General features: G+C 35.1%; 1 protein-coding gene and 1 long non-coding RNA gene across 2 annotated transcripts; one reads left to right on the forward strand and one right to left on the reverse strand.

Moving 5' to 3' along the window:
* Positions 1-9,213: 9,213 nt before the first annotated feature.
* On the forward strand, positions 9,214-57,937 carry LOC137572170 (neural-cadherin-like). Its single transcript, XM_068283937.1, has 12 exons — positions 9,214-9,282; positions 11,168-11,559; positions 24,400-26,198; positions 44,033-44,483; positions 44,754-44,970; positions 45,039-45,824; positions 46,237-46,470; positions 46,538-46,729; positions 50,656-50,846; positions 54,262-54,451; positions 56,090-56,272; positions 57,562-57,937. Exons 3-12 carry the CDS (start codon positions 24,599-24,601, stop codon positions 57,754-57,756), a joined length of 4,239 nt encoding a protein of 1,412 aa, XP_068140038.1. The 5' UTR covers positions 9,214-9,282; positions 11,168-11,559; positions 24,400-24,598; the 3' UTR covers positions 57,757-57,937.
* Positions 45,969-47,060, reverse strand: LOC137572171 (uncharacterized). The gene is made up of 2 exons (XR_011031549.1): positions 46,974-47,060; positions 45,969-46,800 (listed from the first exon to the last, which is right to left on the reverse strand). It is a non-coding gene; the product is annotated as an uncharacterized lncRNA (long non-coding RNA).
* Positions 57,938-72,089: the final 14,152 nt, after the last annotated feature.

A 72,089-nucleotide genomic window follows, 5' to 3' on the forward strand; every position in this document is an offset into this window, starting at 1 on the left:
ACTTTCTGTACTCTTTCTCTAGCCATATGTACGTATGTATATATTCCTTTCACAAAATAAACTCACCCTGTTAATTGATCTACCCTGTGTTTTTTTTTTTTACTTTTTTCACCCTTTGTTTCTATTAAAATCTGTAATTTATTAAACATTTTTTGCTATGAATAATATAACAAAGTTAATTAAAATGTTCTCGTTTCGGCTTAATCGTCTGCATATGTAGCGGAGAGTATGGTTTTTATAAACAATTTGCTGCTGTGAATTGAGTGCAACAAATTTATTGTACAATATTGCATATATTATTTTTTTTTTCTGCAAAAACAAAACCATTCGGAGAAAGAAAAGATGGGAAAATAAATGAAGCAAGTAAGTGGACTCGTCGACTTGGGTATACCATACACCTGGTGAAACAAATATTTCAAATTTCGAAGACCAAATGTATGTATGTCTATTAAATTGTTTTTAAATGTCTTATACTATGTGCTATCTCGCTCACTCTACAAACACACGAGCACTCTAGCGCCGCCACTAGCCAACGGCCAATTCTGGCCTTGTGGACCGCTTAGTAAAATACGTTCATACTCATATTTTATATGTTTCTAGTCCGATTTCAATAAAATTTGATAGTTTGGTAGAAATAGATAAGATAAATTAGTCTGCCAAATTTAAATACGATAGTCAAAAAACTAAAGGAGGAAATCGTTTTTTTCTAAATTATGGAGGCGGAAGTGGGCGTGGCAAAATGTGAAAATATCTAAATTCTCTGCGCATACTATGCCAGTATACATACTAAATTTGGTGACTTTAGCTTTGTTAGTTTTTGATAAAATCAGTTTTGTTTAATTTACGGGGGCGGAAGTGGGCGTGGCAAAATGTTTAAATAGCCAATATCTGCGCGTCTATTAAGCTAGTCTACATACTAAATTTAATGTATGTAGCTATCATAGTTTTTAAGGAAATCTCTTTTATGTAAATCCCGCGGGCGGAAGGGGGCGTGGCAAAAAGTTTAAACAATTAGTTTCTGCGCGCTAACTAACCGAGCATATAAACCAAATTTGATGTCTCTAGCTATTATACTTTTTAAGAAAAACAGTTTTGTGTGATTCCTGGGGGCGTAAGGGGGCGTGGCAAAAAGTTTGAACAGTTAATTTCTGCGCACTAACTAATCGGGTATACAAACTAAATTTTATGTCTCTAGCTGTCATACTTTTTAAGAAAAACAGTTTTATGTGATTCCTGGGGGCGTAAGGGGGCGTGGCCGAAATTCCAATTAATGCTGAACATGTGCGTACTACACGAGTATACATACCAAATTTGGTGGCTCTAGCTCTTATAGTCTCCGAGATCTGCGTGTTCATACAGACGGACGGACGGACGGACGGACGGACGGACGGACGGACAGACGGACATGGCTAGATCGACTCGGCTGTTGATCCTGATCAAGAATATATATACTTTATAGGGTCGGAGAAGCTTCCTTCTGCCTGTTACATACATTTTGGCGACTTTAATATACCATTTCACCCGATGGGTGTATGGTATAAAAATTTGTGTGGCAGACACATAAATTTTCAACAGGCAAACTGTATACTAGGCATTGTCTGACATTGAAAACAGCAAAAAAGCTGTGCCAAACGCGTGCGGGGGGAGAGGTTGTGCCCCGAAGAGGGGCCCGACTCTAATTTATTTTGGCTCGAATGAGGTTTTTGCATGCAGCACACAGAAAGTGGAACTGAAACGGGAAACAAAGCTTAATTAGCAGAGTCGACACTTGAAAGTTTTGTATTCTGGTGCTGGTTGATGGCTATAACTGGGTGGTCCTCGAGAGGTCATCAAGAACTCATTTCCGTCGCATACCAAATTGGCAATGCTCTGAAGTCGAGCTGGTGGTTTTTCCCACAGGACTTAAATTTATTAAACAAATTGCGGAAAATAAAAATAAACAAACGATAACAACTTCTTTTCCTGCCTAATCAAAAACTGCAGCAACTCAACCCTAAATGCAAAGAGCAGGCCAGCCAAAGTTAAAGATCTAACGAAGTTTATATACCCTTTAGTTATACGATGCTAGTTGTCATGTGTAACACTTAAACGTAGTAACACGTGTTTAGAAAAATGAATTTATTAAGTGCGCCTTAAAACTGGCAATCGCTTGAGAGTTTTTACAAAATAGATTTCTGAGGAATAAATGGTCTCTTAAGCAAAGTGTTTCAAGATCCAGAGTAAAGGAATTACTCTTTTCTTGCAAGGGTATGCAAATGGGAAATACAGAGAAACCACAGTCCGGTTTCCGCTTCCATTTGCCTTTTTTTTTTTGTAATCTCCTCTCCTATAATTATGAGTCGTCAGGACTGCAAGGGGGAACAGAGTTCATCGCCAACTTCATCTGCATGTGGGTGCAGGTCATTCATTCTAATTGAGTTTGCCTCTCTGTGACAGCCGAGAAGGCTGTCAGTTGAAGGGGTTATGAAAAAGTGTAGTCAGTAGCTTCAGATTTCCAACCAGTCACTCAGTTATCCATTCAGACTTGTCATTTCAGTTTGATGCATGGCATTTTAATAGAAGAAGGCCGTTCACGTACAGCAAAATGAAGATTAACTTGTTACTACTGTGCGTAGGTGCAAAGACAAGGAGAGCCTAACTAAGCTTCAATGGCACCTTACCAGCACTAGCACATAGATGAAGAAGTAACCAGGAAGCGTAAATGAAAGTGGATAATATTTTTGAGATTTATCAAAAATTACTAAACCCCGATTCTTGTGAATGTAGACAATTTTAACAACATGCGTTAAGGAAACCTTTAGCATATTTGGAAACTTGAAGCCCTTTCCAAAATTGAACTTCTACTTCTGGTGATAATTTTTAGATATTAGTTAAGACTATTAGAATTATTAAAAGCTAATGAAACAGCTTAACTAGTAAAATTTTAAAGGAAATAGCAATGACTTTCTAAAGAACGTAGACGTAAAAAGACAAGTATAACCAGTGTCATCTTATGTATACATACATATGTACATAACCATAATGTAATCTTATTTATCAAGCGACACTGGTGAGGGAATTCCGAAGTGTTAGCCAAGCATTAAGTATGAAAACAAAAGCTTTCCTTCCGCCCAAAAAAAGCAAAACTAAAACTCAAGATGCCAAAACAAATGAAAATCAATTTCTATAACTAAAACTGAATGATGGCCACAATACGATTTCTGACTAGATTCTTTGATTGTGTGAGTGTGTAAGGGATGAGATTTGGTGGCTTGTTGGTGGCTGATGCTGGAATGGGAGAGAAAAGTGGTAAGGAAAAAGTTTATCGCAAAAATCTATTAAGAAAGTTTTCTGCCACAATGCAAGCAACAGCAGTTGGTGATTCCTACAAAGAAGAAAAGTAGAAAACTTGCACTTGAGTTTCGACTTTATGAGATGTCGTTTTGGTTTTTCTTGGATTTAGAATTGAAAGAAACACATACACACAAATAGAATTTGCATCAAAATTTCCATACCCTACAAATGGCAGTTACTTTTTTTTTTAAATGAACTAATAATAATAAAAATATAATAAACAATTAAAATAATAAAAACCATTAGATTGAAGTCCTTTTTACATGGATTAATATTAAAGATGGCTAGTCATGTCCCTCGGCCCCCCCTGAAATAGATTTGAATCCCAATCTCTCAGATAATTTTGGAGTTTCCTTTATCACTATGCGTTACTATATTTACAAGCTAATCCTTTGGAAGGGTATAAGAACACACACCTCTTGAACAATAAATGGTTTCTATTCTCTATGTTTCTAAAGCTTTGAAAATTTTAATTAACAAAGTTATCTCAATATTCAAAATTAATTACTAAACAAATAATTCTCTTTCATTGCAGCTCCAGCAGTTACTTGGGCTTTAGGGGTAAGTTCTAAAGCTTGTGTATGGGTGTATGTGTGTGTGCACATTATATATAAGTATTTTCCATTCGTACATCAATGCCAAAGACATATCAATTGTCATTATTTGTTAGTGTCAGTTTTAATGGCATACTAAACCAAACACTTTTTCAAATGGCTCCTAAAAGTCTGAACTTGAACCCTGCAAAGAAAAGCAAAGCAAGGAAAAAAGTGATAGGAAAACTTTTATTATTGCATTGCATTTATTTGGTTTTATTTTAAAGTTTCTTTTTTTTTCTTATTTCCTTCCTCATCCATGCTTAAGGATGCTTCGTTTTTGCTGATGCGTGTAAACTTTGGCATTTGCGAAAAATTTAACAGACAAGCTGAGAAACGAGACAGCTGGAAATGAGAGAGAAAAATTTCGATAAATATATTTTTTATGATATCATTTTAGTCTTATTTTTTTCCATTTTAAAATTTCCCCTTTATTCATGTCAGAGTCACATAACTAAGTCATAAAGTTCAATTATATATTTTATAGAGGAATGTTTCTATTTTTGGAATTTTTATTAGGAAATGGATTTGTTTGAAAAGATATGCCTGAAAATATATTTATTTACATATTTACACAATAGATAGAAGGGATGGATAGTTAGCATATCTTGACAATAAAGTAATTTCTTAATCATACAAAGCCCAAAGGAATGTTGATTATGAAAAATGTTACAGGCAGACTTACCCAAAAGACTGTTTTTCAGCATTAATTCGGGCTTTGGTGAATCAATCGCTAGTCCTGGTTTCTTGTACAGTGATTAATGGAAAATAATATTGACATTTTTTTGGAAACCTTTCAACATTCTTCTATTTGGTGTCAGCATGCCCAGGTCTTGTCTATAACCGGCAGTATTATTTATTGAATTTATTACAGAATATTGGATTTAATTATGTCTTTGATTTTATTGATACTAGATTTGCTTGAAGTGTTCGATCAAAGAAATGGAGAGCATCACTGCTTCGACTATTGATGCTTCTCTTTAATGTGTGTTACTTGTAGCATGTCACATTTTTCCCTTATGGATTTTTATGGACAGCTAATGAGCATTTCGATTTAGAGAAAACTCTTAAAACCAAACACTTCAACGTATAGAAAAATAAATAAATAAGTAACGAAATTGTGCCATCGAATGGCAAATGCAGAAGTACCTAACATACAGTCTCATATGAGGGCGGGTAGGTAGATAGTTCGACATGTACGTGACTCGATTCAAGTGTAAAACCACAGGAGTACACAGTCAAGCCCAGGATGTCAAGACTCAGGACACGCATTGGTTTTTTTTCCACTCCCATTGTGTGTGTGTGTGTGTGTGTGTGTATTTCAGCTGATGATGATGCTGCCGCTGATGCCTGTGGTGTTTAAAGCGCGCCCCTCTTTCTACTACTGTTTTCTAGCTCTTTAGCATTGAGCATATCACGCCTTCATTCTGTCTGTCATCCTCGGCTCTTGGGCGGGCGAGCTGGATGTGAAAGGACGGGCCCATCCATTCCAACATGACCATAGGAAAAATTGTGTCTGTGAGTTTTGTCTCACTGTTTGTGTGTGTTTTTGTGAAAAATGAAGATAAATGTTTTAATGCAAAGTTGGAAATTTTCTCTTCTGTGTTGCAGCGAGTTGATTGTGTAGCATGTGCCAAAATGGGACTCTGCAAAGCAGAGTGACATGTGGAGATAAAAGAAGTTGGCTACTTTTATATACATTTATATTTTAGAATCACATAAAAAGATTACGAACTAGTGAGAAAAGTTCAAATGACATTAGGATGCAGAAAAAGTGCAATGTAAATGAATTCCGAAGCTCTGACAATCAACTAGACAAACTGGGATCACCAAAAGTAATATATTTATTTAGAAAGCAATGAAAACATCACAAATTACCTTAACCCTAACGAACTAAACATATGTGGATAATACCCCGAACGAATATATCCAAGACGAATACGAAAATAAGACAAAATACGCTTTGGAGAAGTTCAGAATTTATATTTTTGTTTCGTCGAATATTGAAATTCTTTGTGCGAAAAAAGCGATATAAAATATAATATTTGATGTTAAATGGTTTCTTTTTCTATGGTGTTAAATCTTTAAATAGAATTTTAAACTAATCCTCGTCTAGACACTTTTTATACGCTTTTAAATCCTTTCACATCCTTAATAAATCTGTCAAACTGTTGGAATGTTTCTTTTTAGCCTCCATCTGCCCTTCTATCATGCTTAGAGGTCCTCCCTTAACCAATTTTCATATTTATGAATCATTGCGTTCCCTTCAGGCGTTCGTTCATATTGTACGTTTGAACACGAAATTTCGTATTCATAGAGCGTTTTGCTCCTTTTATTACAAGCAGCAGAAAAACCAAAAACAAACAATAAGAAAAGCCCAAAAAATCAAAAAACGAAATGTTTACATTAAACCGAGTTTTTTTTAATTTTTTCTCTTGTTTTCTTTTGCGTTTTGCCCCAAATTTTGTTGCCTCATTAAAATTCCATAAGAAATATAATTACATTCTGGTTTCTTTTCTTTTTTTTTTTTTTTTTTTTTTTGTTGATCAAAAATGTCGATAAGTTCAACACCTCAAAACTCAAGTAGAAGATTAATTAAAAAGTCGTTCGACTTTATCAAAAACGATTTTCCTATACCCTTTCCAGCTTTTGTCGTTGTCGTTTTCTTCGACTTTTGTAAGTAATCTAAAAAATAGAAAATTTAGGTCGAATATAAGAATAGAAATTTTCACACCTTCATTATATTGTAGGAAAATGTACATTGTTTGGATTTTGATAATTGTTTTATTAGTCTTTATTCTTTCTGAAATTAATTTTTTTAATAGACTATTGGGCGATTCAGTGAGTTCTAAGGATGACTGCATATGCATAAAATGTGTAAAAGATAAATTGAGTAAAACATAACTGTAACTAAGGCACTCAATCCTTTATAAAGGATTGAAAAAGGTAAAAGAAAATGTTTTTGAATACTTGAACTATTTTACTGATCAGGAATATATAATCTACAGTGGGTATTGTTGAAAATATGTATTCCCACTTACCGTATTCATAAACTCTTTTTGCAGGCAAAAATATTGTTTCTTATAAACTGATTCGGGTTTAGACTCTCTTTCCTGTTTCACTCGCTTACTCTCGCTCATTTCGCCCCCTCATTAAGTCTCATTCTCTCCAGTTCTCCGAACATTTGCGCACATATTGCCAGCACATGTTTTGTTTATGAATTTCATTTGGATTTTAAAACAAAAAGGGAAGCCAAATGCATATGCCTGTTCAGTGCTCGCATTTGCTATGGGTTCGTTTGTAATTTTCGTCATTTAAAAATTGTTCAATAAAATAGCATGCCCTCTGACCGATGTGGATGGCGGAGGTTCACATTATTTTTTATTATTTTGACTTTATCACGCATGTGCTTATCCCATCGCTTAATGCCAGCGACTTGGTTTTCGGGTCGCTTGGATATCTTCTGTTTATGTGGGATGACACTCTTGACTTTATGTGGACCAGCATCATTTGTGGCTTGTGGCCAAAGCCGCACATCAACAGACCCTTGATCAGCCTCATCCGAATCATCATCATCATAATAATTACAGGGGGCACAATCGAAAGTCAAAACTCAGACATTTTAAGATAGGGAAGACATCAACAGCTGCTGCTTCAATGTTGCATGCGTTCAATTTTTCTTTCTCTCCCTCTGTCTTTTTTTTCTTTTCTCGTTTCCTTTGTCTTTGTGTTTGGTTTTTTAGTGCATTTTAATGTCAACGGTTTCATTTAGTGCCCTTCATTTGTCGCTATATTGTGACAATTTCATTTGTCAGCGCTTCATTAGTCATCTGAAGGACTCATTCGCCTTGTGCTAAAGCCTGAGGGTGTGTTATATGATACGATCCTTAAAAGTCTACTCATATCTATCGAATTTAACACTAATTTATGTGCCGACAATATACATATAAATAAGTTGGAATATCGACACCTTATGTTACCTCAGGGTAAACTATTACACAAAGCGTGGGATAAATTTAAAACAAATTGAAAGTGAAACGAAAATAAGGGTGCTTAGTCCACACGTGACTCATCAATAAACCCTTGACTATTTAACTAAACATAGTTCGTTTTTGTTCTTAACTCGACTTTTTCATGGGGTTTTTATATTTATAAAGTTTGAAGTCGTGTTTTTCAACAGAATCTCATCTAAAATTTCCAAAGTGATTGATGGAAATGTGATCGTAAATCATATGGGAATAATAATTCCTATCAGAACTTTTAAAACAAAATTCGAATTAGACCAAGTAGTACTAAGTATTTTTAAATGTTTTGAAAAAGTTCTAAAATAACAACATAAAGTTCATGAAATATAAAAACTATTTTCTTTATGTTTGAGATGAGCATAAATGTATTCAAATCGACGTTGGAGACAAGTTCTAAAGTGGCAGTCCAGCTAACTCATTTGTTTAATGCCCGACAGAATTTTATATTTTGAGAAAAGAATCAATTGAAAGAAAATATATACAAAATTGTTTAAATAAGAACAAAATCATTTTTTATGTCCTCTTTTAAGCTCAAACACTAAGAGCTTATGAATACTTTCTACAACGATAATTTGAGATTATCATAGATATTTAAAACATTTAAAAGAAACAGTAGATAATATTACCTGAGTCTATGAGTTCCCAATAGATTTCTATCTATCTAAGTAGGAGAGAAAAATGAAGAAAATAAATGTTCAATTTATGTTCATTAAGTATAAAGTTCCAATCCATTGCCTATTTTCAATTTCCGTAACTTTTTCTAGCGCAAACCACTTTTTGAAAGAAAAGTTTTAAAGCGCATTTCTGTGTAAGCGGGATAACTTTTCTGCACACCTTCCTCCAAAAGCTGTCAACGGCATCTACTTCTCGTCATCGTCATTGCCATCATCATCATCATCCTTTTCTCCATCATCATCATCATGAGAAACGTCGCCATTTCCAACACCTCCAACGCTCATTTGAAATCCAACTCTTTTGGTTAAATTAATTGGGCTTTCTTTAGAATTTGAAATTAAAACTACCTTTCCGAGTTACCCCTACGCACCACCCACCCTTCCCTCTGCTATCAAGAAGTAATTGCATTTCACCAAAATGGTTTCAGTGCGGCGTCGGTGGCTCTTTGAGTGGCATTTCTCGTTTCATTGCCATTTCGTTTCACCAACGACCGCTCCTTTCGGTTAGCTCACTTTCCCACTCAGAATACCGTTTACTGGCGTCGCGTGCGGTGCTCCTACAACGGCTTTGCGTAGTATTTGGCGTGTCCTATTGGAAAACCTATGTAAAAAATAAAAAAAAAAAAAAAAAAAACGTTGCGCTTTATTTTCAACTGTGTAAACAACAACGCAGACTCCTTTACACCCTCCCCGCTCAGTGTGTGTGTGTGTTTGTGTGTGTGTGTGGGAGTGAGATTTCTTTTTCTTGCCTTCACCACTCGTTGTGCTCCCATTTCGCTGTTTTCAAAGAAAAAAAAAAAAAAATTCTTGCTTTTTAGTTTTTTTTTTTTATTTTTTTGTTTACTTGATCATATGGCGCGCATTTTGCGTGCTTCCTTCCCCTAACTTCCGGTGTCCGTGTTGCTAGATTTTTATTTTTTTGTTGTATGCTAAAATTTGCCAACTTTATGTGTGGCAACTACGCCGTCGTCGCCGTTCTCGTAGTCGTCTTGGTCTTTGTGTTGATTGTGTGCATAACTGCAACCTTAAATAACTGTATATTGTGGCAAATAATTTCATCGTCATCGTCTGCAGCGATGTTGGGGCCATGGCATGGGTTTTTTTCTGGAGAGGGGATAAAGGCAAAGGCAAGGGCAGCGGCAACGGCATCGTTGAAGTCGCCGCATGTTCAGTCGAATGCAAATTTCATTTTATGTGCTCTCATTCATGCGAAATGAGTATTTATGAGTTTGGGCAATTCTTTCGACTTCTGACTGGCGTTTGGTATAGAAAAAGAGCGAATGTAATTAAATATGAAAAACTCTATAAAACACAAACTACCAAATAAATCAACGATAGAGCAAAAGCAAAAGGAAATTAATTTTATATAGAAAACTCTTCAACTTTAAGAAGTTTAGTCTATAGCCTATATATTAACTCAACTCAACTCAAATACTAATTTGCCATCAATTATAACATAATTCCTTTTGTCATTACTTTGTCCCTTCAAATGCTTTTTCTTAAAATGGTACATTTTTAGTCAATTCCAAGGTGTAACATTTATTTCAAAAATATGTTGAGAAAACAATTCCTAACATAGTTTCTTGTGATAATAGACATGATTTCGTACCTACTAGAAAAAAACATGGAATTTGATGCCTTGATGTCGTAGGAATAACCTTTAGACCCATAGTAAAACGGGCAAGGATTGCTTTTCAAAATGAATTCAAAAATTGTAGAACCATACAACGTTTTTAATTCGCAAAACATTTCATTAGCTTAATGTACTTAAATTACTTAATTAGCCATGGTTAACTTGAAATAATATCTACAAATATTTTGGTACTCCAAAACTTTTGCTAGAATACTCTCAAAATGTGTGGAAAAATATTGTGAAAATCTTATGGCTAACCAGCAAACTCTTCACTTGTGCACATGTGAGCAACGGAAGCACATGGAAACTGCACCAGGATATTACATACAAATACGAGTCGAAAGATAAGGACACCTCAAACAAGTAGTGTAGATGGCGGGGATAAGGGTGGGGGCGCACCCACAGGGAAATGGTCCAACTATAAATGAAACGTAGGAAGTGAGGTAAATTCATCTGCGGTTGAGATGAGATCAAACCCAAAGCCAACAGTAGATTCAAAAAAAAGGAACAGAGGAAATACCAAAAAGCAGACCATATGATTAAGGAGAAATGCTCTCTGCGCCCACTCAATCTAACAGATGCTCATTCGCTCTCTCTCTCTCTCTCTCCATTGCTGTGTCTCTTAGTCGGTGGGTTTCTCTCGCTGCACATTTAGATGAAAATTTTTGGTGGTGGGAAATTTTTGTTTGGCCCTAGGAGGACTTTTCCAATGTAAATGTGCTATGTGCTCATTGTGTCGATTGAGTTGCTCGTGTTAGGACCAACACGGAACGACGACGAACTACACGCGCGCGTAGTAGTGTGTGTGTGTGTCTGTGCGCGCTTTACTCCATTGTGTGTATGTGTGAGTCTCTGTGTCTGTGTGTGCGAGTGAACAAATCCAGCAAAATTGTTAAAGTTTGTTTCTAGTCAGGATAACCGTGCAACACAGCACCACGTTACGGTCCCGGTTCTGGTTCTGGTCCGCGCCAAAGGATACCGCCCTTTGCAGCCCCCTCTCTAAACTGGCTATCCCCTCGTCGTATCCCTTGTTTGGCCAGAAAATTTACAAAAATTGCAAAATTGTAGCAAAAGGAATAAGAAAAGTGCAAACCTCTTACCCTCCCCCATACCCTGATACCAATATATAAAAGAAAAAGAAGTAGGAGGAGGAAAATTTTGTGCGAGTGTTAAGTGAAAAATTAAATGGAAAACACCAAAAGAAAACCTGTATAAAAATCAATAAATTTGGATTAAACAAATACGGACAACGAGAGCGGAAAATATTTTAACAAATAAGGAAATAGAAAAAACCAAACAAAGTAAGCAAAAAGAAAATTTCTACAACGTTTTTAAATTCAACAAATACAAGGAAATAAAATTTGCAAAAATGTTTAAAAAAATTTTGGAAAATTATTGTTACTTAAATTTCGTGTCAAAATATGAACAAATTCTTTTAGAGAAATTTGCCTTTTGTAAGAGTTTTAAGCTTTTAGATGAGGTTAACACACCTTAGACATATACACACAAACACTGAGTGGAGCTCTCTTTCTCTCTTTCTCGCTCGCCCTCGCTCTTTTGCTGGGCCCCACCAGTCCAACGAGAAAGCCGCCTCCTTTTGGCTTTTGCTCCTATGCGTATGCAATGAAATTTTTTCTTCTTTTTGAAAAATCGATCGAATTTTGTTTCCTCTGCCCTCGGCCTGTCTTTGAGGCCGCCGTTTGGTCTGGTCTGGCTCTACAATTATGTACCATCCGCCTAGCCTCCCCTCGCTTTCTCTCATTTTCTCTCTCTCACTCGTTCTCTCTCTTATTCATTCCTCCTCTTTCTCTGTCTCAGGCGGCTGTTTGTGCTTATCAGCGCAAAAATACTCTACGCGTAGTACTATGCGACTTTGCCAGGTTTTTTTTGTTGCCAAAATGTGTGTGTGTCTCGGTTTGTGTGAGTGTGTGTGTGTACATGGGGGGTGGCTTGCAGAACTTTTGCAGATACAGAAACAGAAAGAGAGAGCGACTTGAGAGAGTGAATAACTGGTGGAGAAAAGTGCAGAGAGAAAGAGAGTGTCTGTGTCCGAGAGTGAGAGAGCCATCAACAGGACATGTGCACAACTTCTGCACTTGTTTCTTTTAGCATTTTTGCTTTGACTTGATATTTCTGCTTGCCGGTTTTCTGTTGTTTGCTTTCTTGTTTCCTTTCATGTCTGTAGACCAATTGTAGGGACATAGGGACAATTGGAAGAGGGGAAAGCACAAAAGTTTCATTCGTTATTAGGGAACTTTACCTACATTCTACACTCCATTTTTTAAGCTGCAAATTGTCTCTGGTTTCACTCGATTTATTCACAGAACTAATACCCATAATTTGTCAGTTCATAATAACAGCAAAATGCAATATCTAGCAATTTTCAAGCCCATAATATAATCAGTAAATTGCATCCAAAAAAAAAAAACACAACAACAACCAATCCAAAGACATTCACAGAGAAGAGTCCCAGCTAAAAGCGTTTCTGAGATGCTTCAAAAAAACACAACAAAAACTAAATATAAGCATAAATCTACGTGCCAGTCAGGGCACTGTCCAGCTGGCCAGCTGTCCTCCCTGGTCTCTCTGTCTGGCTGTCTGTCTGCGAAGTTGGCCAGCATTTTGAACGTTGCGAGCAAAGTGTGGCAAAGTTGTTTGAACCAATCTCCACAGGGACAGTGGTTCAACAACGATTACATTTTTGACACTTTTAAAAGAAAGCTTAAGGAATATAACTGAAACTAACATTTCAATTAAAAGTGATTACAAATGATCAAAGGGATATAACCTTAATTAACAGACTTGGCCATAATACAATCCTAAAAGTTAATCTGAATCTTACTCAATCAATGCTTTACGCATTGATCTTAGAATCTGAATCTTTAGAAACTCTTTTTCAGCATAATTCTTTTCTTGAATTTTTCGAGTACATTAGCTTCACTGTGGATTCGTATTTTTTTGTTTCTTTTTTGCCATTGACAGTCGCCGCCGCCGCATTGATGTTATCGCCTTTTTGGTTGACTCACACAGCTAACTCAACTGTGGGAACTTCGGAGAGGCATCACCTCAAAAGAAGCTACAGCTAGTGTCTGTTTTTTGCCTCACACCACTTCCACTTGCACTCCGTCTTCTTCAGTTTTGGCTTCATCTTGCACGGCTGTGGGCCAAGTCAATATAATTGACTTATTGGTCTGAGGAGGTCTTCCTCTCTTGCCACAACCTCTTCTCAGATTTGAGTCTCCTTGCGGTTTGGTTTATAATAAAGCTCGCTGGCCTTGTGTTTGACTTATTGCGGTTAACGAGGAGATGGAGGAGGGGGAACAAAAAATTTGTTTCATTGATACAAACACGTGAAATATTGGGGGCCCAGACCAAATAGTTAACTATTGATTGGTTTTTTCTTGTCTTTCTTTGCGGTGCAATTGATGAGGGAGAAATATGCAAAATAAGAGTAGGATGAATAAAAACCAAATTGCCAACTTCCTTTTCGACTATCTACGCAGCAAAACAAAAACAAAAAAACTTTCAGCATGAAACTTTCTGTAAACAATTTTCCACTTAAGCGACAATTCTGAAAAGCAATTTATTTGAACCTTAACCCAAGACCAAAACCAAGTTGCATCCTGCATCAGATTCTACTGCTCCTCCACGCACGTCTTTTTGTCTTCTACAAATTCGATATGAACAATTATTTTAATTTTCCATGTTTCTGTTTGTTTTTGCAAAACGAATTGCTGTATTTCGTGTGTGGCAAATTTTATTTAAATTTTTCGAATAACTTTAATTTTTTATTCATTTAACTGAAAAATTCTTGAAATCTTATGTTATGCCAGAAGCAGACACAAAGACCAACAACTCCGCCTCTGAGTATGTTGATCAATGGCAATGCTGGGGCACATATGTATGTACATATGAGCAGCATATGTTCAAAGTGGTATGACAATTTCTAATGGAATTTCACAATGCATGTATAAAATTTTGCAGTCAACTTCCGCTTTGGGCATCACATTTGCTTTTTAAATGCGACCGAAGGCCTCAACCCTAATTTGAATGGTCGTTGTATCCTCCTCTTCCCACTTCTGTTCCTTCTTCTCTTTCGTCTCCTTCTTTTAAAGCATTCCATTGCTAATTGATCACAATTAAAATTTATTAGCTGGCAACAGCAATTAAAATACCCCAAGAACCAAAGAGTGAGAGATTTTTAAAAAAAAGAGCATAAAACTGAATTGCGTTTAGTGTGAACAATGCAATATGCTGCAACAAATGTTTGATAGTTGTCAAAAATTCCGTCAGAATGTAAAACAAAGCAAATAGAATTTCAAAAACTTTTTTATTGGAAAACCTTGTAACCTGCAACGATTTGCTGTAAATTTTATATGAATCTATGAGAAGCCGCTGATGGAATTGTTTTTTTTCGATATTTATATGCTTTAAGATCTTCAATAACTAGCAAATGCAAGAACTAATATTTAATGTTGAAAATATTTCAAATATATTGAAAATTAAATTTTATATAGTGTAAATTTAATTCTGCTTTGTGCCTAGATTATATTGCTTTATATAAAGTGTCCCTGAGATCATTATCTTTTCAGCAGGTTAATAGTATAATCTGAAACTAGAAAACTTATAGCATATTTAAGTCGACTCTTTAAAGCTTTAAGTTGATGAGATTAAAAAATGTTTATCTAAATTCTATATTTCTTAGGCCTTTATTTCTCTCAGTGCATTTCGTTTATGTAGGAAGTATTATTGTAACTACATTTCGTCCACAATAATTAGCAACCACAAACACAAATTCATATTACAAATTGCATTTGCATCTGCTTAGACCCTTAGCCAACCACTTGACAATCAATCAAACTTAAGTGGCAAGAAGCTGTGGGAGGCCAAGCCAGATCAAGCCATGGCGAGCCAATCCCAGCCGCAATCCAGCTAATCTGCATACTGTGTCAAATGGAGGCACGCACAATGTGAATGCACTGTGCACTCTTCTCTTCTCCTTTCTTCTCGTCTCTGATAATGCGGGCACACACCAAACTTCAATCAAGTTGATTTTTGCCAATTTGCGGAGAGAAAACAGACAGAAATGTCGCAGTGCAACACACATGAAAAACAATGGAAAATCAATGGGAAAATTGCAACCCTAAGGAAAGAAAAAAAAAGAAAGAAAGAAAATCGCAGGCAATGGTTGGGTCCATGTGTGATGTGAATGAGTGAGTTAGCGAGTGAGTGAGTGAGTGTCGTCGGGTTGATTGCCCTCTTTGCCGGTTCTATGCCTGCCTCTAACACACACCAGCTTCCTTGACAACGAGAATTCGCCACACACACATACACATGTACACTATATGATGATATTTATGTGCGCTCGCGCATCGCATCCTTTTTATTGCTTACACAGACACAAAAGGCAGGAACCAAAAGCAGGAAAGGCAGGCGGCAGTTGAATGAGGCAACAACATCTTTTTGGGGTGGGTGACGACAAATACTTGTGACAAATCTGTATGAACCATATATATATATATAAAGTGTAGAGTCAACGAGGGTATGTACATGGAAAGGGGAGGGTAAAATTGAGAAACAGGCGCTATAAAAATGTAAAATTCATTCAGCAGGCAGGCAGCAAATATAACAAAAAAACGCGACAGCCGCAACGTGACTGCGCATAAAAAAATAACGTCAAAGGACAAAGGGAATCTGTGTGAGAGTGTGTGTGTGCGTGTATGTAGAATGGGGGCAAGGTAGAATAAGGTAGCTAGACCTGTACCCAAAGAGAAATGGCTGGTGTAGAGACCACGATACCAGACAATCCATAAATTGTCTGGTATAGCCAGTAAAGGTCCTCAAAACTATTCTGCAGAGAAACAAGTGCTTAATACGATATTTGAAATCAATGTAATCGAAATATTATATATTTGGTTTCAAAACAATCTTTGTTTTGATACAATTACTCTCTGCCGTTTTTATATATGTATATCTTATGTCAGCTTTATAACATACAATCAGACATTAGGCAAATAACAGTCAGTTAGCAATGATAAGTTGACTATTTATTTAGTTCTAGGTGCTTTCTAAGGCTACATTTGTCAAAAATAGCCGAAATGTTATTCTAAGTGACAGTTACTAACGACTTGAATAATTACATAAATAGTAGTTTCTTTGTAATAGAATAGTATTTGTATTTATCACTGAATTAATATGATTTCATATCCCATTAATTCGAGTAATGAAAAAAATGATTCCTTAATCAGAGTTCTACTATTGAGTTAGAAGTTGCTTTAAAAAGTAATTCATTTTGCCTAAAGTGTGGCTTAAAAGTCTTTATCATTTTAACCACGGCCTAACTAACTTTCTATTCATAAACCTCAAAGGTATTAGTTTTCCTTTTATTGATTTAGCTTTTACCCGTTGCCCATGCTTAAGCTAACAAATTCTATTGTTGGAACATTTTTCCCTTATAACATTTACTATTTATTTAATTTCTCAATTTTCGAATAAGGTTTTTCCAATTTATTTGCCGTCGCAGTTATTCCCATCAGTTTCCATTGCTCTTGTATCGGGGCAATTTAATTAGTCAAACAGACGCCTTTTGTTTTTGGGAATTACATTCAATAGGGAACTCGGTCAATCGATGGATGTAATGCGATGCGATAAAATAAAATAAACACCATTTGCCATTTAAACATGAGTGCAAATAGTGGGGAAAAGAGACAAAAAGCACATGCAACATGCAACAAATGCAAATAACTATTAAATGTTGTGTGGCAAGCGACACGAAAAAAATAAAATGAAAATATTTAACCTTGATGCTACTTTTCATATACATGTGTGCGCTTATAAAGGGAAAAAGAATGCAACGCTTTGCCATCCCTCTATGGGCTTCCCCCTCTGCACCATCATCTCGGCATGCCACAAGCCGAGGGTTGAATGGCCTTTTACTTATGACGGTCAGCACACACACTCACACTTATCGGGGGGTGCATTGATTCTGATACTCACCCTACCTTTCGACCCGCCTCATTCTCTTCTTTCTTCCACCTTTCCATTCATCGATTGCATTGCCATAGAATGTTATGTTCTAGTTTTTTTTTCTTTTTGTTTAAATTCAATTTTAGTGCATTGCACTTTTTGCGCTGGCGATGACGTTGACGCCGGAAGTGCAACGGAAGACGTATGTGTGTGTGTGTGGGGGGTGAAGGGAATGCAAAAGGTTGCACCCGGGGCTTACCCTTCTCGCCCAGACAGTCGCCGACAGTAGTCATAGTCATAGCTTCTCTCCATGTTGCTGTATTTATTTGCTTTGCTTATTCGTTCCTCGTTGTTTTTTCTTTTTGTTTTTTTTGGGCGTTCTGCCAACAGCAGAATCTTGCTGCAATTGTTGCTGACTTTTTTTTGGTGAGGTAGTACCCTTTTGGTGCCCTTTTATTGAGTAAACAAGAAGTCTCTCCGTGTGACAGCGCCCATTGTTTCAATATTGCCTTTTTTGGTTGCCATTTCGAAATGGTTTTAGAAATTCTTTTCTACATGATATTAAGCTCGTTCTAAGGCGATTCGTGAAATCTTATGGGTAATTATTTTTTTTACATATCAAAAATCTAAGTAAATTGCTTTGTTGGTTCAATTTGCCTCAAACGTAAAGCAAATTTCAAAGTTACGATTGCAATTATGCTGAGGACCCTCTATCTTGATACTTTTCTATGCTTTAATATCAATATTGTCTACCTATGAAACATTCTCTTAGCCTCATGTGCTGCACACATGAGTTACATATATGTTGCATGCCACTGGAAAATAAAAGAAATACATTAGCAATAATCCAGCATAAAAAGCATTAAAGGCAGAAAAAGAAAAATTGCTTAATCGCCTAAAAGTAATCAACAATTCGGCCCTAAGTTACATGATTATTTTGCCAGTCATTAATAATACCAATCGAATGCACGCAAAATATTTATTCTGGCACTTCTTTCACTTGCTTCTTTGTCTTTATTGTGTTTTTGTGTGTGTGTGTGTGTGTGTTGCAAATTTAATTAAGGTGTTGCCTCTATTCAACACCTTCTCCCTAAGGGCGTGCGATGAAAAGAAACCTGAGCAGCAGCAGCATAAAGGGGGCAATAAGAGAGAGCAGAGACTAAAGTACGAAAAAAAAGTTAATTTCTACAAAACGTTTTCCTGGAAACAAGTTTACCAAAGCCGGCACAAGACAAAGAACTGATAGACACAAAGGGCAGGTTGGAGGAAGGGTCTGCTGTCTGCAGGTCCTACATTTAATTGCTTAAAAGCTTTAGAGCTATATGAGACGAGCCCGACTGAGCTGGGCCACTTTTGTTCAATGAAATTGTTATTACATGGTATATATAAAAGGGAATTTTGCTGATGCCCTCCTCCTAGAGTGTATCGGACAACTGGTAGGTCAACCGACACTTCTCTTTTTCACTGCTTTTCCACCTTAATGACATTATAATGGCCAATCGTTTAATGTTCAATGCTGACAGGGAAAGGGAAACATGGACAAATAGACGGCCAATTATATAGAAAATTCTCGGAAATTGTGAGATAAATCATGAAAAACTTTAATCAAATTATTTGTACAAGAAAATAAGTTGACCAAATTTCAACTTCAAGTCGGAGACTACATACAACTAAAGGCTGATTAAATATTTTTATTTAATACCAAGCCTAAGCCTTTACATGCCAATTGAAATGGGTTTTTAGGTAGGTTTAAGTTAGTTTGGATCTTTTATATTTTATGGTGACTATTCAAAATCTGTTTTTAAACAATCGGAATCGTCATTTTTCCTTAAAAAATTTTAAGATAAATGCTGTATTGCTTGACTTACTTCTTTTAAACCCTGTCTATATATTGGCTGGTTGTGCCTTCTTTTTCCCAATGTGCTTATCATCTGGTAAACTGTATCTGGCTTTTGGGTTCTGGGTTATTCATTAATGTATCGTCTGCAGTCTGCTGAACACATGCCATATCCAGTCAATTTTTTGTTTTTTCTTGGGCCCGCCTTTGCGGGCGTGTCATCAAAATTGTTACCCATGTTAACACATAATTTGTAGCTACCTGAAAGGAGTGCAAGAAGACGAAGCAGCAGAGTCAAGATATTGGTTTACCTTGCCGCCTTTGACTACTGTGTTTACCCATTGAAAGGCTTCGTTCGCGTCGCTTTTTTAGTTTTTTTCGCCTTTCTTCATATGCAAATATTGTCTTGCAAATTTTCAATCCTTTTGGCGTCTGTGTAATGACTTTATTTATGGCTTTCCCTCCCATCCATCGTGCCGCTAACCAACTCGAGAGCCAAACAAGTGGCAGACAATGGCCTCAAGCCGCTTTTGGATTTGCATGGTAAAGTCATTTTACGTTTGGGTCCTTTGCGTATTTGCTTTTCTCTTTGCCCAGTTTTTGAATACTTGTTGACAGGCCATAAATAAGCATATAGCATTAATGATATTTCGTTGGAATTTTCTTTCCATTTTTTTTTTTTTTTTTATTTGATTATATTTTTACAATTTTTTTGGTTGAGATTCCTCATGCAAAATGCAAACTCAATTAATCATTGTCCTAGTTAATTTTTCATTGTGCTGGATGACAGTTTTTTGCCTCTACCACTCTCTCTCTCTCTCTGTCTCAATGATTTCTGTTAGGGTCACTGGATCCTATCCTCTATATCATTTTAGATGAGGCTGCTGCCTGTCATTGTCACTCCCCAGGAAACAGCCTGCCTCCTCTGTGAATATGAGTTTCGTGTGTGTGTGTGTTTATTTGTTCGTCTATTTCGATTCCTATAAATTTTTACCTGCATCATTTGAAATGAAATGTGTGGAGATTTAGCCTGTGTTACCTTTCGATTATTTGCCATGGGGTTTCCCATTGTTGTCTGGAGTGCCACGCGCTAGAGGAAACGCCTTTGATGGAGTGCCTGTCTTTCAGGGTTTTGTGTTTTTTTTTTTTGGTTTAAACTCCCTTAAATAGTTTTAATTTGCATATAATTTTTCATTTTTAGGGGTTGCCCGCAGTTCTTGGTATCAACATTACAGCATATTAATAATCAGTTCTTGTTTTTCCTACATTTTCTCTTAATTGAAATAGTTGTTTGACCTTTTACCTAGGGGTAAACTAGCAGAATTCCAGGAATTTCATTTACAAGTCAAACATTTTATCTAAAAATATTTATAGCGTTCGCAGTAAACTTTTTCATTTGATGCTTAATTAACCAAGAAAACGAAACTCATGAAAAACAAAAACATAAAATGACAAAATAATAAAGTTCATATTCCGCATTCAATACGTGGCCATAAAAAGCATCAAAGAAATCGTCACACACATTGCTTGCTGATTGATTTCATGGACGTAGCACAAGGTAGATGATGAATACAAATGTGAAAAGAAAGTTTTTCGATTTGTTTTATATTGAAATTGACAAGGAGAATGTTTGAACTTTCATTTATATATCCTTAAAATGATATATGTACGTAAGTTTTTAAACACTTAAAGGAATATTAAATCAATTTATCAGTACTACAAAAACAAAAATAAATCTATGATTTTCCAGAAGGAGGAGCTGCATTTTCTAAGCTTATTTGATTTGTTGCTTTAGTCAAGTCCATCTACGCCCTTTGGGAATACAGCAAATTGAGTTTGATTTGTTTTTGCTCTGCGGGTTTGGAATTTTGTTGATACTATTTCCAAAAAAAAATCAATATGAATGTAATTAAAGTTTCATTTGGAAAAAAAAGTTGCGATTCATTTAGTTCTATATTTGTTTTTGTTTTCGGGCACTGAAATATTCATTCAATAAACGAATATTTATGGCACGCGTTTTGCTCCGGCTACCGAAACTGGTTCAAATGTTGTTTAACATTAAAACACTCGTAAACAATTCGAGCTGTTGGCCAACGCCTTGAAATATAAAAACAGATAAAACCCAAATCTAGCCGGAGGTTTGGTTTAACTCACAGCAGGTGGTCTTAGGCGTTGATTTTTAATCGATTTTAAATGACTGAAAATAAAGTGAAAATATTTTCTCTCCCATAGGGAACTTTAATAAACTCTAGAATCGAAGAAAACATGCGTCAGCTTTTTTTAATTTCCAAAGATTTCGATATTAGTGTTACACGGCTGGATTAGCATATTAAAATACAAATATTTTGTTTAGTGTTTTTATAACCGTTTAAATGCATATTCATTTAAGTTTACTGTGAACGTGTAACAAACCTCCACGTAAAGTATAACAAGCAGAAGTACATAGAAAAACACTCAACTACTTTCATTATTATTTTAATATTTATTAACTTTACGACTGTACTTCCTCATCTTTCCTCATTTTCCGCTCACTCAATTGTCTTCTCATCAAATTAGCTATCCGGAACACGTGTCTTTTGTGCCTTTTGCCAACGGCCAAAGCCTATAATCAGCTTCAGGTCTCTCGCTGGCGGATCATTAATAATGATAGAAAATTGGCTTGATCACATTTCCCTTGCTCTCCTCCAATTACCCAATTGTTCGACCAGAAATCCTATGCACACACATATAGTAAAAACCAAATAAAATTATTGTCAACACTTTGTGTGTTAGGTCATAAAAAGTCGCCAGAGAAATAGGGAACTGGGAAGGGAGAAAGTCAGCGGCGCCTGCGCAGCTGTTGTTGGGTAAAAACCTTCTCTTTGTTTTTTCCTGTTGTCCCCTTGTATGCCTCGGAGGGTGCGTGCCTTGTCGACATGCCACTAACACTGCCCCTTCCTCTAGTTCTACTTCTGTGCCTTGTCCACATTAGCCATAGGGTAATTAAAAATAATTTTTCACAATGAAATTTTCAAGGGCGGCCAGCCATGTGTGGCACACATTTTGCCTAGGTAGCACAGAGGGTGGAAAGACACAAAAAAAACAAAACAACCTAAGCCTATTTAAGCCGCGTTGCTTATGTAGAGCACTTTGGCAGAATAACCCACATATCCTGTGTGAGAAGTCCTTGACACACACACACACACACCACCTTGTTCTCTTCTCTTTGAATTTGCAAATTCGTTATTTTTATATCATTAAAAAGTTCGGTTGACTTTTTTTTGGTTGTTCTTTGAGTTGACAATTTTCTGAACCAAATAATTTTTTCTCTCTCTCTCTTTCTCTCTGTGGTTTTCTGCTTGTATGAGAAAAAGTTTAATTAGTACATACAAAAACACATGAGTTAAAATAACTTCTGTTTAAAGTTCAGTGAAAAATAATTTATAAACCATTAAAAGAATTGAGGCTAAAACTGGAAATGACATTAAAATAACTTAAAACAAACAACAACAAAAATTGAACTGAAAACTCAACTGCGGAAACTAGACGACAGCAAAACGTATTTTAAAATAAAAACAGAAGTGAAACCCATTTCATATGTTATAATGTTACCAAATATTCGATTTGGTTTCACTTTCTGGTTTTAAATATAAGAATTTATTTATGTATGTATATAATAAGCATTAATATATGGCCACACATTGACTTCATCTTTTAAAAAACGAAAGTCCAAATCCAGCAGCTCGAAGAGATTTCAATCATTTACGATTCCCGTGATATATTTAACTACTTTCTGCAACCGAATTGGGGACAGTTATCCAATTCGACTACAGTCACTAATTGGAAACCCATTCAAAAAATGTGTGTTCCTCACTCTTTGTGACTATTTGACTGTTTAATGACATCTTTTGCACCCTCACTCTCGCCCTCATAGCCCGTCACTGTCATCGTCTTGGGTCTTGGTAGTCTTGGTCTTTGCTCATATATTTATTTGTCACCTTATTTGCTTATCTCGAAACTGAACATCTTAATTGCAATTAGCTATGAAAATGTCTCTCTCTCCGTCTGCGTCATAAAACGGTTAACTTCAAGCCTATATCTATGCCATCTGCTAATCAGTTACTACACAGTCACAAAAAACAGAAACAAAACCTAAATACAAATTATCGAAATGTTTAAATTTCCATAACCTGCTCTCAAGTTGGAGGAGGCTAACAAGCTTGAAGATTTCTTTGGTGCTTATAAATCATCGGAAGCTACATTATTCCATAGGTTTTCCACTAAATTATTCCTTTGTTTTCACTAATTTGATTGGCGTTTTTTTTTCTTCTCGATTTGCCCCTGCTGCTGCTGCCGAGTGTAAAAATGCCTGACTTTTTGCGATTAATCAATAGCAAAAGCCACTTTTTGTGTCTCTTTTTAGTAGCTTTTAATTAAAGCTAGAGATAAAGCCAAGTCTACTCTTTTATTTTTATGGTAGTGTATATAAATACATAAAGCACAACATTTTTGTGCATAAATGAATAGTTAAAACCAGTTTAAATTCCATTTTAATATGTATTTATGCTCGTGTCTAACAAAATGATTGATCATGACTCATACAAAGTGTAGAAGGAAAGCACTTTTATTGGCCATTTCGAGTTTATGGAACACTCTCCAATTTGAATTCATGTGGAGATGCAAACAATGCAACGATTAGAGTTTGATGTTGTATTCAGTTGTTCATAAAATCTATATAAATAGAGAGTGACTGTAGGAATGCCTGGAAATTGTTCCCAGTTAAAGGAGAACAATTGGCAATAAAAGTCATTTTGAGGTTCATAGTCTTAGAAGATGTTTGGGACGAGTTCTGATAGGAACTTTAAATATTCTAAAAATATTTCATTGAAGTATTTTTTGATTCGGTTACAATAAAGAGGTCGAAGAACAGTTTTCTTTCTAAGTAAAAGATAAAGGTCTATAAGCTCTAAAAATTTCAGATTGAATAAGTCTCCATTGTAATTTATAGAGTTCTGCTTACATAGTTCTCCCTTGGTCAGAATTTATTGCAGAATTTTACGTTTTTAAGTGAACTTATTAAAATGTACAGGTTATGGCCATAAAGTTTAAGGGTTTCGATTACATAACTATTACATACATATTTTAGCTGTTTGAAATTCCCAGCGAAACTATAATTTATTCATTGGTAAAACCAATGGAAACTCATTTCTTTTATGAACTATGAATAATTCACATTGATTGACCCAAAAGCCATAAATACAGCAAAGAAAAAAAGAAAACCAAAGTTTATGATATTTTCATGAAAATCTGCCGGCCCAAACTAACCACAAATCATTGTGTTTTTCTTTTATCATTGCAGCAAAAACAACGAATCAAATCTAAAATGAAATTGAAAAGTTTCCCTGATGCCCTCTAAAAGTGCTAGGAGTTAAACCTACAATTGAAGAAGTTTACTGAGGAAACGGAGGAAAGAAGGAAAAAAATCAAAGACAAAGAAAACAAATCAGATTAAAATAAAACCAAAAATAAAATCAAAAGCCAACGCGTGCCCCGACAACATGGAGGCGGCACGACGTTGCTTGAGGTTTAGTCCTCAAAGACTCAAAGGAATTCAAGTTGCTGCCTGCCTACTTTTCATATGCCTGACCCTCCGACTGAGTCAAGCAGAGGACCTTCACTCATCGACAGGTTTCACCGGTCTAACAGCGGAAAATGCTGCCCGAATGTTGGCCGGCAGTCCAAGTGAATCTCTGTCATCAGCCACATCGTCGTCCTTCTCGCCCTCGCATCATCAGCATCATAGTGAGATGTCATTGGTGCTGCCGCATGACACTTATCCTGGCTTCAGTATTAAGAAGTTTAAAACCCATCCAGTAAAGATGAATGCATCATCATCGGCTGCGTATCATATGCTGGACTCGGATTATTCCAAATATTTTACCGTTTTGGAAGATGGCGTGGTAATGACCACCTCAGATATTTCACCATTGGTAAATCGTCCTGTCCAATTGGTTGTGGTCGAAGAGACTCCCAATGCAACGAATACACATAATTTGCAATTGTTTGTCATGCATCGGAATGACATGTTGAGATTTTCGGGTTCTCTGCTTGATGCCAGTGGTGAAGTGCGTGAGAATCAACCATCTGGCACTCGTGTGCGTGGAGTACCTCTGATGCAGGCATTCAGCGGCTCCGTTTCAGAAGAGGAGTCCGCCAAACCCAAGAAAATCAAGTACACAATAATCGATGGCAATGTCAATGAGGCATTTGCCCTGCAGGAGCGCAACTCAAATCAACAGGATGCCAAAACTTTGGTCATTGATGGCAACTCAAACGGTCCAGACAATGAAGAGGAGTCCGGTGTTTGGCTTGTGACAAATCGTCCATTGGATAGGGAGGAACGCTCCCACTATGATCTCTCAGTGGAGGCATCTGATTTGGATGGCTTGGACAAGACAGTTTCCAAAATTGCCATAACTATTTTGGATGAGAATGACAATCGTCCTATCTTTAAATCTCTGGACTATAAATTTGCTTTGGCTGGCCAGAAAGCAACAAACATTGACTCAAATACTTCCAATGCCGTGACCTATCAACGCTTCGCCATTATGGGTCGTGTGGAGGCCACCGATTTGGATGGGGACAAAATTGCCTATCGCCTTAAGACACCCAACAATGTTGTCATTATGGTACCCCAGACAGGTGAAATTATGTTGGCAGGAGAGCCAACCTCAAATGAAATGCTCCTAGAGGTCCTGGCCCATGATCTAAGATATCCTAGCCTTCTAAGTGCTCAACCGGCTAAAGTTCTGCTGGAGTTCCTGGCACCCGAACCAGTGTCCTTTATCATGCAGCATTTGGAGCATGATGAGGTGAACGAGCACTCTCATCATCGTGAGAAACGACGAGTGACCAGAGCAGTAAGACCCACCAAACGCATTGAGTTCACTGAAGCCGATGGCGATACCGAGGGCAAGAGTGTTTTCCAGTTGGAGAAGGAAACGGATAAAGAAACCTTTAAAATTCGCGATGATAATCCATGGGTTACAGTGGAAACAAATGGCGCTGTGCGAGTGAAAAAGAAGTGGGACTATGAGGAATTGGGTCCAGAGAAGACTATCGATTTTTGGGTCATCATCACCAACATGGGGCACAATGGTAAGTTAAAAGATCACTTGATCTCGCCCATTCAAAAATAATTTCTTAGGTTTTACAAAATGCCTTGATATTCTCAGTCTTACAGTTTTTAAAGTATCTTCTTTTTTCATGATTGTACACTTTAATACAGAGAGTTTCAGGCATAGTTTAGTCTCTCGTAGTAAATCCTTTGGCAATTGTTTAATCTCAGGAAAACGCAATTTTCACATGGCAGCACTTAAGGCATACATGTTTCCCCAATCAAAGGGGAATTCAGAAAACGAATGATGTTCGGCAGATGGGGGAAAAGAAAACGATAAAAAATTTAATGAAAATCGCTAGAGCCAGCAAAAAAGGAAGAGAAACTGTGGGAGGAAAGGATGAGAGAAAAAGGCAACAATGCGACAGTTACGACATTTGCAACATGAATGCATTTATGGAAACTTTTTAATTGACTGACAGATGAACAATGTTTGAGTTCTGTTCGCGTGCAGTTTGCATCCAGTTCGAGTCCAAGTTGTCCAGTCCACAATAGTGGTCGACGACGGAGAGCCAATTTTAACCAATGAACTCAGCAATTATCATGTGAAGGAAAAATGCAATTTAATTTAAAACGAAATATTTAAGATGGAAATTTCATGAACTATCCTTTGCTATGCTCCGCTTTGGTTTGCTTTGGTTTGGTTTCCTCTTCAATATTTGCTTATTGAGCGACGCTTGAAATAACAAAGAAAACAAAACGGAAAATGAAAATTGTTGACAATGGAGAAGCAAAGGACAAGCTTTAATTACATTTCCCAAACCCAATGGACAATAGACAAATATTTGAATAGGAGTTTTTTTATGTTGTTTCTGTAGAATGCAACTTTTCATTTGCAATTTAATTGTCAAGGCAAAGCAATGCTTCACTGTGCATTAGGGGTATTCGTCTATCAATTTATTAGCCATTTCAAAAACACATATGCACATACATACATATATGTACATACATAAATCGAAAACACATTCTATTACTAGCTCCTCAGATCAATTAGTCCCTTTTGGAATTGTCTTTATCCCTTTGGCAAGAGTAAATTAACCCAAAACGGTTTTCCATTTCCATAATGAAGCGAAGTTTCAGACCATATCAAATGGCTCATTTATGATGTATTCGCCATCCACTGCCAGCGACGATGGTAATAATGAGCATGAGGAGGATAATGATTAAGCCAGACAGACGCTCACAAAACCAATAACAATTAACCAGACAAATATAATCACACAATTTCCATTCCTACTTAGGCAACAATATGGTATGATATGTTCAGTAGGGTAAAACCGACTTTCAATTATATAAGATAGAGAAAAATCAGCTAAGCGACTTAGCGATACCCTATATAGGTTAGTGATTTAACTTTTTTTTCTGAAAATTAAACTTCAATACTTGGTATTGGGAATTGGCTTATATTTTAAAGTGTTGCTATGCTAGATAAATATTTCAATAACATAAATTCATACCTCTTAATATACCCTTTCGAAACAATAAATAGAGGGTATTAACATAAAACATATTGAAAAATGTTTACACATATTTAACAGTCTTTTGATATAATGATTTTATCTTCACCGCTCTCCTCCCTTTGTGTGTCTGGCTACATTGTTATTTCAATTAATTAATGGTAAATATTGTCATTGGAAAAAAAAGCGAATTATTAAAGTGGGGAATAATTACCGAGTGTGTTGTATTAAAATACTACATTAATTTGACTATGACTACTTCAATGTTATCGGTTCAACATAAAACTGATGAAATTTACAAAATATTTTATGATGAAAACCGCTTGTGAAGTTTATCAAACGGAGGTAAAAATATTTGTTAATTTAATTACAATGTTAATTGCAATTTGAAATCAGCTTGACAGGTTTCGTTGTGCCCACTTTCAAATCTAGTTAGTTTTTCTACACAAGCCTAATATTTCGAATGCATTGCACTTGAGTTATCTTAAAACAGAAGTTATCCTTGCATTTTCCTGGGCTGGTTTAAAGAAAAGAAACCACTTGATGACATTTCTTCCTTTTCATAATCTAAAAAGCAATTGAAATACTAGAATTTCAAAATGTTCTTTACGCTTCCTTTGAGATAATTTATGTGACAAAAAATGCCCACCATTCTACTTACACAACAGGACACAACACACAGACTTTTGGATATACACACACACACACATAGCCACTCATACAAGTGAGATAAGCACAAACATTTAGTGGAACCTAGAAGAAAATTCCTTAATAATAAGCAAACTATGTAAAACACTTAACAAAGCAATGCACTTGATGCAGATGCATGAAGCAGACGCAAAGGAAAAAGTAGCTAAAAACTTAGAAGAAGAGGGCAAAGAAAATGAACAAGAAAATTTACGACAATATTTTTCATTCATTTAAAATGCAGGAGAGAACGAGAAGGAGAGCAACACAAGAAATCGGGCGAAAAGAGTAAAAGGAATGCTGGAAAATGAAATAAAATCAATGAGACTGCGCACAGAGAAAAAGAGACAGAAAGAGAGATAGAGGGAGGAGAATGAAAGAAAAGTGGCATACATAGGGGTTGGGTTTGAGCCACAGGAAAGTGCTCGTAAAAATAAGAAAAAAAGGACTCAAACGATATGAGCATAAAATACATACCATTTATTTAAAAAATTTGCATAGATTGAGAGAAAGTGAAACAAGCCAAAGAAGGGGTACAAAGGGCGTCTTTTGGGCACACCTGAATTAACGCTTTACTAAACGATTTACACGTTGGTTTTAGAAATGGATTTTGTAAGACTTAAGTGCTTAAAGATGTAAATGCCAGTAACGTCAAATATTTGTTTACTTTATTCTATAAAAAGCTTTGCTTAGTAGAAACTTAAATAAAATGCCTAATTAGAGTAAACTCACTTCACCCACATAACAAAGATATGTTAAGTGTTGGTCCACTAATAAGACTCAATCCTCTTGGATAAAGCTTTGCTTTTAACATTCATACATACATATACATATTTTAAAATATGTAATCAACCCATGTTACTGCCCCCTTTTGAACATTTTGTGGCTCTTAATGTACCCCTTTGCATTGTAGTTAGAGGGCATAAAAAGACATAAGGAAAAGTTATGCTGGTTGCAGCATTCCCAGGTGAAAAGGGAAAACCAGATATGCAACATGACATATGCTTGACTCTTTTTTTTCCCCTTTCTCCTCATTTACCTCACCACTTCTTTTCTATCCACTGTCACACTTTCTTGCTGCCTGGCACTATGTAAAATTTATTTGTTCAGGAAACTGAGTTTGCGATAAAAAATAAACTTTGTTGGCTTGGCTCAGTGCAAAAATATAGAAATGTCGAAGCTAATATCAGGACATAAAAGTTTCAGTAACATAAAATGCAGCAGCTTCTTAGTTTCCGTTTTCTTTCCTTTTATTTGTCCTCCCAATCTGAAGAATGCAAACATTTTTATTGCATAAAATTTTTCGTCTTATGTTGCATAACTTCAAGAAGGGCTTCGGGCCCTCTGTAAAATGTAAGCATAAATTATGAAAATGTGAATTTAAGTTTCCATTCCCATTTTCCCACACTAACGCCCTTCACCAACCTTTCAACATTCGAGTCAAGGTAGAATATCTTTCCTAGCTTTGAAGTTTGTAGCGAAACTTGCTTAATTAAGCATTAATTTCATGTTTTATATGCATGTCAGCCCATCCGCCCTATGTGCGCCATATGTGTGTTTGTGTGTGTGTGTTTCGGGACAGACAAACTATGTTTTAACTTATGCAAATTATTAAAATTCCGATTTCATTTGGCATAAGTTCTCAAAGCAGCTGAAACCAAAGAGTTAATGCGTTAAAATTTGATTAGCATGAAGCAAGTGAAAGTCTTTTAAGAACACATTACAACAAACTGGCTTAAGTACGTAAAAAAGCTGTCTCAGACCGAAATGTAGCTGCAATTTCGAAGAAAAATTTGCTGCTTCTTTAAGACTTGACTATTTTACTCACTTTTAATATTTAACCACATGTTTCAAATAGATTAAATTTGTTTAATTTTTCATGAAATTGAACAGTACTGACTCTAATTATCTACTGGTGACTGCTAATAGTTTAAAGTTTTAAAGGAACACTTTCGCCATACATTTCTAGGATCGCACATGATAAAACAAATATTTAGAAAAGTTACAAAAAACTTGATGTTTTTTATTATGCTCTTATTTTATCAACCGCATGATAAATATTTCACCTGAAAAAAATAATGTAACAAAAATTAGTTTGCATAAAGTTTATAAAAAACTAAAAATGTACAAAATAATTTCAACAAAGTTTATGCCACTTTTCGTAAAAAATTATGTTGAGTAAAAAGTTTCTAAAATTTTAAATTATTCGGTTTATTCTTACAATTTAACTTAATTTTATGGAAATTAAAGCTTTTAATAGTATTTCAGTTTTGAAAAAAAAAAAAAAATAAGCAAATTCATCTCCATAAATTCGTTCAAAATAAATTTCTAAAAAATTGTTAAGCTCAGACAATCCAATAAGATTGCTTATTGGTTTCTTTATGGTATAATTGCATTTTTTGGCCTATACATTGTTTTGTTAGTTCTGCTTCAATTTTATCCAATCGATTCTTAGGCAAACTATTTCCAACTTTTTTGTTGCACAATAATTAAATTGAAAGGCAAGGCTCTGTAGCAAAACAAAATTTGATTAAGTTTGTTCCACAAGATACAGATACAACAATGAAAAAGTATAGCATATTTTTGTGCTGAATAATAAAAACTGTGAGGGAAGCAAAATTGAAAATTATGCGAAATAAATGTAAAAAAAAGAGGAAAGAAGCAGCAAAAATAAATAAAATAAAAACATAGGAAAAACGGTAAATTAAATGGCAATTTCCACACGTTCTTTCCCTTTTATTTGCTTTTTATTCTGCGTGAATTCCGGGATTTGTTTAAAAATCCTGTTACACTTTCCAGTTTGCTTTCTTCCTGCGCTTTTTTCACTCTGATTTTACTGCTATCCTCGCACACATCTGCAGTAATAACTCATGATACAAATTGCGTTTATTACAACAATATAGCGAAGGGAACACAAGAACCAGGAACTGAGTAACCAGAACTCAGGGTTACCACTAGAGCGGCATGACCAACGGACAAACCCAACATGATTTGCATTGCAAAAAAGGATTGAACGAGGCGTGGCATGCCATGGCATGGCATGGCAGTGCGTTTTACCCTTTGGCAATTTTAGCTTGACTGTTTTCCTTGCGGTAGTTATTTATCACAGTTTTCTCTGACTCCCGACAACAATGCTGAATGCGTCGGTGATTTGTGCTATAAGGGGGAGGGGTAGGCGTCAGGCAATGTCAGTGGCAGTGCCAGAGGCGTAGGTGTGGGGTAGGTGGCATTCGCATCGGCATCGTAAACACGTCATGGTCTAATTAGCAGAGAAATGAAGTTGTTGGCACACAGATACAACTTACATATACCAACGCAATCACACACACACACACACACACACTCACAGTTAAGTTGAAAAGTTAACGCACAAAATTTTTACACTCGATTTGATACATTGGATGCATGTGCGTGACTATCTATCGACCGAATCTACGTCTATCTCTTTCTCTGGTCTATGTCTATCTCTTACAGTTAATTGATGCATAAAATTTCACATGTCAATGGGTTCTGATTTTGAAATTTATTGCTTCAAATAAAATTAGATGCAAAAATCGTAGATAAATCAATCAATTTGAAAAAAACAACCCTTGAAATCAATCAATATATATGTACATATATGTGCAATGTAAGGTAATTTTTTATATATATTAATTAATGACTAAAATAAATGTCTAATTAAAATACTTTCCTATAAATTCATAGTTAAAATAAATGGTTGGCTTGTTATAGAAACAACTCTGATATTAGAGAACTCAAAATACTGAAGGAAAATGTTTTAGTCTTAAGAATCAGGAAGACCTATCACATGTTTCCTTCTTCTTTGAATGCAAATAAAGGTCCGTAAGGTAAAAACAAAAAAAAAAAATTTAGTAGCTCTTAAAGGCAAACTTTTTCCATCATTATGAATTTTTATTGTTTTTGACTGTCAACTTTCTTTTGAGAAATTGTTTTTTGGGGGTAAATTTATTTGGCCATACAGCAAATATATTACAAATGTATTTGTAGACCAAACAACATTTAGCATACATTTTTATTTAACGGCTTTTGTCCATTTGGCCAATATATTTCAGTTGCCAATTTGGTTGCCTTTGTTTTTGCCATACTTTGCACCCACAAATCAAACAGCAGGTGTGCCATCAGGTTGAGTGTGCCAATGGTTTGACATGACGGTCGGAGAGGGAGGGAGGGGAATGTTCGGGTGTGTTACCTATAGCCATTTTGTTTTCACATTGCAAATACAAATTGTTCGCTATCCAACCCTAGAGAGAAAGAGGGAGAACAAAAGAGAGAGAGAGAGAGAGAAAGTGAAACCATGGCTGGAAAATTTGTTTGGTTTTATGCTTTTCTTCATACTTTTTTATTTCTCATCGTTCATTATTTTTTCTTTTTGGAACTGGTCACCACTGTTGGCCATGTTGGCTCTGTTGCCAGTGTTCTTGTTGGCCAATCACTTTTTGCACATGCAGCGTTGCGGTATTCACACCCTTTATCTGGCATGCCCCCCTGTTAGCACGCCTCTTTAACGCCATGGGGCGTCCAGCTCAGTGCTCCCCTTTTATCCCAACTACAGCCCTCTCGCTCTAGCGCACTCTCTTTCACACAGTGTTGACTCATTAAAATGCAAAATGCTCGCGCTTGTGGAGCCTCTGTTCAGTTTCTGCTTCTGCTGCTGTGCATTTTGGTTTCATGCCAAAACATGGCTAGCATAATAGTGCAATTCTGCGAAACGGTCCAAAAAGAAGGTCCCCGTGGAAGTGCTGATACTGTGTAAAAGGGCCAAAGGTCCTCTCTAAAGACTTAAACAATTTAAATTCTAAGCCTCTTAACATAAGTTCCGTTTGTATTAAGTAGATAAAAGCTCAATTGTAGAACCAATATACTCCCCAATATACACCAATAAAGAGTAACACAAATGTCCACTTGAACCATGCCACGTGGGTCACTTCTGGTCTGAATCTGAACTCTTAATGACAACATGCCAACTGAGTTGGTCTGTCCTGATAGGCAGGAAAATTTCACTTCCATCCACTTAAAGTGTGTGTGTGTGTTTGCGATTGTTTCTGCGTGTTTCATTGAATGGAAAGTGCGTAAAGTGACAATAACAACAAATTTACATGGCTTAATGGTTAAATGAAACATTTACCGAAATTATTTTTAATTTGAACAATTTGAATTCGAGTGGAGTTGACCAGTCAACGACCACCGATCGACCGATTTATCATGATTTGCCTCCTTTGAATAAAACCAATACAAACGATTTTTATAGCACACTTTTGTGTGCTTGCGTGCATGAGAAGAACATAAAAAATGCATATTAAATATTGTGGCTAATGGTTGTATATGTGAGCAAGGCGAGAGGCATGGGGGAGAGGAGTCAGTAGGTTGGCCAAACTATAATATTTTTGTGGCCCTCCTTTCGTTATTTCTTTGCCAAGGGCTAAAGTAAGTAGCCCTTAATGAAGTGAAGAAGTTGATTTATATGCCCCTTGAGTAAGCGAATGAATGAATGGTGGTAAGGTTAGTAAGTAAGGAGGCAACAAAGTTACTATAGCTACTTGGGGGAGCTTTACTGATTGGCATAAATTGCGTTTTTATACATACTTATTTTATATATACAGAAGTAGGTATATAAAGAAAAACTTGCCAGAGAGTCAAACAAAAAATGGCAGAGACGAAAATCAATGAAGCATTAATAATGAGACATAATCAAAGAAAAGCTTTGCCAGCAAACTAAATTAAACTAATTATGACAAAAATTTTCCAAGTTTTAAGTAAAATTCTATAAAGGTTATATTTTTTTTTTTAAACATGAATAGCTTTGAGTTATGAATTAAAACGTTGTAGGCTAAAAATGTTTCTTGTTTTGTGTAGATTTCTGGCTGCTAATAACAACATCTCGTGGGGCTTCCATGAAAAGGTCAAGCACTCAGTAAACAGTAAATGCTCCTTTATTACACAATATGAATTTAAGTGTTTTTAGCCCGAAATAGGCTCCATTATGGCCTACAACAATGATTGTAAATAAATATTTTATGAATTAATTCGTATTTTGAGACATTTTTGTTGATTAGGATTATATCTCAATATTATAAAAAACCTTAAGTCCATTATTTATTTGATAATTATCAAATTATAATTATTGTTTGTATTTTACATTTAATTTAAACTTTTCTCTACTTGCTTAACCTAAACTTTTCTGACTTTCCATTTGGTAGGTCTCAACTGCATAAGCTATCCAATCGATCATTTCATAAGAGACTGTCATTGAATTTGAAAATGAAACTAGAATTGTGTCATCCGAGTGGATATGAAAATACATGTATTTTCCTTCTGCGTACATTTTCCTGACAGCCAACAAAGAATATCTTCTTTTTGCCAGCTTGATTTCTATTTTATTTTATTTTGCTTCCTATCTATCCGCATGGAGTGTACAACATCATTAAGTGCGAACATTTCGAATTTCCCAAGTGTAGACATGTTTCAAATACAAATCAATAGAAAAAGATATATTGAATGGAAATAGAGGCAGAGAGAGAAAGATAGATAAAGCAAGCAACAAACAGCATTTTCTTTTTGCATACATGAGTAATTTTTCTTGTTTAGATATTCAAGCACTTTTGCTTACATTTAACTGTCAATGATGCATTTAGATATATAATTGACCTTTTTATCTGATTTACAATAGAAATTGATTTCGAGAATTTCAAGGCTAGACCGCAGAAATTGAAATGTCAATTTAAACAATCAGATAAGATTTGCGCTTTTAATGAAACAGATTTAAAACAGTTTGTTATTCTAGGTAGACATGAAAGTACCCATAAGTTGTCTTTTCTCTTAGCATTTGCATAGCTACATATGTACATATATGGTTAGACATTTTATGTAGCGTAAAACTAAACTAAACAACAAAACTTAACTCAACTGTCACAGAATCTTCTCCCATTTTTGCATCCCAGAGAATTTATGTTGCAACAACTTGTGTTGCTGCGGCTGCTGCGCGAAATTTTTCTCCAACTTGCCTCTTCAAATTTAGGCCAAAACACTTTTGCTTAGAATTTCTGTACTCGGTAGGATGCAAGGTAGGTTAGGTAGAGGGACGTTAAATAGAACTGATGCGAAATGCTACATATAAACTTTCAAATAGGGGAGGTAAGTGGGCGGTACATAGGTAGATAGTTAAGGCTGCTGCTCTCTTGTGTCAAAATTTCTCGTAAATAAATAAATCCATGATAAATGCTGAACTGGAAAATGAAAATCATGGATTTGAAATGAATTATGGCGTGTTATGCAATTTGAATTGCCGAAAAGAATTTGTAATAAATTATACATAATTTCGTATACATTTCTCTCGCAGATAAGTAAATAAGATAGAGTTGAATAAAACTACCAATAATTGATTTTGTAATCTCCTTATCAGATAATTTTTACACCATTTATCGTTAAACTTGATGTGTACAATAATGTTCGTTATCTTTCTTTTTGGCCACTTTAGCCTTTTAACTCTTTGAGAAATTTTTGCAGGTTAAAATTATTTTATGTTGTCATTCAATTATAGACGGAAAGACTTTAATTCAATTTAAATATTTAAATTATTATTCAATCAATCAATTAGGCAACCTACCTGCACATTATGTCACGATGAGAAAGAGAAAAACCAACACAAACGAGCCAAATTGATATTAACAAAAAGTTCAATAAACCATATCTATATATATATAAATATATTTACAATATCGAAGTAAAATAATAAGAGAGAGAAGGAGAGAGAGGAAAAACGCAAAGAGAGTAGAGCTGTCATTGCCAGAGAGATGGAGAGAAGTTTTTTTTTTTTTTGGCTATAACCAGAAAATAATCAGAGTAGACACAAGAAGATAAGGCGAGAGGGCAAGAGGCAAGAATGAATTAAATGGCCACAGTCAGAGACAGCGACAGAGTCAGCCAAGCCAAACCGCCTAAGGGCAATACATACACACGCAGACTCACACACACACACACACATACATTTATACACATGCCATACACACACACAGTTACAGTTATTTCCACTAAAAAGATGTGGCTACAAAATGGCGTCTATTGCCCCAACACACAATGTTGCCATGGCAGCAGACAGATGAAGTTAGTCCAGCAACTTCTCTTTCCCATCCCGTCAGTTCTCATTCTTTCTTCCAGTTTTTGTTATTTTTTGCCTTTCCTTTTTTTTTGCCGCACTGCCGTTGTTTGCAGTCAAAACAGGAAGGCGACTTTTATATAAAACTCTAAAAAGAGGGAAAACTAAAATCGACAAATGGCATAATAACTAGCCAAGAAAAATGCTTAAGTTAACAGAAAACTGAAAGAACGAAGAAATGAAAAACCAGAGAAAAACAAAACTCGTTCCGGGGGAATATAAAATTTTTGACAACATGTACAAATCTTTTTTGTTTATACTGAGCTTTGATTTTTGTAACCAAACTTCGGTTACATCTCATGTGGATTGATTCAGGAAATGAAAAAATTGATTAAAATACATTAATTCGAAATAAAATTCAAGGGGGAATTTTTTTGATAGTTCAAAAAATATGCAATAAATTATGGGAATAAACTGAGTAAACTTTATTTGTAAAATTTAGAGAATAGAACCATCCTTTTCAAAAAAAAGAAATTTGGATATAGAGAATTCTTTAACACAGACTCGTTAACATTCTTTTCATCAGAGTCTGCCATTTTGAGGGCTTTTCTTTCATTTCAACAATCAAATTTCGCAGACATGAAGTGAACTTTGTGCACATGGCAGACATTAAGCGAAAATTAATGTAATTTTTATCTTCTTTGCTTTCATTTTTACACCTAGTAGAAGCAGTTATGGACCACCCACCCAATCCAACCCCCTTGCCCAGTTCTTTTCCATCAATTTTCTTCACTCTGTTATCCATAGTGTCGTGTAGCTTGATTGAGTTTGATGGCGATTGTGCGCGCTGACTTAATTGCAATTTCCCTGCCTCTACAGCCAGAAGATGAGATGGCCAGGGGCAATCCTGCCTGGCCCAAACTGCCAGCTCCCAGTGGCATCTACGATTGCCACCTGCATACCAATCATGAGCAGCAGGTGCCAAGCAAAGTTACCCTCTGGCACTGCCAGAGGAGACGTTTATTTTTTTCTACTTTCTTGAAGTGAGCTTAGGCTTTTGATTGATGAGCAACTATTAGGTGGTAGTTGAGGGCACATAAAGCTTAAAGTTTTGTTTCTTTTTTTCCTCTCATTTTAAATTGGTTTAACTACCCGAAGTGCAGTGCATAAATTTTACTGTACTCGTTAGTTAGCCCATTTGACCTGTTTGCCCATGAGAATGCATTGAAGTGCAAACGGATTGTGATAAGGTTTCATCATGTTCTATACAATTTATGAGTATACACTGCAACTGTGGTCAAAAGTGTCAAAATTTGAGACAAAAGCCATTCGAATTGATATTTGATTCAATTTTTCTAAAAATAGTTAGATGATTCAAATCAAACTAATATTAATTAAGAAGAGGTAAATTCTAAAATAAAGCAATTTTTATTTGAAGACAGTTCTGAAATGTTTTTTTTTTTAATTAGAATAGGATAGTACAATGAGTTCACAATTTAACCTTTGTATTTGTTATTATTTGTTTTACTGAGTACCAAATTCAACTAAACTGTCTTCAACTGTCATCAACTGTCTTCTAACTTTATTGAATCAATTTCAAACAAACAAGGTTTGGTTAGAAAATGAAACATGAATCCTGTTTCAGTCGCTTGAGATGTAATTAAGTTTTCGTCTTGGTTGAATCCCATTATACTCTATTTGCCACTTGCTGTCATTGTGTTGATGATTCTGCATAAATTGTGGTTAATTTTAATTAGTTGTAAGTAGTTAACGTTTATCAAGATCAAATTAAACTGTTTGTGTGTGTTTTTTACTGATTTGAGCTTAAAACGATGGCCATTCGCTTTATGTCGAATGCCTCAAATGCTTTTCACGCCGTTTACATTCTGCGTATTTATTGTCGTAAGAAGTCCGTGAGAAATGTGACACCTACTAAAATGAACGACTTTATGGGCCGTCGATTCCTTATCTTTATATTTATCTGCAACTGCCAATTTGTTGCCCTGCCATGGCAACCAACATACCAAGGCATGGCAGATAAGACAAGGAGTCGAAGGCGGAGACTCTGTGTTTCTGTTCATCTCTTCATCTTCTTCAGTTTTTGTCGCATAACTTTGCATTCAAAAGCAGGCGAAATGTTGACTTCTCCTTGGTGTGCTCGTTGGTTCGTTCGTTTCGTTTTTCTTTCATTCGACACAAGTGGCTAGTGGCACAGGGGCAGCAGTAGCATAAACGAGTTTCGACTGCATCGTCTACTAGGTGTTAACTCATTTGCCTGGCAGTTAAGTGACTCAATAAACGGCAACTCAAACTGAGGACTTCACGCTGTGAGAGCGTCGACTCACTGGTTGACATCTGCCTGCATCTTTCCATATGAATGACATTTAGCTAGTCTCGTTGGCAGCGTCTGTCTCTGATTTGCAATGACAAATTTTTAATGCCATCAAATGTTTTCATTAAGTTGCAACCAGCTGCTGTCAACAGAGACAACCAGTTGAAATTTCTTTATCGCTTTTTTTTTTTTGTCATCTTTATTAAATTTCTTAGAACAGTTTGTTGTAAGCACAGTTAAACCGTTTAAAATATTTTCATTCTGGAATTTAAAAATGTAATAGATACTCTGACCAGTTTTCCACTTTCGGCCATTTCCACAATCAGTACTTAATTAATTTTTACTTTTCAATGAATGACAACCTTAATATAAAACCGTAGATAGCCAAAATGAATAAAACATTAATTATATTTGCACTTAAATTGTTGTAGGTTGCTTAATAATTTTGACATTTATTATTTAAATTGTTTCAATGAGTGAAAGGAAATGATTAATAATATTATAACTAAGCACAGCATTTCTAATGAACTCTTAAAATACTGGTTATGTACCTTAATAGTCGCAAAGCTGTTATTTTCTAAATGGTAATTACTAAAAGGTAATCCAGATGGTAACTTCAATATTTGTGCTTGCCATACATTTCCGTGTGGAATGTTTTCTTATGTTCTTTTCACTTTTGTCGTTGCCATGTCCTTTTGTTAGTATTTCATGACTCTCCGCGCAGCCATCCCCTTGATACTTTTTTGCTTGCTTTCTTTGTTTGTTTGTGTCTGTTTGTGTATATGTATCCTTCCATTTCATCAATATGTTCATTCAATATTTGGTTTCAGCCTTTGCCACATTCTTCTGTGCCATTGTTAACAGCTTCATTAAATCCATGGCGCAAATAGCCCATCAAGAAAAATAAAGGAAAAGAATCATCTTTTCGGCTTTACTATGCCCACTCAACCCCATCCCCCGCATATCTTTATGGTGCATAGGTAGGGGAAAATATTACACGAGTCATAAAATGGTTGTTTTTTCTTCTCTGGCCCGGGGTAGCATAACTATTGAGGGAAAACTTCTCAGCTTTGTACTTATATTTCTGGCACGTATTTATACCGCTGCAGCAAATGGTGAAAATGGTGGAAATTCATTTGGCGAGGCAAGTTCTCTCTGCTCCCAGTACCTGCTGAATACCAAAAAGCTAAGAAAACTTTCGACTTGACTGCATTTTAATCAAGAAGGGAAGAAGCGAACCGAACCAAACCAAACCAAGACCAATATACCTTCATCTAATGCACCTTGATTATGTTTTGGGGTGGTCTCAATTGCTGGAGAAGGGGGGAAAAAGTTAAGTTGCCGTTAAATTTGCACAGAAAAATTATTTTGCAAAAAAAAACTTCTTGAATGAAAAGATTTTTGTGAAGTGCGATTTCGTTGGCAATGTTATAATAATATTTTGCGCAAATAAAAGTTGAAAAATTATAATGAGAACATATAAAAAAAAGTTCCTTCTGGAATTTACTAAAAGTTGATTGGATTCAGTCAAGTATTTACTAAGGTGAATAAAAAAAAATATTTTTAAATCAAAGTCTTGATATATTATAAGAACATTTTAAACTCTTTAAATGTTTTTGTTTTGTCTTTTTAAAGTTAGTAATAGATGCTGTTTCTGACATTATCATGGAACCAAAAACACAAATTCTATTACATTCCATTTTATTCCTCAATTACGTGTCATTTATATAATGAATTTAAAAGTTTTAAAAGCTAACTTCATTTCAAAGTCAACTTTCCATGTGCTAACAAAGTTCTATTAACTTTGTTTACCCTTAAATGAGACAAATCATTTCAACATAAATTTACAAAACGTGCAGAATAAATAAATTATGTTCAACACAAGTTTCTCTTGTCAATTTTCTTATAACAAATTCAATTTCTTCTCCATGCCACACTCATGCATTACACTCGGGGATACAGTAGTGACACTTCCTTGTAGAAAAAAATAAAAAGTAAAGGGGCAAAAAAAAGGAGAACCTCAAGCTGGCACCCACTTGACGAAGACACGTACGTTCGTCTGGAGAGTTCTCTCTCTCTCTCTCTCTCTCTATCTCTGCCTCTCAGTCTTGTTTTGTCTTTACACTCCCCATTGGTTTTCCACTTAATCCATTGAAACAATAAGCTGCTTTGTTTGTCTACCACCCATCGCATGACGCTGACGACGACAACAACATGACAAAAGTCCTCCGCGCACTTTTCATCACAAAAAGCAACGAAAAAACACTGAAAAAGCTGCACTAGGTGCAGCAAATCCCTTGGCGACTTTCTTCATCTCACTCTCTCTCTCTCTATTTTTCACTCTTCTCGAATGCCACCAAACGTCATCATCTTTCTGAATGTGTTCTTGCTTTTTGTTTGATACTGCATTTAGTGCTAACCCCAGCCACAAAAAAAAGAAGCAGAAGGAGGACGGGTAAACGAAAACCCCAAGCATATGATGACAATGGCATTTTCAAAGGGAACGAACACTTCCCTTGGCAGTGATTACCAAGTATTTCTATGCTGCTAGCTGCATGGTTTTGACTCCTTAAGAGTCCTGTGCAATCTCTAGGACTACGAGCAGTAACTGTCACTTAAATCTTGTGGTGGTAAATTTTTTCCCGCTTCAGGAAATCAGTGGCAAAGAGAGAGGAAGAGTGCTTAGAAGACAAAAATAAATGTTATACTGGCGGTACGCTATACCTATCAGGGTATCGTCCAATCGAAGAAAGAAAACTGTGTAGCTCTTAAGTTATAGCATAAGATCACTGTATCACAAACTTGAATAGGATACCTTCAGCTCTACTATAAAACATCTGCTTATACTTTTATTAACTTTTTAGTATTGTATTTTATTGGGTTATTCAAAGACAAGACTCCAGATTGTTGCCAGAAAATGTTTTGCCAAAATTTACAGTTTCATTACATCAATTATAAACTCATTTATTTTAATAATTATAAAATGATACATTCTTACTTCTTAGAATGCAATGTTCATGTGCACTGCAGTGCACGCAACTAATATAGCCATCAAGATTGTGCCCGCAGGGTATAATATACTCATGGGGCAAACAACTTAAGGGTGAACCACCAACTGAGAGCTTAACTATTAAGCAAGAGCGAAAAGAAAATGGTTTCAATTTAGATGAACATAATCTTAAGCCACATAGAGCAAATGAATTTTTATCAAATTAAATTAAAAGACTTAAATATGATTAATTAAATAGTTTTCAAAGATAATAAGAACGTTTATTTTCTTTTTCGGTGTAGAAGTTATTATTGAGTATTTGTTTTAGTTATGTGACTATAAGCTAATATTGATAAGCCAAGCCAACTTCTCTTATCTGATGTTACAGTGTTTAGTTTTTGATTCAGTTGGCATTCTAGTGTTTGCAAACTTTTGACTTTAGCATCCTTAAAGTACCTACTTTAAATAGTTTCATCTATCAAGAAGTTGCACTTGTTATTTTTCTCTCTACAAATTCATGACTGCGGAATGAAAATCTTTCATTTTTTCTGTTTTCCTTTTTTTAATATTTTCTACGACAACAAAAGGCACTGCCAGTCATAGATGGACTCACTCCGTATTCATCCACATCCCACAACCCCAACGTGTGCATTGTCGCCACGGATATCCGCCATGTTGGCTGCTGATTTTCTATGCACATTATTTCCTTCTTTCTCTTTCTCGCTCTTTCTCTTTGTTATCCATTTCAATCTCTCTCTCTCTCTATTTCATTTTTTTTTTTTTTGCCATTTCTTGCATTTATTTTACCTGTTTTGGCACTTGGTACAATAAGCCATAGAAAATCGTTACAAAAGTTGGCAAAGGAATCAGCGTTCTGTACTTGTTCTCTCTCTCCTTCTCTCTTTCTCACTCTGTCCCCATCTTTATATGGTTTATATGGTTTTTGGCTAAAAAACTTTGTTGCATCTTTGTTGCAATTGCAATCTGTTGAACAAAAAATGTAGCCAAATTCTGTTTTCCTTTATTTTTCTGTATTTACAATTCACTTTGCCGCACTCTTCAGAAATTACACATGTACATAGTCCTTCTGGTCTACCCACTCAGTCACTGTTTTTTCATTCCATACACTTGAAAAAAAAAAGACTGAAAGGTATATACATTTTTTCAGAGTATCTGACTTTGAGGCTACAAACAATGCAAAAGTTTTTGTCAAAAGCATTTATCAAGCTGAATTTTTGTTAATTTTAAAATAAGTTAATTTTAGAATAAAAATATTCAATATTTGTTTTCTAAGGACAGTTCTGCAGTGAACTAAACAATTGTGTTTTCTGGTTCTTCTGAAGAAAAAGGAGCATTTGTAAGACAAAAATAAGTTCTTTAAGTTCTTTAGATTTTAAACAAATCAACTCAAAAACAGTCATTCAAGTCAGATAGTATTTCGCCTCAATGTGTATATTTATAAGGTCTTAGGGTAACAAAACTTCGTTCCAGCTAAACTAGAAATGCAGCTCCCCTATTTCTTTTTTATCACGCTCGAATTTCTTTATGCCTTTGTGAAGCAACTTCCCCCATTTTGGGGTAAAGTAAGGAACGCAAAAAAAAGCCAGCTAAGGGCAAGTAAATCGTCTGTCTTATTTGTTGACTACTTCAGCTGGCCCTCGACACCCTGCACCCACACACGTTTCTCTAATAAGCAAGAGGCCTGTATATATCCTACTCCAGCAGCAGTAGCAACAACAACAACAACAACAACATGATTGGTATATTCCGGTGCAGACATTTTGTTAAACTACAACAAAAAGATTATATATGTGTGTGTGTGTATGTGTATAAAAAAACAGAAGTAAGGTGGCTTTAGCGACCCTTGCATTTTACGTTCCTTCAGCCCCTTCTTTTGTCTGACCCTTGCCAGGCAGCGGCTTTTTTTATTGATTTTTTTTTATTTTACTAAAGTTAAGGTTTAATTTTATAGCATTTTTCGAAGAATGTTTGGAAACCAATGGCCTTGATTTTTCTTTTTGGTGATTTTCATTGAAAGTTTTTAGCTATTTAATTAGTTGCAGTAACTAAAAAGGTTTAACTTTGGTCCCCAGTGGAATTGCTTTTCCGGGTGAATGCATTTGTAGGGTTTAACTGAAACTTGAGAGCTTTGAATTACACGATATTTGTTAACAACCCTTGCGAAAATAAACAGACACAAATCTAATCATTTTAATTTCCGTCTCTTTCTTTTGCAGCTGGCATCAAGTATACGGATAATCAGCGTGTCATAATTCTCGTCAAGGATGTTAACGATGAGCCACCATATTTCATTAATAGACCATTGCCCATGCAGGCTGTGGTGCAACTGAATGCCCCACCAAATACGCCAGTCTTTACACTACAGGCACGTGATCCTGACACTGACCATAATATACATTATTTTATTGTACGCGATCGAACCGGTGGACGTTTTGAGGTCGATGAACGGTCCGGTGTGGTGCGTACTCGCGGCACCGATCTGTTTCAATTGGATATGGAATATGTGCTATATGTCAAGGCCGAGGATCAGAACGGCAAAGTGGATGATCGTCGTTTTCAGAGTACTCCCGAGGAACGTCTATCGATAGTCGGTGGCAAGCGGGCTCCCCAGTTCTATATGCCCAGCTATGAAGCTGAAATACCAGAGAATCAGAAAAAGGACTCCGAGTAAGTGAACAAATGCAAATTTACCAATAAAACTTTTGCATACAAATACAAATGTGGTATAAGTATGTGGATGAGAATTAGTCTATCTGCTCATTGAAATTCTAAACCAAAAGAAAACAAACCCAAAAAAAAAGGAGAGCAAAATGCAAAAAGAAAAGCTCTTGTTGGAAAAACAACTGTCAAAAGGCAGTCAAGCAGATGGAAAGTTATATGCAAATTTTCACATTTTTCTCTATGGCAATTTTTTTTCCTGTTGTTTTTGTTTTTCAGCATTATTTCAGTTAAAGCCAAGTCGTTTGCCGACCGCGAGATACGCTATACATTAAAGGCTCAGGGTCAGGGACAGGGCACATTTAATATTGGACCCACGTCGGGTATTGTCAAACTGGCCAAGGAATTGGATTTCGAGGATTTACGTCAGCCACATGTTTACTCATTGATTGTGACAGCCACAGAGGACTCGGGTGGTTTCTCTACATCTGTTGAGGTGAGTAGAAAAATCCACATAAAGATTTTTTAAAACTTATCATTAACCATTAACCATCTTCTCAACAGCTCACAATTCGTGTCACAGATGTCAATGATAATGCACCGAAATTCGAATTGCCCGACTATCAGGCCCACAATGTCGATGAGGATATTCCATTGGGAACAAGTATTTTAAGAGTCAAAGCAACGGATGCCGATTCAGGGGCCAATGCTGAAATTGAATACCTTGTCTCGGATGATCATTTTGCTGTGGATTCAAATGGCATAATTGTGAATAACAAACAACTGGATGCCGATAACAATAATGCCTACTACGAGTTCATTGTGACGGCAAAGGATAAAGGAGAACCAGCCAAATCAGGCACTGCCACAGTTCGCGTCTATACTAAAAACAAAAACGATGAGGAACCAAAATTCTCGCAACAAGTCTACACCCCAAATGTAGATGAGAATGCTGGACCAAATACTTTGGTGACCACTGTTGTGGCCTCCGATAAAGATGGTGACAATGTACGCTTTGGTTTCGTTGGCGGCGGCACTTCCTCGGGACAATTCGTCATCGAGGACATTACGGGTGTCATACGTCTGCATAATAAGGCTATATCTTTGGATCGCGATAAATATGAACTGAATGTCACTGCCATGGATGATGGCTCGTGTTGTGTGAATGGCGATCAGACTATACACACCTCCACAGCTGTCGTTGTCGTTTTCATTACTGATGTCAACGACAATAAGCCGGTATTTAAGGATTGCGGCACTTACTATCCAAAAGTTGAGGAGGGAGCTCCTAATGGCAGTCCGGTGATTAAAGTCGTGGCCACCGACGATGATAAAGGTGTTAATGGACAGGTAAGCAAGAATCGAATTGGGCACTTTTAAGAAAAAAATGTTTTATTTTCGCTTGTAAAGCTCTTTAGATAGTCTGCACTCTCTCGGTCCTCTTCTAAACTATGCTATCCACTTTTCATTCGTTGTGATTTAAAATGCATTAGATTTTGCAATTAATTATGGTTTATTTGATGCATGGTTTTTAGGCCACTCATAACACGATTACAGCCTAATTGGCATTAGCCGCGTGTTGTGTCAAGAGATTTCATGACAAGATTTGCCATTCCTTGTTTGCCCTTTTTAGCCCTACCACAAGTTCAATGCACTTGAAAGGATTGCATGTTGTGTGCTTGGTGATGGGCGACGCCTTCTAACAATTTGTGTCAATCACTTTTAATTGAATTTTTCTCTCTCTGTCTCTCTTTGGCTGCAGGTGAAATACTCCATAGTTCAGCAACCGAACCAAAAGGGCACCAAATTCACTGTTGATGAGGAGACAGGCGAAGTGTCTACCAACAAAGTATTCGATCGTGAAGGTGATGATGGAAAATTCGTATCCGTGACAGTTAAAGCAACTGATCAGGGTGATCCTAGCCTTGAAGGAGTTTGCTCATTCACTGTAGAGATAACGGATGTGAATGATAATCCACCACTTTTTGATCGTCAGGTGAGTTTTGTATTTCAAATTGAATGCCTTCAGAATAATAATTTAAATTTTCAACAATAATTTTCAGAAATATGTTGAAAATGTGAAACAAGATGCCAGCATTGGTACAAATATCTTACGTGTCTCCGCCTCCGATGAAGATGCCGATAATAATGGTGCCATTGTCTATAGTCTGAGTGCCCCCTTTAATCCCAATGATTTGGAATATTTCGATATACAAGCAGAATCCGGATGGATTGTACTGAAGAAGCCCCTTGACGTAAGTGTTTGCTTTTCATTATCGCAATCAACTACCACCCTTAAGTCCCCTTCTTTTCTCTACCTACCATTCTAAAAAGAAGAAAAACTTTTTAAACTAACCAAATTTCTTAAATTTTAATTTAAAAAATTTATGATTTCTACTAACAAATCAATGCTAGAAGAAAGAACAGATCTTAAAGACTAAAAGGCTTGTATTTAAAAATTTTCGCTTTCAGTTTTCAAATTTTCTTTACCAACTGCACCTTTTTCGTCTTGAATTTCATTTTGATTCGTTTTCAATTTCAAAAAAACAAAAATAATTTTGAACAAGCCCAGATTTTAGGTATTTTAGAAATTGATGTAATACGCAGTGCAAGTTTTTTTGCCACATCAAAACCAGAAAATCCATATAACAAATTATTAATTTTCCATTTAGTTAAAATTTCATTTCAAGTTTTTCATTTTTTGTTTAGTTTATAGTGCGTAAAAATTGGCTAAAATGAAAAAAAAAAAAACAAAAAGAAAAAAAAAACATATACATAAATCTAAGAAATGAAAATCGAAATTGATTTTTAACATTTTTTGAAACAAGTCAATACTTACAAAAGAAAAAACTCCGGGTTGGGTAGTCTTAAGTCATTGTAAAAAGGTAAACACCCCAGAAAAATACAAAAAGCTACAAAATATATTCCAAAACGATCACGCATATTTTTGAGCATCGTTGTATATATCCCATCTATAAAATACTTTTTGAATGCCAATCGAAAAAAAAAAATTTATAATAATTGATTTTACTCTGTAGTTCCATATTTTAATTTGAAACCCTTTGGACAAATACTTTTTATTTAAACCTATCATAATTATCCACATATGAGAACTTTTTGCCGAGACTATGCATTTTTTGAAGGTCTCTTTTGAACTGAGAAATACCATCCAACATATATACTCAACATAAAAATATATGAAGATTTTTCCTAAAGCATATTTTTGAAATGCTGAAAATGATATCAAGGCTCTATTAATTATATATTTCATTTGTTTTCATTTTTTATTTCAACTGCACCTTTTAACTAATGGTTTTCGATTTTATGTTAAATTACTTTCTATTAGACGAGGCAAACTTTAATATGATTGATTTTTGTTTTCTTATTTTCATAACTATATATTTTGAAAAAATATATATTCAAAAAAAACGATAAATCGATCTGAAACACAACAATTTAGGGTTGTTATCCTGTAAGTAAGAAACTGAAGTGTCTCATTATTCGTTTGCTCTCTAATTCCTGTGCTAACCCAAAAGCAAGATACTATTTTCACAGTTTTGTAAGCTAACCTCTAATTAAAAATAATCAAAATGTAATCATCAAATTGAGCCTTTCAGACTCTGCACTTCAATCAAATTGATTTCTAGGGTATAGTCTCGTCAAAAATTAAGAAGAAAGATTCACTCCATTTATGTGACTTTTCCCATTTCCCAAAAAAAATCTTGATGATCTTTCTTAAATCCAATACCCACATCTGCCTACTAATAATCCGTTTATAACCCTTACTTTATATGTCATTTGATTTGTATATATACATCATTTTGCTTTATGTTTCATATATTATACATAAATTAAATACAACGTACAACGATGCTACTAAATTCGTAATCGTTTGCGTAATAACCCACTAAGTATGTACACTGGCTGGCATAAGTGTATGGATAGAAAGAAACATTCAAAAATTAAAACAGACAATTCATTAAAACCGTTTGAATACATTTGAATACCCTGAAGATACAAAGTTCAAGGATGAAAAATGAATAGAAAGTGAGAAAACTTACAAAACAGAGATAGAAAAATTTACAAAAATACTTTAACTTCAATGCTCTGACACTTTAATAAATATTTGAGATTTTCAAATTAAAGAAATGTTTGTTCCAATATTAAAAAGTAAATTCAATTCCGAGTACTTTTGCCAGCCACTAAACTCTTTAGTTTATACACAAACCCAACCAAAAGTATAACAGAAAACAGAAAAGTTGCGGTTTGGTCATCTGCTAACACAGCTAACCTAAGCAAAGACAACAACCCCCATGCCACTTGCCCGTATGTTAAGTGCTAACATTTCGCTGTAAGACTATTTTAAATGGCAAACCAATTACAATTGAATGAAAACCTATTTAAAACAGCGCGATCGCTATCGTCTGCGTGTACGCGCCTCGGATAAGGGCGAACCGCCTTCATATGCGGACGTTGATGTTGAATTAGATGTCGTCGATCGAAATAATAAGCCACCCATTTGGGATAAGAGTGTTTACGGGCCGATTTATGTACGTGAGAATGTCACTGTGGGTACGGTTGTAACATCGGTTAAGGCAAGGTTTGTAATAATCACAACAACAACAACAACAACACCAACTATCCAGATTAACCTTCAAGTAAACTTAACTACTACTCTAACAGCTGAGAATTAGATTTTTGCATATATATATACTTATATCTACATAAAAACTATAAATAATGAACAAAATTAACAGCAATTTGAATTTTTTGTCGCTAACAACTTTAGCCTTAAGTTGAATCAGAGAAATTGTACTGTACTGTCGCATCTGTCTCTGTCTAACTCTCTTCTTCTTAAACACTTCTAACATAATGTTAAGCATTACGATATGGATGAGCTTTTTCGTTTTTGTATGGTACATATGTATATCGTAAAAGCTTTAAGGCAACTTTTTTGTGGCAGCCAATGAACAAATTTGCAAATTAACCAACAAAAAAGGACTTACAAAATTCACGGGAAATTCAAAAGATTGGTGTAAAGCTTGTTGGTTGTTTCATTTTTGAAAGCTCGTTAATGCACTTCATTTCTCTTTACAAATGAAGCTAACGGTTAAGGGTTTCAATTGCTTCCAAAAAAACCCAATAAACCTTTTTGAATTTTGAAGCATTTATCCTAAGTCTAAGATAAAAGAAAAACACACTCTGAAACCATTGGATTTGCTTCCTCAACCCCCTTTTTCCCCCTTTTCGAAAGACAATTCTCTCTGTGATGAAATTTTTTTTGGTGTTGGTTGTTTTTTATTGATAACAGGTTGCAGTTTAAATCTTAAGGATTCTCATGCGAGGTGTGGATCAAAGTATACGGTTTATAAGCCTTATTTTGAAATTAATGCTAAAGCCTTTTGAAATTGGTACCCGAAACATTCAAAATCATTAGTCTTATAACCGATTAACCACACCTCGTGCAGGCAAAAGGTAAACTCTTTCAAAGCATCACACACAAACACACATACACAATTGTTCAAAAATGTTAAAAAGCAATAGAGAAAAAAGAACCGTTCAAAATGAAAAACGAGTCATTTAGCAGACTCCCAAAAAAGTATGCTATAAAAAAAATGTATTTATACGACAAAAAATATGCACAAAACCCTTAGTAATATCTGATTTTTGGTTGATTTAAACTTAATTCCAATAAACTTACGTTTTTATTTACAATATATATTTTATATATTCTTCGAGAACTATTTTGAAGGCTAAGGTCGAGACAAAAAAAATACAAAAGTAAAAATAATTTGCACTGCATTCAAAAAATAAAAAAAACGAAGGACAAAATAATTTTTTTTTGCTAAAATAAAAAACTTACCATTTTTTTTTTTTGTTTCTTTTTGTTCAATCTTTTGTATTCCCCCTAAGGTGTTGGTTTTTTCCACTTTATTTTTGAAAAACTGAAATAAATCTTTCACCGCCTAATACAATAAATAAATTTATACCATATATAATTTTTGTTTTTTGCCTTTTTTCTCAACCAAAACAAAACTAAAAAAAAAAACCAACCGTACGAAAACCAAAAAAAAAAAAAAAAAAAAAAAATAAAAACAAATGCCTTGCTTGATTTTGAAAAACTGAATTTTTGAAAAAAAAAAAAAAAATGTATATAATAAACCGCAAATGATATATACAGCGCGAGACATACAAATTAGAGGCAATGGCCCAAGACAAAGGCTATCCGCCATTATCTCGTACAGTCGAGGTACAAATCGACGTGGTCGATCGGGCCAATAATCCGCCCGTTTGGGATCATACCGTATACGGGCCCATCTATGTCAAGGAAAATATGGCCGTGGGTGGCAAAGTCGTCTCGATCAAAGCCAGGTCTGTTGTTGATTTGATTTTACTGGAAAAGATCTCACAAAAAAAAATAAATAAATATCGAAAAATATCTATATTTTGTTTAGATATATTTTCGCCATATATTATAATACAGATTTTTTTTATTGGTGTGAGTTTATTTTTCCTCTTCTTTTGTTTTTGGAACTCTTCTATTACATTTTGGGTTTCATTCGGTTTTCCAAACATTTTCTTTTTACATATTCTTTAAGTGTGTTTGTTGGAATGCTTGTTCATTAGTGATATTCAATTGCACCTATTGATGTGTAGTTTAGTAGCCTCGTCTATATAATTAAATATAATTATATAATATATAGTATATATCTATATCATAAGAAAAATGTCATTATGAAGGTTACGAAATGGACTAGCAACATCGAATTTAGTCTGTATATCAAACCTCTTGCTTAAAAATGTGTAGGCTCTTTTTTTTTTGTTTAGGTAATAGTTAATAATCATTGTTAGTGATTAAAAATACAAATTTTTAAACTATTTTCATTTAAAAAGTTTTTATCTAAAAACAAAAATGAAGTTTAACTACAAGTTGTAAGTTTGTTTATATTTTTTAAATTTTCTTGAATTTTTATAAATAAATTAAGTTTTGAAAATATCAGAAAGCATTTATTAAAACTTGTGTCTAGCAATGAATAGTAATTACTTTGAGAAATGCCAAGAAAAAAGAAAAGTTAGTAAGTAGAAGGGATTAACTGAGGGTCAACTAGTGGTTAAATAAAAGCCATCTTAAAATCTAAAATATATACACTTACGTATATGGCAATCTTTATTATCCACTCCCATTTCAACTTTCATAATGACACTTTTCATTTTCATTTCAGTCATTATATTGCCTCTGGCTCCCCTGACCATATTCCTCACAGTTCCCTAGATTATATACAATCACTCTGCCCCCCCTCACCAAACAGCACTCACCTCTCATCCGTCTCATCCCAGCACACACTTAATAAAGCTACTTAAAAAGTCCAGCACAAAGCACACTAAAAAGAAAACTGCACAACTATAACTATGTTTTTTTTGTTACGTTTTTCATTCAGTTGTTCTTTTTTTTTATCTAGACTGACATATGCTAACTTAAAAGTTGGTAAACTATATATATATATACCTATACTTATATATATATGGATGTACATATATAGAGTCGAATAAAGTTATATGAAAAGCAAGTTTTGAATGACCTTTCTGGTGTTTGGTTGGCTGGTTGGTCAGTCAGTTTCAATTACCACCTGCTGCCATCTGCCAGAGCCACTTTAGTGACCACCATGTGGCTATTTTGTGAAATATTTTCCGCATAATTCCTCCAACTATGGAAAACTAGGCGAAGGATTTTCACTATCTACGTTTTTCGTTTTGCTTTTGTTTTTGCATTAAAAAATAAATTAAAATACAAAAAAAAAAAAGAAAAGCGCAAAACGCGAAACTTGAAGCAAACTTTTTAAATGACTTTTGGCATTTTTTTTCATATATCTTTGCGGGATATTGCAAAAACAGAAGAAGAGATCCCAACCACATGGCTCTGACATTTTAATTATGCGTCAGTTCGAGTTAGTTCTAACCGCCCCCCGCGACTCCTGCCCCTTTTCACGCTCTTGCTCTTTACCTTCCTTTCGTTTTTTTTTTCGTTTTGTTCCACGGCACTAAAAGCAAATGCACTTAACGGAAAAATAGAAAAACCTTAAACTAAAACCAAGGTTAAGCACATATTGCACCTGCCTTTCTTTTAGTCTATCTAACTAAAAGTTAGTCTAATGTCTAACCCTAAGTACATTGCTACCCACTCGACCTGAAGAAAAAATTACGAAGGCGAATTACTTGGAAAACCATTTGTGTTTTGTGTTTATCTTTCTTGATTTCGTTTTCACTATTCCTTGTTTTTGCGTTTTCTCATTTAATGTTTTTTCTTGTCCCAGCACAAAAAATTATATATATATATTTACAAACTATAGAAAAACTGATATATGCATGTAAATACTTACAATTAGATTCTTACAAAGAAAAAAGTAAAAAAAAAAAAAAAAAAATAAGAACTAGGCAAAGCTTTAGGACACTGAACACGATTTTTCGAGTACAAATTATCTACATATATTAGAGCAACTTTCTCGGCCTCAACTGCAACAAGATAACAACCTCATCGCCCTGTACATTTAACAACAATATTGATAAGTCGAAATTTTTCTTTCCTTTTTTAAGTTCAAAATTACATTTACAACCAACATCCACAACACCAAAATAGGAACATATCCACAAAAATTTCATAACATCCATCAACCAATAAATGAACACATTTCTTCTCTCTCCCACAAAAGAAAACCCAATGAATTTGCATTCATACCCACCTTTACACACACACACACACACAACCCCATCCTCCCACAGACACATATCTCCAATAATGGATATAAATATTGTTAATCATTTTTATCCACAATAATGTTTTCCACAAGCAACAATTTGATTTTTCCGTAGACTGACAGATTGTATTGCAAAAATTTTCGAGTTTTTTTTTATAAATTTAATACTCCTACAAAAAGTGTATATTTCTTTCAGTCAAAAAAAAGAAATATTTAATATTGTCAGAGTTATTTGTATTGATGTCTGTCTGATGTCTCTCATGCTTTAAAAATTTTAATTTTGAGTTTACTTCTTTATATCCTAACTTTTGTATATTTAAAAGAATTGAATGCAATCTTACTTTGTACAATCCAAAAACTTAAGAAAATAAATATTAATAAATTTAGCAAAATAAATAAAATTTTAAAAAAACGAGTTCAGAAATGTGTAAGAGTATAAAAACATCGGCTTGGCCGGGTTTACAATTTTTTGCTTAAGACTTCGATCTTAAGATTTGGTTTCTACTTTTTTTTTTTTTTTGCATCTGTCAGCTGCAAATGTTGTCTATGGTTTGCATTTTAATTTCTTTTTCATTAGGCAAACTTTTTCGTTTCCCGTTTCCTACACTCAAATGGCAATTAGAGTGAAAATTTTTGCTTTGTGTTGTTGTTGTTTTTCCCCCAATTGGCAACTGCCAGTTAAAGTGAATTTTTGTATTTTGGCATTTTTGAATATACTTTCGTTTTAAGGCATGCTACGAGTGAGTGAATGAATGTGAAATTAAATCGACATTTTGATAAAAAAGTTGAAGAGTTCAACAATTTTGAGAAACTTCTTCATCTTCATTTAAGTTTGATTTTTGTGTTTTAAAAATCTCTTAAGATTTTTTTGTGTGTGTGTGAGTTTTTTGTTATATATACTTATAACCATAATTTCATGTAGTTAATTGACTTGTTTTTTGATCTAATCGTTTTTCTTTATGATTTAAAATTTTTACTAATATATTCCATTTCCTCTTGTTCTTTGGCCAATTGTCAACATCGTCTGCCTTTAGCTCGGGCATTGAAGGCAATCCGACAGTATTCTATAGGTTAATGCCTGGGTCAACGGCGCAAACGAACAAATTTCATACATTCTATTTACAACAAAGACCGGATAATGGTGACACCTGGGCCGACATAAAAGTCAATCATCCGCTGGACTATGAAAGTATCAAGGAATATAATCTAACCATACGTGTCGAGGTAAGTGTAACTTATAACCAAAAAAAGGAAAAACTACATGGAAAATTTTCAATTTTAAACAAATCTTAGCAAGTATTTGATTTGAAAAGTTTTAATTACTTTGCCGGCAAAAGTTTTGCCACATCTCCCCGCCCACTGGCAGTGGCTGAAAGGGTTTCCATCTGATTGACTGACTGACAGCTTCAATTGCTTTCCAATCAATGTCAAGTCTGCCATGGCGTTTGCCTCGCCTTGGGCTTAGTCTACGGCTTCTGTTTTTCTATATCTTTTTGTGTGCGTTTTTTGTTTTGCCCTCATTAGCAGAGCGATTGAAAACAAAATGCGAATGAAATATTAATGAGACCGCATAGAAAATGTTAATGAAAATTAAATTACTTTTGGGGCCATGCATTTTCACTTGCACAGTAAATGCAGGTAATTAAATATCATGAGACTATATCATGCAAATCACTCAATTCAATGCTAATGGATTTTACACCTATGTATGTATAAACATATAATTTGCTCTCATGCTCTTTTATTATTTGTATTTATATTCTTTTTTTTTTTTGAATTGTTGCGGTTTTTGGTTAGTAAAAATATTTGAGATTTATTTATTAGAAAATTTGCATAATGGCTGAAAATTCAAATACGTTAAACTACCCTAACGTTTGGTTATAGTTACGCAGGCTAGGGTTAATGGTATAATTAACCCCATTTCGCCTGATATTGTAAATCTCTAATAGTTTCAAATTGCATCTAAATGAAAGAAGTGCCACTTGTTAGTTAGGATATAGATGGTGACTCGACTACTTAGCTGAGAATAGTCCTTCTTTAATATATATTTAATACATAAAATATGTTTGTTAATCCAAGTTTTAATTAGTTAATTTCCTTTACCAAAAAATATCCAGCAATGTTTCAATTTTCATGAATAAGAGCATCAACATGTCGAAATACTGAATTTTCAGTTTATGAATTTTATTTCATTCAGTTCAATACTATTTGTAGTACATATAATTTTCATAGACAAACAGTAAAAGTTTGAGCCAAGTTAAGAGCAAATGTAACCAAACATTTTCTCCAATTACGAAACTAGCCAAATTGTCTCCCATTTCTGTTTGCTTTCATATTTGTACATGAATATGGCATAACCACAAAATAAATAATTCATTTCAATATCTCATTTTGGCCCCAGCTCTAGATAAGTTTAACAAGCTATGTATATACATATGTATATAGACATACAATTTGTCTATGTATGTGTGTATCTTCAAACCAATTCATGTCATAGCTATAGTGTAAACATGTGTTAGACACAAATACACAGACACACAGATTGATTAATATTACGAAAATTGAGCAAACATACATTCGGAAGGATTATTAGCAGTCAGAAAGATGCAAAGAGCATGAGTGAGTGAGTGAGTGGGAGATTTGAATTGAGAATGAGACAGATATATAGGGTGTTATAGGTAATCAACATGCATTGCGTTTTATTTGATTGATGGTCGAATATTTCATATTAATCAATCAGCAATATGACAGAGGCAAAATTAGGAGCAACCTTACTATTTCGCTCTCTCTCTCCGCTCTCCACACATTTCCAAGTAAATTAAGAAATAAATTTTTACACCCGTTTTTTTTATCGCTTTACAGAATAATGGAGCCCAACAATTGGCATCGGAAGCTACCGTTTATATAATGCTCGAGGATGTTAATGACGAAATACCTTTATTCACCGAACGGGAACAGGAAACGGTGCTTGAGGGCGAACCAATTGGTACCAAAGTGACACAAGTGAATGCCATTGACAAGGATGGCACATTCCCGAATAATCAGGTGAGCAATAAGTGAACAAAACTGATGGCTGGAATTGAACGAAATTGAGTGAACGGAAATGCCAGACGATAGCCATTGCTGTTGCAGCTCGCTCGCACTCTTTCCTTCTATATGCATGCCTCCTTTTCCAGCAAATTAATGACTGTGACAGGCAAAAATTAAGTCACAAAAACGAGTCGGTACGAAAATACCTATGAGGAAAATGAGAATGAGGAGCAAACGAAAGGGTGACAAGGGATTGACAAGGCAATGCGGAATTTAAGTGGATAAACACATTGCAAAGCGGATTAATTAAATTTAAAAGAGTTCAAGAGAAAATTTAAGACGCTAAAATGCTTTTTGATTTTCTTATGTGTACTTATAACTTAAGTTCAATAGAGTCATTAATCAGGCACAAGTACAGAAAGTGTTATGTTAATTAACATCTTAGGAAAGCACCAAGTCTCTTTCAAAAATCTTTCGACTTCAACCAGTCTAAAATAAATGATCAATATACATACACTTGACAATTATTGTCTATTAAGTACATGTACTTTAGAAGTTCATTGAAGAAACTTTAAAAAACTTTACCACATTATCCTACAAGCGAGTAAGATTTATCTACATTTTCCATTGTAAAAGTTCAATGGGTATATAAAAGTCGTCCAAGTTGGCACTTTTCCTTTGTGTCGTGACCCTTCTGCTGACTTAATCAGTCTCATTTCTCTGGTTCTGCTCTGTGCCACAGTTTTTCCCTTTAACTATGCTTCCCTTTAACCCTTTTTTCACGCCTTTATAATTGTTTTTTCTGCTTCTTGCCTTCATTTTTTTTTTTTTTTTTCTCATCATCTGGCCAACTGGCTAATAAATGTCAAAGAGCTAACGGCCCCAAGGACGAGTAGTAGAAACTAATGCGAGGAAATATGCTGAAAAGTCCTCAAGCGACGCAACGTAACTCTTTTGTATGAAAAAAAAAGGGCGAGAGTGAGCAGAATGTGGACTTGGGTTTGGATAGGGCTTGGCTGAGTGACAAGAAGCCTTAAGCCACAGTGTGGCGATTATAATAATATGGTCTGCATAGTCTCATGCCAGGTTTTCATTTTGTTGCTTTTTTCCTTCTTTTTTTTTTTTTTTTTTGTTTTGCTATGTCGTCCTCTAGCCAAGTTAATTTGCATGTCCCAGCTAATTAGTAATTTGAAAATGGTTCTTGTGATTGGGTGGGAGATGGGTTTTGATTAGCATTATCGTATTTGCTTTAATATCTAAATTCCATTTATTCATCCTTTTCATTCTTCTCTTATGTTTTCTAGGTCTATTACTACATTGTCGACTCGCCACGTAATGAGGGCAAGGAGTTTTTCGAAATTAATTTACAAAGCGGCGAAATTTTCACCAAGACCGTTTTCGATCGTGAGAAGAAGGGCGCCTACGCCTTGGAAGTGGAAGCTCGAGATGGTGCACCCTCGGCTCGTCCCAATAGCAATGGACCCAATTCAGGTAAGTGAAAAGTGGATAAAAAAAGAGTTTGTTAGAATTCAATGTAGAGCGATGAATAAATATTTGACCACATGGAAAAGCGACCCAAATAAGCCACATAGAGTGGCGACTCTCCCCCTTTTGCACTCGGCGGTCGCCCCACTTCCGCACTCCTTTTGTGTGCTTAGGCAAGTGCATTTTCGGCTTTTATTTATGCGGCATGTTGGCCACGCATTTGCCACATTCGTCTGGCTGCGGCAAAATAAATGTGCGTACATCGAACACACAAAACACATTCAACACGCATTTTTATGCCCCATGGCAAAGCCTCTTCATCGCATTCAGTTTGTGTGTGTGTTAGAGTCGAGCAAAATATTTGTTCAACCAGCAGGCGATTGTTCCACATGCCACAAAAAAAAAGAGAGAGACATAGAGAAAAGAGAAACTGATGTTAAGTAGTCAGAGCCATGTCGAAACAAATCAAAGCTGCTACCATTTAATGGGTCAGAGAAATGGGTTTCCCGATCTTAAATGTGTTTGCTGTTCAACACAATAGTGAAAAGAGGTTTTAAAATTGCCTTATTCGATTATACACGTTTTCACTTTATTTGAAACTGACAGGAACTTTTACTTATGCTATAGACAACACAATCTGAAACAAAAGCTAATTAATTTAAAAATCTGTTCGTTACCGGATTCCATTATTTTTCAATTCAAAATGAATTAAATTAACCTAAGGCGATTTTTGTATTAAAATTTGCAGAACTCTTCTCAGTTTCATTCAAAATACTTGAAAATTATTTGGAATAGAATTCTGCTTTAAAATTTAGAAGCCAAAACATAAAACTAACTAACTGAACTACAAACTTAACTAAACAGTGTAGAAATATTCATAAATCACAACTTATATAATTAAAGACTTTTTAAAGACTTTATAAAATATCTAATTCCAAAAAAAAATGTTGAATTTTTTGAATTGACATTTCGCAATGGGAGTCAATTTCTTATTAAATTAAATAAATGGCCACAAAAACGAGTAAAATTTCTAATTTGCCACAATAAAACCAGAAATACAAATACATTTTTTTTTTGTCAGTTGAAACCGCTCCCAGCGATTTGTCAACAAAAACTAAACAATTAAATTCATGTCAGACAAAATGTACATATAGATATATATATATATCTTTTCATTTTACTGGTATATAAACTTGACAATGTTTTTTGGTTCTTTTCAATAAGTAAGCTGTGGCATGAGCATGGTCATGTGTCGCTCTCTCATTGTGTTATTTGCTGTTCATTAAAATTGTTGCCCCTGAAATGGCAATCAATTTGGTTGGAATTTGTTGCTTTCGCTCTTGTTGTTTCCTTTTTTTTTTATTTTGCCGTTTTTATTTTTTGTTTAAGTGGTGAACAGTGATTTTTCTGCTTTCATGCGAGGGTCACACAAGAACTAAGCAGACAATATCAAATGTCACTCTTTGGGATTTCAAGGACATTTTGCTTATTTGTATTATACTTGTTCTTCAATAGATTTCCCGAACTATTATTTCATTCATTTATTGTAGGTATCCACCTAACAACAAAATGGTTTTAAAGAATGAAGAATGTTCTATACATCAGCTAAGAATTCAGAATATTATTCATGGTTTAAGACTTTACATCATATGAATGAATAAATAAAGTTTTTAGTAGTCAGACTACCCTCGCTTATGCTCGTGGTATATATTTTTCGCTATTTTCTACTGCTGTCTGATTCCACTCGAAATGCTTTTCAATTGTTTAATACATTGCTGAGCCGCATATAAGCTGCCATGAATGGCAAATGGGGAGAATGGTGAGAACAAAAACAAAAAAACAAACAAACAAAAATTGAAAATGATGTGCGAGAGGCTTTGCCGCCTGGCCATGAAAATGAAGAACGAAAATTAAAAAGTTTCCATGTTTGTTGGGTCGGGGCGAAACATGTAAATTACAACAGTTGTTGGCCTAAACGGGGATGGCTTACAAATATTGATATTCATTCTAGACGAGGCAAACTTGGTTCGTTGATTTTGGCTTTTCTCTTTTTTCTATTTTGGCCATTTTGAAGCAAAATCAACAAAAACTCAACTAGAGAAGCACGTATATTCACTTGGTTACTTTTGTTGTTTAGAGAAAAACGAAAAACAAAAACTGGCTATAAACTAGTTGTGTAGATTGTGGCCAAAATATAGGCCATCCGCTTCGTTATGGATATGGATAGCTATTTGGAATTTTCCAATTTATTTCTTTTTTAATTGATTATTTTGGTTGTGTTGCGAAATTTGTATTATTCATTTCATTGTTTTCTAACGCCTACAAAATGAAATTCAAAACATTTCTGTGGTATCAAATTGTTTGCCAATAAAATCAAAGAAGTTTTATTAAGCAAAGGTTGTAAACCAATATTTTTCACTTTTCAATTTCATTTTTTTCCTTTCGTTGCAAAATTTATTTCTTTGAGGTTTGAGTTTTTGAAGACTTTCTATTATAATTAAGTACTACATGTCTTGTAGAAGAAAATCCTTCGTTATGAATACTAAATGAATGACAGAAATCTCTTATAGTCCTTTTGAAAAGGTGTAAGGAATACCTATTCATGCATTTAAAAACACAATTTCTGCTTCACAATTTCCTTGGCAATTCCTTTTTATCCTTCTGGCTTTGTTTTAGACATTACCTCAGTTGGCATTGTTGTTTGCTTTATTTTTTAACCAAATGTTTATTTAATTTATATTCACATTTTCCTGTGGCTTTTTATTATTGCTGTTGTTGTTGTTGTTGTTTTTGCTGCTGTTGATTCATATTTTCTGCCTTTTTTGCCAACTAGGGAAAATTGTTATCTCTCTAGCAGGATGGTATTGGCATTTTCTTAGAGCTTTTGCTGTTTGTCTGCTCGACTTCCCAGTTATTTCTTTTTTATTTTTTTGCCTTTTCTTTTTTCCCATTTTCTTACTTGTACTTACCTTGAGATATTGTATATTTTCACAACGGACTTTTGACTGACTGACTGAGTGAGTCTGCATTTACGTTTGCAATTTTCCTTCACTTTTTAGCTTTCACCTAGTATATCCTTGAGTTGGCATTGTGTGTGCTCTCTTCTGTGGTTTCCTCAATTCATTTTCTTTTCTCTTTGTGCAATGGGAAAAATATTATAAAAAGAAAAAGCATTCCACTCTCAATTTTATTTAAATTTGCGTAAGAAACGCTTTTAATTTGTTAGACTTGTGACCTAAAAAAGAAAATGTTTCTTCTTATTTTATTCGCTGGTCATAGCTGCATTTGGCTGGACATCTAATCCTGCCATCCCTTTTTGTTAAAGCGATTTTCGCTTCATTGCATTTTGTTTGGCCCAAAGATCAACCCGAAAATCATACGGGCTATCAATAGGCAAGTTCTATATGCCTTTTGGTCTCATTTTTCTCAATGTTTTTTGGGTGTTTTCGCTGTTTTTGTTTTGTTATCTACAGAACGTGCTCTTTTTAGTTATGCATACTTTTAGGCTTAGACTTTCGTCCTGCACGTATAGTCAAGGTTTTGCTTTCCCCACCACACACAAACTCTCTCCCTCTATCTCTCTCTGTTTTCGCATAAATTGCGCCAACGGGCAAAACGAACTCGACAAAAAGCAAACATGACTAAGGATATGGGATAAAAAAAAATATATTGTTGGCATATACATGCGATATATTGTTCCATATGCCTATATATCCTAGTAAATATTGGATAGATGGCAAAACTAAAAGTATATAATGTTCAACAAAACTTTTAAAGTAAATTTTCGCAAAAACAATTTCAAAATATGTACAAATATATTTTACATAAGTTTTAACTATTTAGGAGAGTTTCGAATTTAGAAAAATGGTCAATTTTAAAGTTTTACTTAAACTTAGTCACCTATATTTTTAGGTATTTCAAATGTTGAAAAGTAAATTCTTTGAGAGAGTGTAGCCGACCTTGCAGATTGTTTCACTTCATTATCTCCAGCAATATTCCCACCTTGACAAAACGCTTTATTAGCCACTGTTAAAAGGTAAATAATAGCTTTAGCCCACCATCGAAATTGCCTCTCATAAAACGGAGCATTAAATGAAATAAGCAACATTTGCATGTGCCATGCCCAAAAAATACAAAAGGCCAAAAAAAATGCCCAATTGTTACACACGTCATAAATTCCTAGAAGAAGCGGAAAATCACCCTCAAGGCTCTCTTCTCGGTTTAACTCTTTTGCCAGAAAGTTATTAGGATATTGTGTGAGAGAAGTGGGCGTTATGCGGAGGCGCATCCTTTCTAATTCCTGGGGCGGAAATAAGTGCTGGGTCGTAAAAAATGTTGAGCATAAAAAACCATCGAGAAAGAAATAAGCAGAGAAACAATAACAATATCAACATCGAACGATTCATAAAACATTTTTCGATAATGTTTTCCTTTGCCGCTTTTTTTCGGTTGGAAAAACTATTTGTAAATAGTTTTCCTTTGAGTTGAGAAGAGAGAAGGAATAAGAAAGGGCGAGAGAGAGCAAGGGAGAAGGAAAAGCCCATAAATTGAAAGCGAATTTCGTTCGCTTTGTGTGGGTCATTTATCTTGATGGCTCGACTTATGATTGATTGAATCTTAACTTTGATTTGCTTTGAAAATAAAATTTAAACTAACCCATTGTCTTTTCTTTTCTATTTTCCAGGTATGTAAAAGCAATAGAAAATAAAAATTGTTTAGCTTCTCGGCCAAGTGTGATTGAGTGGGTGAGTCCTACTTAAATATTTTACGAAAAAACAATTTGTCAAACACAAACCTTAAGAAGGAAGCAGTATCTCGAACTCACAGAGATAGAGATAGGAAGGAAAAAACAATGTTCTTTGCGCACTTCTTCATGGTCTTGGTCCCCAAATCATGAAAAATGGCATTTCCGCATTGCCAACTTCATTTCCTCTTCGTTTTTCTATTTTGCTAGAGCTTGGCTACAAGTCAACAAGTTGACTAAAGTGGCAGCTGCATTTACAAGTCTTCGTTGAGACTTGAGAAATGTTGCCAATGCAGAGGCAAAAGCAGAGGCTTTCAGCCTCGTAGGAATGGAACAGCGGGGGGAATGTGGAAGCTCCTTTAAGTAAAGGCAAATATAGACTTTTCGACCATTAAACAAAGCTCTTCAGGGGCCCTTGAGGCAATTTGTGTTACACAATTTAAACATAAGGAATCCCATAAAATTTCCGTAACTTATTTAAAGAGGTTTTTCACTGGCCCCAAAATGTATATTTGTATTTGTATGTATGTGTGGAGTCCTTGCCTCAGTTTCTCTCTGTTAGCTGATGTACTAAGTAGCTATAAATCTTTGAGATTATTTGAATTTCATGGCAAACTATTTTCAAGCTGAGCTCTGTTGCCTTGAGTTGCCTGTCAACAACTTTTTTCCTTCTTAGGTTTTATTTTGGCCAACACCAAAAGAGAGAGCCAAGATAGCCAAAATAGAACAAAATAAGCAAACAAAAAGTTGTCAAACAAAATGAAATTGTATACAGAATCAGATTCGGAGGCAGACCCACAGTCAGTGTGAGGGTCGGTGTCACAGTCGGGAGTCTCGTCTCAGTAACAAGAAGTAAAGCAACTCTCGGAGACAATGGTTAAATTTAGTTTTACCACTTCGTCGAAACGAGGTTAAAATCCACACGAGTTTTTGAACAAAAACACTTCGTTAATTACTCGTCCGAACTTCAACAACAATTCGTCTCTGGCACAGTGAGAGAACATTCGTGAGAGTGGCCAAATTGTTGTGGAATGTGTTTTATTCGAACAACTGTTATGTTCATAGCAGGAAGGACGTCTAACAGAGATGTAATACTCGCTTTTGTCTCCCTCAATCAGTCGAATCTATTCGAGCTTCCTATTAACTTAACAGAATTCAAAGTGGGGAAATCTTCGACTGTTAAAATTTCGAACATCTCCTCTGACTCTGGTCGACCATAGTAAACGCATAAGAGGGGAAAGTGCTTAACAGAACTGCCTTTCCCTCTAGTTCGTTTATTTTCTGTGGGAAGAGCATTTGTGTTTTAACATAAATCCTTAATTTCTTTGTAAGATATTTCAAAGATGTAATTCCATTGAAAATGTGAGATTATACATTTGTATACTTCAAAAAAAATAAACAAATAATTTCTATAGTGTTAGATAAATTAAATAATTTAGTGCGACTACAGAAGGAGAATTGTACTTAACATTCTGTGGCTTCATTTCGAGTGTCCTTAACATACACGCGTATTCTCCATCCAACCTAACACAGTTTAAAGTGTTGTGGATACCATGTTACTTACATTTCGTTGGCTAACTAGTTAACAGTGCCAATAAAAAGCCGGCTTTCGACAGGTCTTTGAACTTGTCAAAGTGTATGTGTGTGTGTGTGAGTGTTTGTATGCAGGTTGCGTGTGTGTTTGTGTGAATAGCGGAGCCCTCTTGTACACCGCTTGGATGCATACTCTCCGCCCCTATCCATTTCTTTATCCACCCACTCGATGGGCAAGTGTGTGTGTGTGCGTCGTGTTCATGGCGTTTTTCAAGTGCCAAGCTTGTTGAAAATTGTTGAGAGTCCATCGAGGCGAAATGCAACGAAATGCAATGAAAACAACAACAACAACAACGACAACAAAATACAAATAAAAAAAAAAGAATAAAAAAAGTAATAAAAGGAAAACGAAATTCGTGTGTGAATGTTGGAAGTGAATGAAAAGTTAAGTAATATAATCAAAAATTATTATGGATGGTCCAATAATCACCACAAGCTGACCTTGAAAGTAAAAGAGATAGAGATAAAGAGAAAGGGACAGAGAGACGGAGAGAGACAACCAGAATGCAGAAACAACTTTAAACTTTCGCTACCAAAGAAACTGCTTAGTTGGTCTCGACCTTCTGTGGCCATGGTTTATGGTTCCCCCAACACATTGACCACTTTTCAATAAACTGCTTACTCTGTGGTTGCCGCGGCCACCGGCAATATCTTTTCTTCTCTCAGCATTCGTAGTGATTTATAAGTTTTTGCTGGTCCACACTCTAGTCTGTTATCCTCGTCTATTCAGTAGCACCGCATCCACTCCCCTTTAGATGCATCTTCTTGCTTTCAAAAGGCACATAAATTACCGCCCCGACACACACACACACACACACACACACACACACACACACACACACAAACAAACAGATTTACGTTCCAGTTCCTAGAAGAACAGCTACAAAACTTGGCCTCATTTGGTTGCCAATGCGAAGATACGCTTGAAAACGGTTTGGCCTAAGCGATTTTTGATTAACCTAAATGCAAATCGAATTGCAAACAATTATTTCAATTGCTTATTAAATTCTCCTAGGAAACAATTTCAATTATCCGCCTTAGGCGACAATTCAAAGGTATTTCACAGTGGTATTCTGTATCATCTTAATTTGGCCGCAACTATGTATGTATGTTGGGGTACCGGTACCTCTACATCAGTCACTCTTATACAGTTTGACACTCGTGACGTTATGTCAAAAGTTAGTCAACGCCCACGTAGACACCTTTAATTGTTTACCTGGACGGACTTGTAGAAAAAGAAAACACAGAATCTAATTTGCATACTCTTTCGGGAAAAGAAGCATATTTGAATTTACAGAATGTTACAATGAAAAAATTATTATTATAATCCTTAACTGGAAAATAACAACTTGCCTGTATTTTCTATGTAGTATGATCTATTCCAAAAACACTTAATTTCACTTATTTTCATAATAATAGAATGCGCTAGTCTTTCATCTTGTTTCTATATTTGATGATCTGGGATCTATTTCTATTCTATTCTATATCACCCTTAGTCACTTATCTTACTTACTTATTCTTATTCTTCATTCACTTTTTCTTGTCTATTCTATATCTTACCTTCATTCTCACCTCGTGTTGCTTTGAAAGAGCATTTTTAAATATCTGTGAAATTTCCATGGTAATTTTTGCTTTTTCGCTTATTTTATGCCTTGACCTAAGATTAACGTCGCCCACGAGATGCTTGACACCTTTTTTCGTTTCTGGTCCGTACCCAAATGATTAATGACAGCGATTTTGGGGCTAAGAAACAGAAACGGAACACATACACCCAAAAAAAAAAACTTTTTCTTCCTTTTCCTTCTTTGATGGAAATCTACTTGTTGGCGCCCCAACAAGGACGATGATAAGCAATGATTACAATGGAGATGATTGCGTTGTTGTTTGGCCACTTGAGCTGCCATTTCTCTTTGTATGTATGCGAGAGCGTGTGAGGGAGAGGCGGAGCTGGTCTCGGGTTGGGTGTGCTGTAGGTGAGGCGAGCATTTACATAAATTAATCAGCGTGAAGGTTCAACTGAGTGACTGACTGCCAGCCTGACTCATCATAAATCCACAAAGGCGAAATTTTCGTCTGCATATCTAATGATAGTTTTACCTTTGTTACGACTAAAAAAAAAAAAAAAACTACTAGGCGGAAGTAAATGCAAGTGAAACAGGCAAATTAGTGTGCCACGAAGTTCAGGAAGGTGGGGGGGAGGCTATGCGTCGTTGGTGGTACGTATAGGAAGTTCCTGTGCTATCACAAAGCCAAAGCCAAAGCCAAAAATTCAGGTGGATTTGCCCTGCCCTTGGGCTACAATATTGAATGGAAACACAACGAAAAGCGATGAAACCAAAATCATGGTCTAGAAAAGATAACCACAGAAGGGGTTGGCATACAAATGTCTCTTACCATAAATGGCATACTAATTTTCATTTTTTTTATTACATTCGTTTCCAATCATAAAGTTAAGAAATTGATTATAAATATAATTCAATTTAAAGGGTCAAAAATTAAACTTCGTTTAGACTTGTGAAAGGAATCAAAAATTGTAAAAGTTTTAAAAATATTCAAATTTATCAAAATTAAATAAAGTCAACTAGAGATCCTCCTCCAAATGGAACTACCTCACACGCCGCCTCTGTTAGTAGGAAAATAGGAATGCGTGTGTGTGTGTGTGAGTGTAGAATTTGTCGTTTGTCGGCATTTGTCACGTGCAGTGACACTCAGCGGTTGCTGGAGGATGAGCAGACATAGTGGAGGATGTGTGTATGGAGTCAGCGTTTGATTGAAAGGCGTTGGGATTGTTGCTAGAAAAAAGTGCAGGCAAAAAAAACCGGGAAAATGGGTCAAAAAATGCTGTGGGGCCACGCCCTTCTTTTTGAGAGTATGTGTGTGTGTTACACGCAACTCAATCAAGGCAGTCAGTCAGCAGACAGAAAGTCAGACATTCAGACAGACCGCCATTCAAGCATTCAATCATGCACTTTAATTCAATTCAATTCCAATTGAATTTACTCGTCAGCTTTAGGGCTGCATTTTTTATTATTTTTTTATTTAAATAAAAGCATTCGAAAAAATTGAAAGAACATTACGTAATTTGTTGGGTCTTTAATCGCATATGCATAATGATGGCAAATCAACGAGAGAGAATCAGTACAGTAAACAACAATTAGACTAACCATGTTAGCGACTTTTGTTTCTCCTCCGTTTTCTTTTTTTTTTTTTTTTGCTACTTCGTTAGTCAAGTCTGCGCCGTTTCATGCTTTAACTTCCTGTCAGCAGTTTTTTCCTTTTTGTTTTGCTTCTCTGCCATTTTCATCTACTGCCTGTTGTTGGTTTGAAGAAGTTTAAGTGGATTTTCATAATTTATGCCATGCTGCCGCTGTGAAAAATCATAAATTATTTGCTCCCCCATACTTCGCCCAATTGTCTCGTAACTTCACTTTTGGTCTACTGCCAAACAATTGTATTATTAATTGTAAGTAAGTAGAATGAATATAAGAAAAGTTTGTGTAGTAAACTTTTTACAAGCTTCTCTAAAGTGGATATAGGCAGACACTCTCTCTGAAAAAAAAAACACGCTCTGCCTCTTTTCTAGCGGGAAAAATATGTCAGCGACATGTTGTTTTCATGTGATTTTCCCTCTGTCATTGGCAGGCTCGCTTCGTCTATCTCTCACACTCCCTCTCTCTCTCTCAGTCTAGCTTTTTGTTTTTCATAATTTTCCAGCTTGTGATTCTTTTGTATATTTGCCTTTCGTCAACGTTTATGACAATATATCATTGCATAAAAACCCAAAAATGAAAAAAAAAGTATTCTATGGTAAAATACAAGAGTAGACTGGAAGTTATCCTTTACCTAGACTTGAATTATATTAAGCCCCAAAAACTAGTTATCTGCATATTTTTGTAGTCCATTTCATATATTTCTGCAATCGATGGTTAGCTTTCTTTCATGAGGATGGACTACATATGTATACCCTTCCCTAATGTATATTTACACGGTAGGCAAAAGATAGCAGCTCCATCAAACAACTTTGTCTACTTTATGCTTTTATTGGTTACATGAGAATATTTTCAACTTGTTTGTCTTGCCAATTTTTTCCCACTTGCCTTCTCTCTGCTCCGATTTTTCCTATTTCTTGTGCTTTAGCCACAATTGTCAGCCACAGAAGTTTTGAAGTATTTTCTTGTGTTATTTTGCTTCATTTTTTTTTTCTTGCCTTTCTTCATCCTCGTCGAAATGTGGCCGAAATGTATTTTCTTTCCAACCAACGAACGAAAGAACGAAACGAAACGACATGTTGGCATAAAGTTTTTAATTAAATTGTTAGATTTTTTTTATCTATGTTAAAAAAATATGTGAATTTTCTTGTAAAAATTTGTTTTATGTTTTTTTTTTTAGTTAGTTCAGTTGAAATGTGAAAATCGTGTCGGGGGCAATGCAAATTGACAGAATGGATAGAATGTTGGTTGAATGGCAGGCATAGTTGTTTTATTTGAACAAACACTTCATGGCAACTGCATGTAAAGTGGCAACTATTAGAATGCATTGAATATTCCATATTGGTTCTTCTGGTTATTGGTTGTTACGGACACGAGGATGCCGAATGATTTGACAGGCAACCAGCTCGAAAAGTGTCTACAAACTCAAATTGAATCAATAGAAATGGTTGACTTTACTAAAAATATCTTTTCATTTCTCTGACTTTAACCAAAATCTATATCATCTTTAGTTATTTAAATTTTTAAATGTTTTCTTTTTGTTTCAATGTTTTTGAATGTTTTATCTTTTCCATGAAATTTGTAAGCTTAAGCTGAGTCCTTGCTTGCCGTTCGTCCTTATTTTTATTGTTTGCTTCTTTGTGTTTTGGTACATTTTTGTTGCTTACTTTAAGCTTTAGCCACATAATTGTATGGCATACTTTTCAGGGATTTTGTATGTAGGTGTTTTTGGTTTTGTATATGTATATGTGTGTGTATACCTGCGTGTCCCAACGCGACTAAGCGCATTGGATTACAACAACGACAATGGGAAAATTTAAGTTATTTTTAAGCCGCATAAAACTGGTCGGGTACCTAAGCATATTAAATACACACATGCCCACGCCCCACACACACACACACTCATGCGTGTTAGCGACGATGAAAATAAAAATACAATTTTTGTTGATAAACTCAATTAGAGGGAGAGCCCCAACAATAGCAACAACAATACAAATCATGATTAGCCCTTTTTTTAATTAATTTTTCGTTTTCATTTTAATACTCTTTTCTTTGGGTGAGAATCTAGACATTTTGTTGAGGTATCAGACCATCTTAAGAGAACTTGCTATTGACTTTGATGCCAATTTGTAATTAGTTTTATTCCTATTGAAGTAATGTACATATAATGATTGCACTCAAAGCAAATAGAGGAAGTGGCAATTCTAAGAGATGTTCATTCAAATTTACAAATTGTTCTAAAGATTTTAAAATACTTTTTTAGAGTATTTGAAGTTTATAGTAAAGAAATTCTTTACCTCTTCAGATCTCTTTGATATTCTTTTTTCCTTCTTCTGTTTTCCATTACTGAACTTTTACAGAAAGTTCAAGCAAATTATGGAAATTATTTTCTCTCATTTAGCACACACTTACACATACATTTTCAATTAGTCAAAAGTGCAAGTTTTCCCTAAGAAGGGAGCAAAACTTTTTCGTAAGAAATGCAGGACAAAACTTTAAATAAATATAACCTACATAGGGCCAGAGCTGAGCCAAGGGGAGAGAAACATGAACCCTATTCAAATGGGGTTTTAACTAAAGCTCACTGACGCGGAGTGCACACGCGGGATAAGCCAAAGGATAGGCCAAAAAACAAAGGATAAAAAATCAAACAAGCCGTTTGCAAACATGTTCAATTTTAATGCAAAAAAAAAAAAATACAGCGTGAGGAATTTCCATTTTTTGGTTGCAATTTGGCGGCCTTTGTTGAACATTGGAGAAAAATGAAGAGACGAACAAGTAAAAAACCAAAAACGAAATGCATTTGCTGTAAGTTGAGTGTACAGTTTTTTGTTTTGTTGTTTCGTACAGTAAGAAGAATTTGATGGAAAAAAGTTATTGAAACATATTGAAGGTTCATGATGATGCATTCGATTGAAAACGGCTTTTGGTTATAGGAATTATTACGAAATTTGTTAAATCAATTAATGAATTAAAATTTTTAAGGGCAATTTTTTTCCCTTTAAATATTTAAAAAAAAAAATCGTCCACTAATATGTTAAAACACTTTTTTAACTTTGTATAAACTGAGAACTTAAACTTTGATGCAAATGAAATTTACATTTGTGTATGTGTGTGTGTGTGTGTGTGTGTGTGTGTGTGTGTGTGTGTGTGCGGATGGGCCAAATAAAACAAAAGGAAATGCTTTTGATTTATTTTCACCGATACAAATTGTGTAAATTTTCCATTCATATAAATCATAGATTCCAACAATGGCAAAAGAGAGAGAAGAAAAAAATATAAAAAGAAAGACGCATAAAAATACTTGAAACTTCTAATTGGTAATTGCCTTGAGTACTTGTTTTTCTCTCATTTCTCTCCTATTCTGTCTTGGCTCTTGTCTGAGTTGTAGGGGAAAACTTGAATTTCGAGTTAAACTGAAAGCAGGCAACAGGGGGAAAGAGAGGTGGAAAACTTATGAATTATGTAGACAGTTTTATTTAGCCTGTGACCTGAATTCGTATGCCAAAATAACGAAGTACAACAAAGTCAATTTTATGACCTTTGCAAAACAATGTTTTTTTTTCCCGTTCATTTAAATATTTTATTTTCACTTTGATTTTGAACGAGAAAATTACTTAATAATCGTTTCATAATTGTAAATTTTCACCCGCATCAGTTGTCACATGGTCTTTGATTCAATTAAATTTATGTAAAAAGGCGAGGAAAAACAAAGCCAGCCGCAGGAACAACAAGCACAATGGAAACAATTCCGAATTCATTAGAGTTAATTATGGCATGTAATTAAATCCACAATTTCATTACTAATTAGCGGTGGTGAAAAAAAAAATAAAAATGAGAAGAATAACTCAACCAGTTGGTTTGTTGTTTTGTTGTTGTTCTTTAAAACAAACAAGCAAAAGTTACACATTTTCATAATGTAGGCAATGAGCTGAAGTAAATTTTTATGCTAACAATAAAGAAAGCAAAAACGAAATTAAATTCGTAAGAAATACTTTTGACTACAAGTTGTGTTTCTTAAGTCAAGTTATTGACTCTGTTGCTGTATAATGGTATGGTTACTGGCTATAAGTCTTCTTGGCTATTACCTTTCCTTGGTATCTAATTCCAACCAGCTTCAGCCTCTTTTTAAGGTTTTTTTCTGTGAAACTTTAGGATATTTTTTCGCAAAAAGATATTCTTTGCTTTGCTCTTGTTCTAGCCTGAGCTCTTATTTTAGATTAAACAAATAATTTATTTTATATTGCATTCCTATATTTCTATTTCACGTGAAAAGTTCAAATACGAAAGGAATCAAAGCATAGTGTCAATGTCATAAACTTCACATATGAGTTTAATATTCGCGCCAACTGGCATTCTCGTTCACAGTCTTTAGCTGTGTTTTTGTTACCCATGGGGCAACTGGACTCCACGTTTTGGGCAATGCCAAAACGCATAAACTGTCAACTTTATCATGAGACCACAGCTAACTTTCGGACCTGTTCTTTTGCCTTTCACCTAACTCCCACTCGGTGGGATGTTTTTGCGTGTGTGTGGGTGTGTGTTTCACCTTTGTCGCGGTAAACGCAAAAATATTGCCAAACTGTGCACATATTTCGCACATTTATCGCTCCAGGGAAAGGCAGCTGAGACCCAGGGCGAGGCGTCATCATGAAGGATTTTTGCTTTGGGTTTTTGTGTTTGGAATTTTTTTTTGAAAATCTCTCAAAAGCTTCAACCTGAAGCCAGGCCTTGGGCCAGAGATATTATAGATGCAAAAAAGAGAGAGTGGAAAATGTTTTTTTTTAGCAAAAAATAGTTA

Source organism: Drosophila tropicalis, unplaced genomic scaffold (assembly GCF_018151085.1).
Source record: "Drosophila tropicalis isolate 14030-0801.00 unplaced genomic scaffold, ASM1815108v1 contig_239, whole genome shotgun sequence".
Taxonomy (NCBI): Eukaryota; Metazoa; Arthropoda; class Insecta; order Diptera; family Drosophilidae; genus Drosophila; species Drosophila tropicalis.

Bases quoted from the DNA above. Each gene is read 5' to 3' on its own strand.
- LOC137572170 (XM_068283937.1), top strand. From the start codon at position 24,599: ATGGAGGCGGCACGACGTTGCTTGAGGTTTAGTCCTCAAAGACTCAAA. The intron at 45,825-46,236 runs GTAAGCAAGAAT...CTTTGGCTGCAG, and splicing joins ATAAAGGTGTTAATGGACAG to GTGAAATACTCCATAGTTCA. The intron at 50,847-54,261 runs GTCTGTTGTTGA...GTCTGCCTTTAG, and splicing joins GTCGTCTCGATCAAAGCCAG to CTCGGGCATTGAAGGCAATC.